The 72,089-nt window shown below is 40.6% G+C and overlaps 1 protein-coding gene across 1 annotated transcript; it reads right to left on the bottom strand.

The window, feature by feature from the left end:
- Positions 1-22,083: 22,083 nt before the first annotated feature.
- Positions 22,084-69,920, bottom strand: kita (KIT proto-oncogene, receptor tyrosine kinase a). The gene is made up of 21 exons (XM_007892846.2): positions 69,737-69,920; positions 62,791-63,030; positions 61,032-61,322; positions 51,712-51,848; positions 48,060-48,222; positions 46,571-46,754; positions 44,865-44,980; positions 43,528-43,642; positions 43,008-43,186; positions 40,596-40,702; positions 40,369-40,495; positions 38,691-38,795; positions 38,271-38,381; positions 31,552-31,705; positions 28,894-28,976; positions 27,435-27,562; positions 26,012-26,134; positions 25,373-25,484; positions 25,094-25,193; positions 24,008-24,113; positions 22,084-22,283 (listed from the first exon to the last, which is right to left on the bottom strand). The coding sequence occupies exons 1-21, from the start codon at positions 69,783-69,785 to the stop codon at positions 22,125-22,127; spliced, it is 2,889 nt and encodes a 962-aa protein (XP_007891037.2). The 5' UTR covers positions 69,786-69,920; the 3' UTR covers positions 22,084-22,124.
- Between the last annotated feature and the right edge of the window lie 2,169 nt (positions 69,921-72,089).

Genomic DNA, 72,089 nt, shown 5'->3' with positions numbered 1-72,089 from the left:
TGAATATTAGATTTTAGACCCAATTTTTTTAAATTAGTTAACAAAATGATTTTGAACATCAACTCTGCAACAGCATGATACCCTATCTTTCTTATTGCGTAAAATGTGACCTAGAACCTGAATCAATAAGAAGAATGAAAATATCTTTTCATTATGAAAGTGCATTTTCATGTATCACTTTGTTTTACATTATTGTGGGAAAATGACAGAAGTTTAATACAAGCATTTTGAAGAATTATTTTAAGACAAGAACAGTAGTTATTTTGGAGCTAATTATTTGAATTTATTACTGAATTGTGCAAGAGACTATTGTGCAAACACAAGCTGGATTACAGCGCAAGATGAAAGGAAGCCATGTAAACCCTCAGATAAGATAATAGTTATTCTTAACTAACTGTGGTCTTCATGTTCAGGCAGATTGCAGATGGTTGATCTGAGTGTAAGCATTGCAAAGTGTGCACTGGTGCACTTCCCCAAAACAAAGAACAAAAAACCACAAAAGGGTTGCCCATTTCCGAGCAGCTGTGGTTCATGGAAGTTTGGATGCATGTATCTGCTAAGCTTCTTGCTTCCTCTTTGCAACTGCTGAATTACTGTTAACCAGGCATTCAAGCGCTACCTTCAGACCCCATTCACTTTTGATTATTTGTTCCCTATATTTATGTGAAGAACTATTTGATATGTAGCGTTTTGGATTTTAGGAATGATATTCAGTACAGTAGCGAGTTTAATACACTTTGAGTAAGTATGTGGATAATGGAAAAAAATTCCTTTTGCCACCCGCATTGTCAAAGTGGACAAAATATACCCACACCAGCAGCAACAATCCCATATATGGGATTGCTACAATAACATAAAATCCAATCGAAAGTTTCATAAGGCTAAAATAAAAAAAGTACCAAGCGAAGAAAGGGAAAATACGGAATCTTTAACCCCTTTACATTTTAATCTGATTGCATCCATATAGTAGATGCATTCCAGGTGGTGTTACTGTTAACTTAATACATTAACATGAACCCTTACTACTAGTAGCAAGAATAATAAGAATATAATAATAATACTAATCCTTGCATTTGATATAGTGCCTTATCACGTCTTCGCGATGTCTCAAAGCATTTCACAGAATATATTGTAAAGTGAATTGAGTGTATGTTTTGTGGGCGAAACGAATAGTAAAAGAGAGGAAGAAGCACATTTTTATAGTGCTTTATCACATTAATAAAAAATCTCAAAGCACTTCATGAGTCATTGCTGTTAAGTGAAGTATTTCTGAGATAAATGGGGTTGCCATCGAGGTCCCACAGTTTTGAAAAATTCAGAGCTTCCTTGTGCTGCAAAAGAATTTAACATTGCATTTGATAGATGCTTCAGTGGAGCTTGTTTACTTCATACAGAGATTCTTTTAAACAGCCTTGGTTGATACCTGAACAGAATAAATATGATAGTTCAATATTACGTTGGCCTGTAATTGGGCCAAAAGGGAAGAAATGAATGATATAAACCTAATGTAAGAGATAATGAAATTCTGAACACTTTAACCCTTACTGTTTATTCTGAGCAGCCTCAGTGGTTTGGGCAGAGAAGAGAGGTGAATTCTTGACATTTTGTGGCACAGCCATCTAGAAAATTAAAGTACTCATAAAATGCTGCCAATCTTATATTAAATAGTCTTCCTCCAAACCAATCATATCCATAACTTCTATCTTGAAAAAATATGTAAATATACAAAGTAAAGCAATGCAATGATTTACATTTCATAATTACAATGGATTGTGTACAACACAATGTGAAGCAAAACATATAAGTTTGGAAATGTTACCCCAAAATTTCATACCTTATTATAATTATAATGCTAATATGTTGAACATGGAGTTGATTTATCAACTGGGTTTATTGATTTATTAACTGAGATACTTATAATAAAATACATAATCCTTCCATTTGATACAGTGGTTTATTACGCATTTGAGACGTCTCAAAGTGCTTCACAGAATATACTGCAAAGTGTATCGACTGTGTATTTTGTTGGGAAAAAATTAATGGTTGACACAGTTTGCTCCAGTAATACCTGCCTTGAGGTGATTGCTCTACAGAATAAAATGAATGGTAGCTACAACTATCACTGTTGGATGTAATTCCAACTTTAACATCAAACATTTAGAGGTTACTGTTCAGCTTCAACACTCATCAGGTGTTGATGTTCACATCATACAGCGATAATATTAAACTGTGTAGTTTGACGCCTGAACTGAATAAATATGACAGTTCAGTGTTACTTAGGCTGGAACACCCAGAAGAGGTGAATATGAAAAAACAAAATCTACCCAACTCAGTGTAAAAACAGTGAAAACCATGAACAATTCATTCATCAGAACTTTAGTATCTGAGTGACCTGAGAAAATGGTGTGAAACACTACGATTGTCACCTTGTTTTATGGAGTCCTGTAGCTCAGTGGTGAGAGCGCTCAACTCGCAAGCGAAAGACCTGGGTTCAATTCCCAAGAAAATGAAATGTTGAGCAAATTTCCTTACTCCACACGCCTCTGTTTACTTAGCAATAAGTAGGAACCTGGTTGTTAGTCAATTGGTGGATCGCTTTTCCAGGGGTAATAATTCCTTAAAAAATTTTTTTTTAAATTTGATCTCTTCAACCCATGACTGTTTGCGGGACACTTCTGTGCGCAATTGGCTGCTACATTACACCCACAAAATATACAATCAATTCACTTTACGGTATATTTTGTGAAGCACTTTAAGACATCTCAAAGACATAATAAAGTGCTATGTCAAATGCAAAGATTATTATTAGTTTGATGAAAAGGTCCCTGTGAAATGGCGATGATTACACTGTTTATGTAATGCACGTCATGGTCTGAGGAAATACTGGGAAACAGGCATACAACAACAACAAAATTACATTTATAGAGCGCCTTTCACGTCAAGAGGACGTCCCAAAGCGCTGAACAGTCAGAAGTCGGGGCCTGAGTATGGGGGAGGGGTGGTGTAGGAGTGAAGGAAGGCAGAGAGGTGGGAGGGCGACCAAAGGCACTGTCGAAGAGAAGGGCCTTGAGACCGGTCTTGAAGGAGGCAAGGGAGGAAGCGAGGCAAAGGGACCGTGGGATGGAGTTCCAGAGTGTGGGGGCAGAGAGGCTGAAACCCCTGGCACCGATGGTAGGGCGGGTTGGGTGGGAGACATGGAGCAGGCCGGAGCCCGCTGAATGGAGGGAGTGGGCAGGTTGGTAGGGAGTCAGCAGGTCAGAGAGGTAGGAGGGGGCAAGGCCATGGATGGCCTTAAAGGTGAGGACGAGGATTTTGAACTCAATCCTCTGGGAGATGCGGAGCCAGTGGAATCGGGCGAGGGTGGAATTGATAGGGTCACGGAGCCTGGTGCGTGAGAGTACACGAGCTGCAGAGTTTTGGGTGATCTGCAGCTTGTACACACAATTATGTTGCAACATCTGTTTTTAAAAATTCCTTTACAGAAACAGCAACGGCTATTAAAGTTCTGATAAATGTTTGTTGAAACAACATTCCAATCCATTTTGCTATGCTAAATTATTTAATAAACCTAACATTTGATTCAATGCCTTTCACATTGGTAGGATGTCTCAAAACTCCTCACAGGAATAATGAGCAGTCATTGTTGCCTTGTAGGTTGTGATACTAAAGATACTAGTATTTATATGTGATCTGAGAAAACACTCAGCTAATGTTTGTCCCCAAAGTTTTCTCAACACTACAAGAATCTGTTAGAAACTCCAGAGTTATTTTAATTAAAAAATGTTTCGCTAAACATCAATGATATTCTTGGAATGGAAGCTGTTGGTGTTAAATGAGTTTTAATGAAATGAAACGTAAAATCTTGATGTATTAGAGATTTTTAGATAGAGTACTCTTGTTGCACATTCGTATTTCTGTGTTTCTTTTATATACACTTTGGAGAAATGTTGCCACTCACTTGGTGCACAGGAATGTGAATTTAACAGGTTAATAATAATAATAATAATCCTTGCATTTGATATAGCGCTTTTCATGTCGGGAGGACGTCCCAAAGCGCTTCACAGAACACACTGTAAAGTGAATTGACTGTATATTTGTGGGCGAACGCGGCAGCCAATTGCGCACAGCAATGTCCCAAAAACATTCGTAGATTGAAAATGACCAATTTATTATTGTTTTTTGGGGGTTTTGGAGGGATTATTATTAGGCGTGTGGAGTAAGGAAACTTGCCCAAGGTTTCGCCCTGACCTGCCTGGAATTGAACTCAGGTCTCTCGCTTGCAAAGTGAGTGCTCTAACCACTGAGCTACAGGACTCCAGGTTCGAACATAATGGGAGACAGGTTATTCATTCCTGACTTGTTATTTCATGTGTATTGATACCTAAGTGGAAATTGATAATAGAATAGAGCACAATAGGCATTTTTTTCACAGAATAAGAATAAGTTGTGCTTCTCTGAGGAAACACTGGAAACAGGCATACAACAACAACAACAACAACAACAACAAGATTCCATTTATAGAGCGCCTTTCACGTCAGGAGGACGTCCCAAGGCGCTGCACAGTTGGGTCATGACCGAGCAGGGGGGAAATGGTCAGGGTGAGGGGAGGGGAGGGAGCGAGGAGGGGGGAGATGGTCAGGGTGAGGGGAGGGGAGGGGAGGGAGCGAGGAGGGGGGAGATGGTCAGGGTGAGGGGAGGGAAGGGAGCGAGCAGGGGGGAAATGGTCAGGGTGAGGGGAGGGAAGGGAGGGAGAGAGGAGGGGGGAAATGGTCAGGGTGAGGGGAGGGAAGGGAGGGAGCGAGGAGGAGGAAGAGAGTCGAGAGGGGAGCTGAAGGCACGGTCAAAGAGAAAGGTTTTGAGACCGGCCTTGAAGGAGGAAAGGGAGGAAGCAAGGCGAAGGCACTGGGGGATGGAGTTCCAGAGCCTCGGGGCTGAGAGGCTGAAGGCCCGACCACCGATAGTAGGGACTACACAAAAGTTACATTTATAGAGGCGCCTTTTCACGTCCAGGAGGGACGTTCCCCCAAAAGCACCAAGATACCTTGTCTTCCAGATGTATTTTTTTTCATTGTGTTTCATTGTGTTTTGAAAATTTGACATTTATGGTTAGGTCATTGATTGAACAGTAGTCAGTAAAATTACAGGATCATTAAGCTTCAGTGTATAATTTAAAAGTCATGGAATGTGTCGTTCTTTCAGCCTCTCCAGTTTCAACCCAACCCACAGTACCAAGACAGCATCAAAGTCACAAAGTCACCTCCTCATTCTTCTCGACCTCTCTGTTGTCTTTGACACTGTCGACCTCTCGATCCTGCTTGATCGATCCTGCCTCATCCACACTTTTCTGCTTTCACTCTTACTTGATCCATCATTTCCACTTTGTTTCTTTGAAGTGCTTCTCTTCTTTCCCAAGCATGATCACCATCAGAGCACCTAAATAACAGCAAAAGCAACTTGCAGTTATGTAGTACCCTTCATTCAGGATAGCATTGAGGATTGCTGGACTTCAGGGTTCTAAGCGCTCTGGAATGCCGCCCAGGTGGAGGGCACTATATAAATGCAAGCTGTTGTTGTTCTGTCCTCAGTCCTTTCCTTTTCATCTTCTAAATGTTTCCCTTTGGTGACATTATTCACAAATGGGGTTAGTTTGAATCCAAAAATGGTACCCAAATCTATTTCTACCATTGATTCCAGATCATGTTCTGACTGCATGACTATCATCCTTGGGAGTTGGTAATCAGGGGGTTGGTATTCACGGAGGTGGGAATCAGGGTCTCCCTGGAGCTGAACTGCAATCTGAACAGAACAAAAAAATCAAAATCGAGTCAACCCTCTGTGGCAGTCTCAGTAGACTGGTTTCTGTGCCAGGTTGGTTCACAGTACTTCATGATTACAAACCAGCCAGCCTTGCTCATCGATGTCTTCAAAAGCTGCCTAAAAAACAGAAGATGCCTTCACCCATGTCTACACTCACCTCCCTCTTCCCCTCCTTTCATAATAGCTTAACAGTGTGTATGTTTTGTTCATTTTACTGTTCCAAATATAAATTATGATGAGAAATTCAACAACAACTTGCATTCATAGAGCACCCTTCATGTGGATGGCATCTCGGAGCACTTATTCATCTGCATAATAATTGAATGTCACAACAAAATAAGGATCTATTTTCTTGTACTGACTTGCATGAGAGAATTCCTTGGCTACAGCTTGACAAGTCTATTCATACACCAATACAAGCTTTTGTTGAGAAATGTTGCTATAGTTTCCATTTTTAAATTGCAAAACTAAGTAAATAATGAGAAACAGGTCTGGAAGCAATTCTTGTAAATGTGTGTCTTTTTTTTCAGTTACTGGCATTCTCCCCTCTGGATCAGAATACTGGGGGTTTGAGCATCATTCAAGAACTTGAGCTCCTAATTCATGCTGTCCCTGCTGCCTTAATGGTATGCTCTCACCAGTGGGCTAACCATGCCTTGCTGAACCCCCCCACCCCCGCCGCTTGCTTTTAATCTCGGCGTGCGCGTTATGGCTGCCGCCACCGACCCGAGCTGCTTCCCCACAATGCCCCAACCCCTGTCCTCTACCCTCCATTACTCCCACTCGTTCCTCCTCTCCCACCGCCCTCCCCACTCCTATTCCTGCTCGACCGTCCCACAGCTTCCCTCTGCTCCAGCCTGCAAATCCTCCGTCAGGCCCACCATGGGAGTCGCCGCTAGCTGTCCAACAGCAGCCACTCTGACTGCTCTATCCCCTATTCTCGCCACAAGGCTCACCGGTCCCCGACCATAGGGGCCAACCTCTCCTCCCTGATCCACATCCCTACCATCCCTCCCCTCCCCCGCCTCGCCCCCCATCTTCCACCACCAACTGTCCCCTCCGCATCAGTCTACAAAACGTCCGTTCCCTCTCCAACAAAACACACACCAGCCAAGACCTCATCGTCGATGAACATATCGACATTCTCGCCCTCAATGAAACCTGGATCACTCCAGGTGACACCTTCCCCCTGACTGAGGCCACACCACCCAGCTACACCTTCCATCACACCCCTCGACCTAACCGTCATGGTGGAGGTGTGGCTGTCATCTCGGTCCCCTGCTCGGCCTATGCACTTACTCCTCTGGAACATTCCCCTCGTTTGAGGACCTTACCCTTTATCAACCCTCCAACCTTTCCCTCAAAATTCTCCTTATCTACTGCCTCCCCACCTTCATCCCTGACATCTCCACTCTCCTATCTTCCCTCTCCCTTTGCTCTGATTGCCTCCTCATCCTTGGCGATTTTAACCTTCACTTCACCCCCTCCTGCTCTACCTCTGCTGACTTTTCCTCCCTTATCTCCTCCCTCAATCTCTCCCTCCACATCCACTCCACCACCCACATCCACAGTCTGGTGATCACTCGGGACCTCTCCGTCTCGGACCTCACCATCATCAAAAAAGCGATCTCGGACCATCACTTCAACTCCTTTAACTACTCAATCCCTCTCCCCAATGCCACCCAACCCACCTCCATCTTCTACCGCCGCTGGAAAAAAATCTGCCCCCCTCACTCTCAGCTGCCTTAGAGTCATCTGCGCATCCTCCCGCACAGACCTACCTTCCTCAGTCACCCTTCTCCACAGCTCCCTCTCCTCCACTCTCGATTCCCTTGCTCCCCTCTCTTCCTGAACCAACTCCTACTCACGCAAATCACCTTGGTACGCCAGCCACCTCCACTCCCTTAAAGCCCAGGAGCATTCTGCTGAGCGCACTTGGCTTAAATCAAACCTAACTGTCCACCGAATAGATTAGTCTGGACCATGTGAAATCCTACCGCTCTGCCCTCACCTCCGCTAAATTGTCGTTCTACTCCAAGACAATCTTGGAGACCAAGGACAACCACAGACTCCTCTTCTCCATCACGAACCGACTCCTCCACCCACCCTCTCACGCCTCACCCATCCTCACCTCAAATGCCAACTGGGACGTCCTCCTGACGTGAAAGGCGCTTTATAAAAGGAATCTTGTTGTTGTTGTTGTTGTTGACGCTGGATTTCCTCGAATCCAGGGAGTAGGGAAGGGTCCAGGGAAGGCAGAGGCAGCTGAGCCGATTCCCTAGGAATTTGATTCATTTTGAGGTTCATCTCATTATTATTTGTGGGACATATCTGGCACAGATGAGCTACTATGTTTGGCTAACATAATATACAGATAAATGCAAGGTACCTCATATAGGAAGTAAAAATAAGAGGCACATGTATTCCATAGATGAGACAGAGCTTGGCTAGAATCTCATTAAAATATTTTCTGAATTTGATGACTCTGATCATAGAAAAAAACTACAAATCCTTGGAGGCCAATGTATTTAATGGACTAGTTTTATCAACTTCCAAAATATCCATCGTATACTTCTGTTAGCAAACTATTTATATGATAAACAAAACACAAAATACTGCAGATGCTGGAAATCTGAAAACTGACGAAGGGTCGTGGACCCGAAACATTGACTCACTTTCTTTTCTTTATAGATGCTGCCTGACCTGCTGAGTGTTCCCAGCGACTTCTTTTTTTTATTTATATGATAATATCACCAACTCTAGTTCTAGGTTTAGTCAGATAAGCCATCAGATACTGATAGTAGATCAAGCGCTCTGAGATGCTGTCCGGCATGGAGGGCGCTTTCAATCCAAGTTGTTGTTGTAGATATTGGCTCCATAACACTCATTGCACTTCCTGCCTCAATCCTTCCACCTCACCCCCTCTTTATTTATTTTTAAGTCCTTCCTTAAGACTTACCTCTTTAACAGTAGCATGGTCACTATCCTACTTAAAGGGCACTACGAAAGTATAAATTGTTGTTGTTGTAGATTATACAGCATTATTCGCTGATTGTTGGCAAATTTACCAACCTTTGCCATTGGGTCTTGAAAAGGGAATTCCAATTATTGGCGTATAGCACTAAAAAGTGATAAAACAACAACAACAAACTTGCACTTATATAGCACCCTCCAAGCAGGGTAGCATCTCAGAGCGCTTAACAGTGGTGGAGCCTGACCCCGAGCCGGATTTAAGTGGCCGTAAGCACTGTTGAACAGGAAAGTTTTCAGGCGGGACTTCAAAGAGGGGAGAGAGGGGACAAGGCAGTGGGATTGAGGGAGAGTGTTCCAGAGTTTTGGGGTGTAGTGGCTGCAAGCACTACCTCTGATGGTGGGGCAGAGGGTGCGAGGGACGAGTAGGATCTCGGTGCCAGTCAAGCAGAGGCACCGGATGGTAAATTGGGGAGTGAGGAGGTCGGAGAGGTAGGGAGGTGCCAGGGAGTGAATGGATTTGAACACATTGATAATTTACCTGCAGGCTTGATACATGATTACTTCAAAGTTCTATGGCTATACCAATTCGACTAGAATAACCTGGAATGTATACAAATTTTGCAAGAGATGCATAGTTATATGTTCACTGGTTTCCTGTGATTCAGCAAATTAATCATGCTTGCCAAGGCAGCAACCTCAAATAGACAGCTGCCTGCCAAAGTCAACTCTCAATACAGCCACATCAGGGCAACCACATCTGCAACTGAGAAACCTATTGGTGTCCCAAAAGCAGTGATATTGTTTACATATTTGGCAGGTGATGATTTTCCAATGTGTTGGATTTTTCACTACTTTCCCACAGGGCTTAGTGGGAATTTTAATTTGCTAATTCATTAGAATCATAGAATCATAGAATCGTACAGCACAAAAAGTGGCCATTTGGCCCATCAAGTCTGTGCCAGCTCTTTGAAAAGAGCAATGTAACGTCAATCCCATTCCCCAGCCCCTTCCCCATAACCCTGCAAACCCGTCCTCCTCAAATACCCATCCACCGCGTTTTTAAAAGTTGTTATCGAATCAGCCTCCACCACCCTTTCAGGCAATGCATTCGCTGTTTGAAAAAATTTCTTCTCACCTCCCCTCTGCTTCTTTTAGAAGCTATTTTAAATCTGTGACCTCAAGTCACCGACACACCCACCAGTGGAAACAGTTTTTCCCTTTCTAACCTATCAAATCCCCTCATGATTTTGAAGACCTCTATTAGGTCTCCTCATAACCTTCTCTGCTCCATTGAGAATAATCCTACTCTCTCTAGCCTTTCCTCATAATCAAGGTCCCTCATTCCTCATACCTTCCTCGTAAATCTCCTCTGCACCTTTTCCAATGCCTTAACATCCTTCCATAGTGTGGTGCCCAGAACTGGGCGCAGTATTCTAACCGAGGCCTAACCAGTATTTTATATAGGTTAACCATAACCTCCTGACTTTTGTACTCTATGCCCCTATTAATAAAGCCTAGTATCCCATATGGCCTTTTTACAGCTTTATCTACCTGTCCTGCCACCTTCAAAGATTCATTTACCTGAATTCCCAGGTCTCTCTGTTCCTTCACCCTCCTTAAGATTGTATTACCAGCCTATATTGCCTCTCCTCATTCTTTCTTCCAAAGTGCATTACCTCACATTTCTCCACAATGAAATTCATCTGCCATGTGTCTGCCCATTTTATCATTCTGTCTATGTCTTCCTGCAGTTGGCTACTATCTTTCTCACTGTTTACTGTCCTACCTAACTTTGTGTCATCCGCAAACTTGGAAATGGTACTTGCTATACCCAAGTCCAGATCATTTATGAATATTAAGAAGAGCAGTGGTCCTAATACCGATCCCTGGGGGACGTCACTGTACACTTCCCTTCAGTCAGAAAAGCAGCGGCTCACCACAACTCTCTGCTTTCTGTCTCCCAGCCAGTTCTGGATCCATGCTGCCACTGTCCCTTTTATACCATGGGCTTCTATCTTTCTTACAAGTCTTTTATGTGGCACTTTGTCAAATGCCTTTTGAAAGGCCATATAAACTACATCAACTTCACTACCTTCATCCACCCTCTCCGTGACTCATCGAAAAATTCTATTAGATTTGTTAGGCAGGATTTGCCTTTAACAAATCTGTGCTGGCTGTCCCTAATTAACTCATATTCTTCTAAGTGAAGATTTATTCTGTCCCGGATTATAACAATGTTCACATTGTTATTTGATTATTAATATATAGAAAATCTTTCACTGTTAATATAGTATTGGTGTGGAAAATACTTGAAAATCACACTTAAAATCTCACTGAGGGTATCAGTCTGGCTCAATTGGTAGCATTCTCACCTCTGAATCAGAAGTTTGCAGGTTCAAACCCCATAATCAGGACTTTGAGCTAATAGTCTAGACTGCTGGGGAGTACTGCATTATTAATCTCCAGGAGTTTCCCCAGTACTGATGTTAGGCTGACTGGCCTGTAGTTCCCAGGTTTGTCCTTCTGCCCCTTTTTGTACATGAATGTATTTCAGTACATAAATAAGTAATCAGGCCATTTGTGATAAAACATGGGCAGACTCTTCAGCTGTTGGCTGTGAATGCAAAAAACCCACAGCGATTGACTTACAGCCAACAGTAATAGCTGATGCTCTTTAATAATAATAATCCTTGCATTTGTTATAATGCCTTAACACAATGTGAAGCTATCTTAAAGAGCTTCACAACATTTATCACAACGTGTAGTAATTGTGTATTTGCAGTCAAACAAAGCAGCCAAATTGCACACAACAATGTCCCATAGACGGCCATGAAGTGACTTATCAGTGTTATGTAGGGACTACTGGCCACAACACTGGAAGAAATTCTCTTCTCGAAAAGTGCCATGGGATCTTTAACTTGCAGCTGAACAAGCAGCCAGAATGTTAGATTGCCATCTCATCTGAAGGACGGCACCTCCAATAATGCAGTGGGGTTTGAACCTGCAAACTTCTGACTCAGAGGTGAGAATGCTACCAACTTAGCCAGACTGACACGCTCAGTGAGATTTTAAGTGTGATTTTCAAGTATTTTCCACATCAATACTATATTAACAATGAAAGATTTTCTATATATTAATAATCAAATAACAATGTGAACATTGTGCAATTACTTTGCAAGTAAATCGATGTTAAGCACAAGTCCCTAATAGGATCATTGAGGTTAAGAGATGATCTAATAGACGAAAACATAAATGTGAAAGTGGTGGAAAGAATAAATAATGAAAAACTACTTTAACCAGTGAGTGAATTGGCAACAGAGGGAGAGGAGGAGAAACTCAAGATTAATATTAGAATCATAGGTTTGAGATTTACTTTTACACAAAATGTTATTAGGATCTGGAATATGTTACCACGAGTGGTCACTGAAGCCAAGTCAATTCTATAATTTCGAAAAGGAATTAAATACACATTTGAAGAATTGAAAACATAATGGGGTGAAGTGCAGGGAAATAGGATTTGTGGCTACTCCATGCTAGCTTCCAATTGAAGCAATTAATTTCAGTGGGGAGCTAGCATGGAGTAAAGCCAAATGGTGCGCCAAATGGTCTCATTCTGTGTCAAAATATCTGATGCTGGTTGCAGCACTCTAAGAATACAATCAAACCACAACTTGCATTTATACTGCACCTTTCCCATGGTTAAACACAGGATAGTGTCTCAGAGCACAGATGCAAAGTAGGAGGAAGGAATCAAATGATATCAGAGAACGATGTTTGAAGCTGATAATAATACCGAGGTGCTCAATTTGCTCATATTACACAGCAGTCTTCAACATCTTCAATGCTGGAATGAGGGGATCCAAGCAAACTAAAGTACTGTGACTACTATGACTGATCAACCATTCTATTTATTTTCCCACTTTCCACACCTATTCTTCTGAAGGAGTTTATAGTTTTATATATACTCTCCAATGTATCGCACTATATAAGTGTAATCTTTCATATGTAACCACTGTGAGTATTTCAACTAATCAACTGAGAGGGGAAAAATACAGGGATATCTTTCCCACAGGACTTTTAATTTGCACTGCTAAAAAAACAAATTGTTTTATGCATCTTGATATGTTGTGACCCATTTCTGTCCCATCAACTTTCAGTGATCTCTGTTTTCTTGTTTGTTTTACTTTTTGATGTCAGGGTGCCTCCAACATTTGTACAGTAATTAAAATGATTCTACCCAAATAGGGTTTTGCTTCTAAACTTAACAAGCCAGGTCAATTTGGGTTCCTTCTTTCCCACAACTCTAAACCATATTGGCTGCAGTAAACAATCTCTGTTCCATGTTTGGTCCAAATTTCTTATTCTTTTTCTTGACCAGAAGAGAGAGTTTAATTTTTACAAAACCGCAAACCAGAAACCAGCACAGTGAAAGGTGGCAGGCTAATAAATCTTAGCAGGAAACCCAGTTCACTCGGTTATGAAAGACCCAGTTGATAATCAGAATGCAGTGGATGAATTTGCATTCTCTTTTGCTGTACCAACTATTTTACAAAATTACCCTGCAATCTGAACAGATTTCAACTACAATTAATTTTCCATGAAGTGAACATCCAGTAGAGCATTGTGATTCTTTGTTTTTATAAATGTATATTAAAAAGCTATTTCTAATATCCACAGAGCTGCTTTATGAGATGAAGTAGAGGGGAGCTAGAGGGGGAAGGAGAGAGAGCACGGCTGGTGGATTTCTTAGAAAGGAATCTGAGTCCCGTACATGGGGACTTCTAATCACCGGGTGTACAGGGTGACCAAAAAGTTGTGATACCAAAATGCAAGCATTATACCATAACAATGTCTAGTAAGCCTTAAAGAAATTAGGACTTTTTTAGATAATAGGGCAGCTGAAAAATAAGACATTTTGGTCACCTGTAAGTCTAGAGAGCAGTTCCTACAGGTTTGAAGGGAATTAAATCCCATTATGAAATACCACTAGTTAGAGCTCAGACGTTTGCAAGTAGCAGATGTAATTAAAATAATAAAATAATTTTGAATGATAATTTGGCCACTCAATCCATGACAGTTTGTGGGACATTGTTGTGAGTAATTGACTGCCGCGTTTCGTCCACAAAATACAATGTCAATTCACTTTACAGTGTATTCTGTGAAGCGCTTTGAGACATCTCAATGACTTAATTTGGTGCTATATTAAATGCAATTTTTTTTATTATTGCAGTCTTTATCTGTTGATCAGCAAAATAGTGACTTTTGAGGTTTTGGTCTACAAAGGAAAGTTCCTGGAAACCTTTACAAATCTTAAAAAACAAGACTTCTTCCAACATTTTTCCTCAATTAAGATAAAAATGTTAACATTATTCCTCTTACAAGAATGATCAAAAAATTTTCACTTAACATTGTTATTGTATTCCAATGCCCTTCTCTCCAGTCTCCCCATCACCACTATCCATAAACCACAACTGATTCAGAACACTGCTGCCTGTATTCTCATCCACACTAAACTCCTTGCCAGGCTCCACTGGCTCCCTAACACAAAATGGATTGATTTCAAGATCTCCTCACTCATCTACAAGCCTCTTCATGCCCTCACACCTCCCTACATTTCTGACCTGCTTTTTTTCCCACTCCACCACTCTGGCCTCCTGCTTGTCCCTCATCCGTTCTGCTCCACCAGCTGTGGTCGTGCTTTCAGCACTACGACTCAAAACTCTCTCCCCCAGTCCCTCCGCCTTTCTCCCTCTTTCCCCTCTTTTACATCACAACTGCAGACCTTCTTCTTCAATCGTGCTTACACTCACCTCCTCCCTTCCTCCAGCTCAGCATCAAGCTCTGTTAAGAGCTCTGAGATGCTGCTCATGTTAATGGTGCTATATAAATACAAATTGTTTTTATTATTCAATGTAGTCAATAGAAGACAAAATGACTTTTCCCTATTTCTTAATATCAAAAGCTGTAGAATATGTGTGCGACATCCTATGTAAGATGATACAAGATTGCATTGCATTGTCGAAGATGACATTCATTGAATGAAATGTTCAATAAAGATCCCTTCTGCCTGTTCAGGTGGACGTTAACGTTCCTATGGCACTATCTAACAACAACAACTTACATTTATATAGCGCCCTTCATGTGATAGCATATTAGAGTGTTTAATGATGGAGAAGCATGACACTGAGCTGGGGAGAGAGGGGAAGTGACCATAAACACAGTCAAAAAGAGAAGGGAGTTTCTCTCGGTGTTTTGACCGACACTCCCTCAGATAAAATTGGTCATTCACGGTTATTTGTGGAACATATCTGTGTACAAATTAGCTCGCACATTCACCCACAAAATGTAGTCACAGCACTTTACATTAAATCCTGTGAAACACTGTAAACATCCTCCCGACGTAAAAGGCACTATATCAAATGTAAGGATTATTACTATTCAGGATTTATAAAGTGCAAGTGATTGTGCACGTGAACATGGTAATCAATTTGCAAACTATCCCACAAACAGTCATGAAGTGAACATTTGTTTAAATCTGGGAATTTCTTGTTCTGGACACCCGGAGAAACTTATTCTTGAGTTGTGCATAGAATTTTTAATGTCCATCCTAACTGATAGCTGGTACATTGGTTTAACATCTCATCCAAAGGCCAATACCTATGACACACACCCATCAAGGGGTTGGAATGTCAGCCTAAAATATAAGCTCAAAGTCCTGATGTGGGGCTCGAACCCAAGAACCAAAAAGCTTTTGACTTAGAGGCACAAGTGCTACCAACTGAGGCACCTTGGGTTGGAAGATGCAGTATACAATGTGATCACATCATCAAAAAAGTGTAATTCTTTAATTATTGATTGGTTTTGGAATGAACAGCCCCAACCGTCAAATAATAATAGTGAGCAAGTAAGTATAATGCATTTAGTATAATGCTTCCCACAAATAGGTACACAAGAAAACCTGAAGGGAGAAACAGCCTTTCAGCCCATCAAGTGTTCTCCAAACTCAGACCACAGAAAGCTTTCCTTATCCTGAACTCCAGCCCCACCTCATCTTCTGGAGAAAACATATATGCTCAAATTCCCAAAGACAGCCAAAGGAAAATTCAACACCTATCTCCACCATTTAACCTGCTTTCCTTCAGACAACATTCCATTATCCAAGGCACAGATGTCAGTGTCATCTGTGAATATTTGTTCATCTCATTCTCCAACCATTCCTACAACCTCGAAATGAACCCTACATGTTCTGTAAGAACTCTGTAGATCAAGCATCAAATCCTTCAGGCACAATCCCCAAACTTTCGTCTCTGTTTCATCACATATGGTTTTGTACAGATAAGCTGTTTTTTTTCACTGCAAATCTGAAGTGAGTCAACATTTGTTGAACTTTCTACTGAAACAGCTTGACCTGGATAAATGGACATTTGTGGGCAATATCACATTCACCCACAGTTACAGCTATTTTTACAGTGGCATGAGTACACTGTGACGTTAAATACTGTTTTACTAAACATAGCAGCAGTTCTCTGTAACAGCTAACAAGGTGATGGCGAAATACTTTCCTTCCTCCTCATGAATCATCAGCTGTGCAGGTTATAACTGTGGTCCACTAACTGCAAAACGAGGGTTAACGCATTTCAACACAAAAAAAACAAATCCAACCATCAGACCACTTAACCACTTAACATTACTTTGTTAAGGAAAGAAAAAGGAAAGAAACTGAATTTTAGCAAATGTAGGCCAGGCTTGTGGTGATCTCATCGTGAGAAATGAACTTTGCAACTAAAATCTCTCAGTGGAGAACTAAGAGTTTCTATGGGGAGAAAAAAATGAGACATTTGATGTGCGAAAACAATACAAATTAACATTTATACACCTTTCATACCAGGAGGATACTTCAAAGTGCTAATTACCATATCACCAAAAATTGTGGTCCAAACCACTCTAGTTTCAAGTAAATACCCACAACACCACCAACACACACCCAAACAAGTTAGGCCAGTAGTCATGATGACATGATGGTAGGTAGGGAAATTCAATAATCCTTACATTTGACATGACGCCTTTCCCATCAGGAGGATGGTTCAAAACATTTCATAGAGTACATGATAAAGCAGTCAACCTTTTTGGTCTGCCAACCAAATGCATTTTCTTGATTGAATATTTTTGATTTATGGCCACATTGTAAAGATCGTCTTTCAGTAGCTATTGGAAAAAAAACATTGATTTAAAATAGACTCATTAGGACTAAATGGTCAGTTTTTTATGGTCCTGTGAGCCACTTCTGGCCCATGAGCAATAGGTTAGCCGTCACTGCTATAAAAGTTAGTGCCTCTGTACATACAACAAAACAACAAAATTACATTTGTAAAGGGCCTTTTACATCAGGTGCTGGACAGACAGAGATTTAGACCTGAGCTGGGGGTTGGGGTTGGGAAGGGTGGAGGGCAGGGGAGGAAGCAGGGAGGAAGAGAAGGGTTTTGAGATGAGTCTTGAAGGTGACAAGGGAAGGGGCGAGGCAGAGGGACTGCGGCATGGAGTTCCAAAGGGTAGGGGCAGAGTGGCAGAAGGCCTGCCCCTCAATAGTGGGGCGACCGAGGCTGGGAACGTGAAGCAGCCTGGAGTCCGCTAAGAGGAGGGAGCGAGTAGGATTTTAGGGGGTAAGGAGGTCGCAGATGTAGGGGGGAGCAAGGCCATGGAGGACTTTGAAGGTGAGAACCAAGATCTTGAACTGTATCCGCCGTGTGATGGGAAGCCAGTGGAGTCGGGCCACGGAGCCTAGTGCAGGAGAGGACATGGGGTGCAGAATTCTGGATGATCTGCAGCCTATGGAGGGAGGAGTTGGGGAGGTCGACAAGCAATGAGTTTGCATAGTCAAGCCTCGATGTAATGAACGCGTGTATGAGGGTTTCGGTGGCCTGAGGTGTGAGACAGTGACGGAGCTGGGCAATGTTGCGGACGTGGGGTAAGGCAGAGCAGGTCATGAGTTAGAAAGGATAGTTGAGGGTCAAACAAGATGCCAAGATTCTGGACTGGCTTAGCAAGGTAGTAGGTAAACCCAGCATCAAATGTTTACACAGAAGTGTCCCACAAACAGCCATGAAGCAAATGATCAGTTTTATTTGGAAGACTGTTTGTCAGACCATTGAGATTAAAAAAAATGGGGTGTGGTCGCCAGTGCTGTGGCATCGTGATTTTGCATGGGCTCAGAAAGCTGTTCAGCTCCACTGATATTCATTACACGTCAAACTGCATTGTTATTCTTTTACACGTGTCAAACATGTCAAAAGTTAGTATATATTTAGAATATCCTGGTTGGTATCCCTAGTTTCACCATCCATAAACACCAGCTAATCCCAAACTCCAACACCCACATCCTGGTCATCTCTAAACTCACAGGCGTATCATCCCAGTCCTTGCCAGGCTCCACTAGCTCCCTGGCTCCCAACAGATCAATTTCAAGGTCCTCATCCTCATCTACAAATTCCTTGCATTTGCCTATTTCTGTGAATTTCTCCTATCCCATTTCTCTGCTCAGCCCCCCACTCAGCTAATAAGCACTGTGAAGATATTATGCTATGTGAAGGGCCTTATATAAATGCATGTTGCTGTTGTTGAAGACCTGAAAGTTCAATTCAGGAAGCCTTTCCTCACAAATGAAGGTTCCCAAGTTCTTCAATCATCTTTGCAATATCAATAAACCCTCCCCAATACATCAGGGGGCATTAATAGTAATAATCCTTGCATTTGATATAGCGCCTTATTATGTCTTTGAGATGTCTCAAATTGCTTCACAGAATATACAATAAAGTGAATTGATTATTTTTGTGTGTGAAACATAGCAGCCAGTTAAATTATGGGGTGCGTTAACCATGAGTAAACACATGGAATGTCCTTTGATGGTAATAATATTGTCTGCTTATTGAATAAAACATATTCACTTCACAGTAACACACTGCTTTAATCAAATCTTTCTACAAAAAATGTTTGCATATTAAACAGTGTATTGCTATACAGTAGATGTGCACATTTAGAAAATGCAAAATACAATTTATACACAAAGAACTTAGAAACTGTTCATCAAAAGCAAATATAATAATCTTTGTATTTGCATTCAAATATTTATGTTATTCTTACAGGTCATATATGTATTCATGCAGACAGTGACCAGCTATTTGTAGTCACTTTATCTAGGTCTCTCATTGGCAGTTATGAGGAGCAGTCTTTCTCCTGAATATATTGGATATTCCTTATTTATTGCAAGTATAAAAACATCAGCATAAATCACCAGGTTGCAGTACACCTCTGCAGGTAAGTATTTTCTTCATTTCCAGGTCCCAACATCCACTTGGTTTTAATCTGAGCCAGGCAATGTTTCTTGGTAAAATCTAAGCCTGTATCAGTTTCTTGTTATTGTTGGCTATTTCTTTCCCAGTGGCAATCTATCGAGGAGAGCCAAAATCCACTATCTCCTTGCCCAAAAAATATTTTATATGATCGGCCTGGAAGCCATGGGCTCAATCTATTTCAATCTATCAAGTCCAGCCCAGAAATAAAAGTAAGTGATCTTCAGACCATTTTAGGGAATACTTTAGAGGTTATTTCTGGATGAGCGAGAGCATGGATCTCTTCACTTTATAGCTGATCAAACCCAGAAAGCCTTGTCTGCCACTGTGTGATTTGTATCATATTGTCTGATGCAGAAGTATAGGAATAATCTAGACAAGAACAATCTCAGGTTACTGAAACATATCTTAATATAAAAATGGATTTCCAAGCCTCCTTTATGCTATCATGTATTTTCCAGTGAATTGCAAAAATAACCAAACAATACAATTAACAAACAGCACAATTTTTCAAAAACAGGCAGATTTGGGATAATTCCTCAAATAAAGTAACAGAAGAAGGAATACAACAGCTGTTCAAAACAGTTTTTTTTAAAAAAACACACACGCAAATCAGAAAACAAGTTAACCTGCTCTGCTCAGTTAATTTAAACTATTGTATAAGCTTACAGAACATTTTCATTGAGTTGCAAACTTAAAAACAAAAATCTACTGCATTTCTTAACTAACACCAGCATAAAATTGTCACCCACCAGGTAACACTTCTCCAGTAAACATTTGCTTCCTTTTCATAACCAACTATCCACCATCATTTTTTAAATTTGATAGTGATTTCTTTTGTAAATTTACACCCTAGAGATAACTTATCTTTATTTAATATTTATTCCCTACTAAAGTCTTCTAAGGAGAGGTCAAATTCAACAATCGCTAAACATAGGAATTGCTAGAGGAAAAAAGCCTAAGATCCATCTAGTCCTCCTTCTACCATCTTGGTAGTCGCTACAATAATGGAGATGTTGATAGCAATTAATTTTATATGGATTAGTTTACCATCACATTGGAAAGCTTTTGAAACCTTAGATCCAAAGTTGCTTAGTTCTTCCAAGCATGCTACACTTGTCATGTCTCAAATTCCTCATATACTGTATCCCAAAATATTATTATTATAATATTACAGATTAAACCTGGAAAATAAATTTTAAACAAATAAAAACCTTAGAGACCACTTTAAGATCTATAATTCACAGCAACATTTACCATTGTAACAATAACTTATTTTAAATGGTGAGTGTTAGGTTCTGAAAATTTAAGATCATGCATTATGGTACAGTGATAAATTTAAGCTTAATTTGGAAGCCAATTTTCTGCCTTTTTGAAGATTGAATTTTGAAGAATTATTGACAATTCTGCATCACTTTAACATTTTGAGAGTGGGTGGTCTCAGCGAGAAAGACCTGGTGGAATTTTGGCTGCTTTGTTAGTTTATGAGATAGCAGGTATATCAGTGCAATGATCTGTACAATGCAATCACTGTACCCCTAAGGTAACTTATCTCAATCAGCAAACAAAACACACTGTATTGTTCACAATTCAATGCCAAGCAAAACAAACAAAACAATTAATATTCAGCATCATTTTTTACTATTAATTACTGTAGCTTTAAACAGTTTATTTAGCTTATTGCAATTCAGTTATAGCTTCTTTTTACAGTAAATAAGATTAGTAGTTCCGTAATAAGGTAACTAAAATGAGGATGTGTAACTGTTCCCAAACAGAAGTTGAGCTGGCCATACTTCAATCTTAACTTCCTCTAAATTAATCCTTTATTAAAGGCACTCAATACGCTCACAGTAGCTACAGAAAGACAATGTAGAAGTTGCTTAAAAGTGTAATTCCCCCAGTGTGTGTCCAAAGAGGTCCATCACTAGACTAGTTTACAAATTTTAACGGTTTGTAAAAAGCCTTGAGAACAGTCCAATTGCCTGGTTAACAATTTTCCTTGATGGACTCAACGGCCATTGACAGCAATTGTCATTGCTCTGATGTCTGATATTCTATGATTAAAACTGAGCGGTAAAAAGGGGAATGGTTTCAAATGAGACTATGTTCTTTGAGCTGCCTTTGAAGAAAAAAAGCTATTACAATTCTGATTGTTCTCTGCCTTTGGCTCATAACATATCTGGACAATCATCCATTCATTGAGTACAGCACCATTTGCTTCCTTTACAGCAAATCTAACACTGACTTCAGCACAGTGTTTGTGAAGCATTATATATCCTCCAATCAAAAAAAATTATTAAAAGTTTCTACATAATCCTTTGAATAATCATGTACTTCTACTAACCTATTATGGTAGAAGACAGTTCGACAACATGGAGGGATTAATATAATCAAGGCGCTTAAGACAAAAAATAAAGTGATCTTTCAAGAGGCAAAAAAGAATTGATTATAAACTCCATAAAAGAACTTAGGTTATGCATGTAACTGTTCAAAAATGTCATGTTAACAGTAAGGCAACATACAACCATATCAAAGGAAGTGGTTTTACAATGTGGTCAGTGCAGCATCAAATACAAGTGGATGCACAGTATTGGCATCTGCTACCATTGCACAGACACAGTGTGGACAACACAGATCAACAGTAAATTACTCCTTGTATAACAAAGTGTGGACAAGGTTTAGATGGCTTTAACGATCCACTTCAACAAAGCCTTAATTTCTGTGATATATAAAAAATCCATCCTTTTGTGTAATTGATTTGTGACACATCTTCCAAACAGCCTTGTAATATTGACAAACAACTACCTTTGTGTACATTATCCCAAAAGATGTGAAAAACAATACTTGGTTACACAGAGCCACAAAACAGTAGTTTCACAATTCCAACATTATTTCTATGTACATAAAATGTTATTAAAATATACATTCAGTCTTTTTATGGTTTCAGCAGGGCACAGGGGTGTGTGCTACTTTGCTTTACTCAATGTCTTAAATTCGTACATGTTTATTTCCATTTTCAAAGAACACATCATCGTTCATGAGCAAGGGCTGGGTGGAAGCATTGCTGCTTCCAGCTGAGTTAAGGCGGGAAGAACGGCTGGAAAACTCGAGCTTGCTGGTGAAAGTCAACTCCAAGTTGGAATAGATCTATAAAAGCAAGGTGAGACATTAATTATTAGAGTAGGGTTATTCATTTAAGAGCTTGATCTGATCATTATTAAACTTTAGAACTAGAGGGTCAGTAGAAGTTTTAATGGGTAAAGTGAAAGGGCAGGGCATTGGGATTAAACAATCCACCAAGATCTAATAATCTGGTGGAACAGGCTCAGTGATCTGAATAATAATAATCCTCGCATTTGATGTACATCTTATCACGTCTTCGAGAATTCTCAAAGCACTTCACAGAATATACTTTAAAGTGAATTGACACTTTACTTTGTGAGCAAAACGCAGCAGCCAATTGCACACAACAGTATCCCACAAGCAGTCACGGATTGAGTGACCAAATTATTATTTTTTTTTAAAAAATGATTATTACCCCTGGAAAAGCGATCTGTCAATTGACTAACAATCGGGTTCCTACTCACTGCTAGGTAAAAGAAGGCGTGTGTATACAAAAACTTGCCCAACATTTCATCCTGCCGAAAATCAAACCCAGATCCTGTCGCTTGCGAGGCGAGTCCTCTGACCACTAAGTTATTTTCTCCGATCTAGCTGCAGTTTATACTTTTAATTTTGAATAGTTATAGAGACATAGCTACATTTTATTTTTTATCTAATAAAAGTTCTGCTTGTGCTTTCTAAATGGGCTAGCAATCCTCCAAATAAATTGATCCATCCCTAGTGTGTGAGAGGAGCTAAATGAACACAGAACAGGGATTGGATCTGTGAGCTTCTCGGTCTGTATGGTTCTGCTACTCACTGGAGAAGCTCACTGTACCAGGAGAAATTCTACCACTAAGCTAGGGAAACTATCTTTCCTTCCCCTCCAACAAAGGAATTTCAGCCACTAGGTCCCGAAACTCTGGAGCACTCTTCCTTTATCTCTCCTCTGCCCCTTCCTTCCGCAACTTCAGGTCACACCTGAAGACCTTCCTCTTCGACCATGCCTACAGCCACCTACCCCCTCCCCCTGGTTTGGAGTCATGCTCCGCCACTGTCAAGCGCTCTGGGATACTACCCTGCGTGAGGGGCGCTATATCAATACAGGTTGTTGTTGTTGTTCCTCTCACACAATGGTAGAGTCCAAAGGAATCCCAATTTAAAAAGTCTATTTTTGAACTTAAAATCGGGCACTGCAACGCCCTACTTCAGGAAACTGACAGTACAAAGCTGGTTTCCTGCAGGATTTTGTTTAACTGGGATGGTGGTGGATTGGAGGAAGAAGTGGCCTGCAGGAGAGCAGAGGGGTTGGGATCAACTCTCTGATTACAGAGAGTGAGTTAACATCAGCTAAGTAACCAAACAGCTTAGTAGTGTTCATTTAACATATATTCCTCGTGCTATTTAACAGAAAGAATATCGTAAATTTTACCCCTTAGTTCATACAGTTTTCTGTAGATGGCATAGTGCTATGAAAATGTTGTTGGCAGTTATCACAAGCCTAGCAGCTACCACACTTAGGAAATATTCAACCACTCTGGATTATGTCTAGCCTTCGGCTCCCCTCTCGACTCTCTACCTCCTCCTCGCTCCCTCCCTTCCCTCCCCTCACCCTGACCATTTCCCCCTGCTCGGGTCCTGACCCAACTGTACAGCGCCTTGGGACGTCCTCCTGACATGAAAGGCACTCAATAAATGGAATCTTGTTATTGTTGTTGTTGTCTGCCCACACATATTGCACTCAGCACAGTGCTGTGTCTGCTATTTACATGTTTTGAATTGTACGACAGCTGTTCTTCAATCATCTTCACCACTTGCTCAAATGTAGGTCTTCTTAAAGGGGTAGCATCCCAGCAAGCTTTCATGACTTCATACCTGTCCAAATAAAGCAATTGCATATGCATAAAAACCCTTTTAATGGAAGAGGCAAATTAGTTTTGTTCACAGAGGGAAAATAACTCAATGTTTGAAATTCTATCATTTTATATTTGAAACGTATCATTTATCAAACATTTTCATGGAACCTTTTCTCAGTGATGAAAGTATCTTGGTGTTAAGAGTACCTTTAAGTAAATTACAGGGGTATGGAGAAAGGGCAGGTGAATGGGACTGAAAGGATTACTCTTTAAAAGAGCCAGCACAGACACAATGGGCCAAATGAACTTCAAAGTTTTCTGTTTGTAACTAAGTGCAAACCATTTATTGGTGAGAAAAATCACATGCTTAAGTCTTAAGCAAGATTTATTTTTGTTATAACGGACAGCGGTGACCAAGTAAGCTGCAATAACATGACTTCCTTATCCCTGAAATAAAAATCTAAACCATGAAAAAATTAATTATTTAACACAGATGCTTACTACAGCATGCTGACACACTGATTGCAAAGTAGAATAATGTTTACCATTGTAACAATCCTTCTGTTTGGTACAGCACATTCAAGTCAGGAAGACGTCTCAAAGCAATTCACAGGATTGTACTGTAAAGTTTAGTAACTGTATTTTGTAGGTGAATGCGGCAGCTAATTTGTACACCTCAGTAATCCACAGACAGCCATGAAGTGATGGCAACTTTTATCAGGGTGATTATTGGTCAGATTATCATGAGAAATTTGCTTCTCTTTTCAAAAAGTACATCTTTAATTTACACCTGAACAGGTAAACAGGACCTCGGTTTAACATCTCATTCAAGGGCTGACACTCGCCCAACACCGTATTGGAGTCGCCCCCTAGACTGTGAGTTAAAATATAATAATTGACTGAATTTGTTGTGATAAAATAAACCCTACAAAATGGAAACCTCACAAAAGACAATTTACAGTATTGTCAACACTAAAGAGAAGCGGTCACATTACTTACAATTCCTCAGAGGCAAACTCAGGGTTCAGCATCCTGTAGCCTTCTTTGATCATCTTATAGAAATTGTTATCCACAGGTATGCCAGGGTAAGGGCTGCTCCCTATAATGAAATGACCAAAAAAAAACATTTGAAAAGGTACCAGAGACTTCTGTACACTTAAAATTGACCAGAAATGACTCAAGTAACAAATATTGTTTCTTTTTGGATTGCTGGGTTTATCTGACATAATTGTCTGGGTATGGGAGATTAGTACAATGTTAGAAAAAGCACAAGCTTACCTAATGAGAAAATTTCCCACAGTAAAATGCCATATGACCAGACGTCACTTTCAAAGGTGTACACGCAGTCAAAAATACTTTCCGGTGCCATCCATTTCACAGGGAGACGAGCCTTGGTTCAAGAAATGATAGTTAAGGTAATAGAAACAATGTTTCTGAACGTGTTAGTGTTTTAAAAATATAAACATTCAATAAATGTAAAAATAAATGTAAAATGGTACAGCTCCTATATTTTCCAATGCATTGTGCCAGAGTGTATAAGAGTCATTTAACATAATTGCTGGTGAGTTACTGGTTCTAGGTCAGTGATGGGGGTATCGGGATGTTTGGAATGTATACCACAGGGGAGAAAAGGCAGCTTTTATTCTAGTGCAACTCCCAACTGAGAGCCCAGGTAGAGGCCTGGAAACCTGTTGGAAAAAGGAATAACACCATATTGGTATTCTATCATCCCAAGCAAGCCAATTGTAGGTGAGTCAGAACTCCCTAGACATTAAATAATGTTGAAGGGATCACTGTCAATCCAGGGACGGGTTAGAAGAGAGTGTCTACTGGTCCAATGATGCCATGCTGCTATGGCACAGTCCATTGAAGCTATGGACTAACTTTTCTGATGGTTTACTCTCCATGCTTACTTACATTTCCTTTTACCACATAGTTGCTATCATTCCGGATATCCCTGGCCAATCCAAAATCGCATATTTTTGCAACCCGTCCATGAGTTAAGAGGATATTCCTTGCTGCTAGATCTCTGTGAATACACTGTAATGACATTTTAAAAAGTTTTACAATTTTGAGCAATAGACACAATCTACGGGCAAGGCTGGCGGTACTTTTGAGACCCTTTCCTTGCATTAAGATGAGAAATGTGTTACGGAATACGCACAAGTGTGTTACTAATTCCTCAATTAACATTACTCTTGAGCTTTTCTCTTTACTCATTACGCTGCTTCAAGTCTCCAATTCCAAGTAAAATAAACCCAAGTGCAGGTCCGCTCATAAAACGCAGACCCTGCACTTTACAGTATATCCGGGGCTTCTGATTTTCAGTTTCAACCGAAAAACACTGATCAAGACAGCCCCAATACAAAAAAAAATAGAAATTGGTGATCATCTAACAAACACTGCAAACTCTGTAAATTGTTTCCTGTCCTGACGCACTGACATGAGTGAAGGTGCCTCTCTCTCCTCCATGTGCACAGGTGCATCTGGGTGCCAGACACGCCTGCAAACACAGAGGGGAGAGGGTGCCCTCACGAAACACAGTGCCTTTCTCCTCTCACAAACACTTCACCAGGCACAGCTGCGCACATCGAGAGGAGAGAAGCACATCTGAATCTTCCATTAAAAGTAAGTGAAAATTTTTTTAGAACTCAAAAAATTATACAAATAAACTAAAATTAAATCCTGAACAATGAACTTTTTTAAAACCCGAAAATCAAAAGCTCCAAGGTTATCCTGTGAAGCTCTTTGAGATGTCCTCCTGATGTGAAAGGCACTATTCTAAATCTCAGGATTATTATTTTTTATTATTATTATTAAAATAATTAAATAGCCTTATATGATCAAATTCCAGGATTGTGGTTTGTGAGTTCAAATATGGAGTTTTTAAACTCAGGTATTTCTCCAAATTAAAACTCCGTGTTTGGATTTCTGGTTGGTCAGCCGGGTGTCTGACACATGCAGAAACTCATCAATACTCTTAAGAGTATCCAAACCAAACTCCAAATTCAACACATCCCACCTAGCCATGATCCTGGCCTATACCAGAAAACTGACCAAGTGAATTTTCCTGGGTGTTCTCTACTGGAGACCAACTGATTGGGAAAAGCCAGCTGTGGGATATAAAAGGCCGAGAGAAGAGTGGAGAGTAATGGAAAATGCTTAAGAGTGACATTAAGAGACTAGTAACAAATTTCGATTTCTTATGGTATTCCTCATCTCATAATTTGCACAAGGAAGAACACTGTAAGGAATCCTGTGTATGTTATCCATTTGATTTTATCACTGAAAGGGAACCATCATATTTACATTTGAGTAAATGTTTACAATATCAACTTACGTTCTTAGAGGAAAGGAAGTTCATTCCCTTTGCAACTTGATATGAAAAACTCAGAAGATCTTCAATGTCCAGAGCCAGAGTGTAGTCTTCAACTACTTCATTGTTGTTTTCTTTATCGCTGTATGATCCTAGACAACCAAAGCATTACATCAGTTAGTGATAAACATGCAGAAATAATCAAAAGCTCACAACGGAGGTCCACATGAAGAAAGCCCTTCAGTCCATTTTATTTCAACATGTCATGCTCACATCCTTGCAAATAAAGAAGCTGAAATAAAGCCTAATAGAACTTAAGGTTTTGTTAAGATCGTCAATAAGAAACTGTTGCAACATTCTATAGGTTTGAATGAACATTGAAAGATGGATATAGAAAGAATCTTTAGAGAGCTTGTCATGTTGAAATGTCTTAAAGCGCATCACAGGTAATCACTGTCAGTATAGCTTTTGTATTTATAGGCAAACATGACAGTCATATAATAATAATAATAATCCTTGCATTTGGTATAGCGCTTTTCACGTCTTCTAGACATCTCAAAGCGCTTTACAAAATGTACTGTAAAGTGAATTGATTGTGGGCAAAACGCAGGAGCCAACTGAGCACAGCAGTGTCCCACAGTCGTGGATTGAGTGACCAAATTATTATTGGTTTTTTTCGAGGGATTATTATCCCCGGAAAAGCGATCCGCCAATCAACCAACAACCAGGTTCCTACTTACTGCTAGTTAAGCAGATGCATGTGGAGTAAGAAAACTTGCCCAACATTTCACCCTACCGGGAATCAAACCCAGGTCTCTCACTTGCAAGGCAAGTACTCTTAACCACTGAGCTACAAGACTCCATGAATAAATCTGATTTGACCATTAAATAATACTACAGTCTCCTCCACTTCTTGTCAATGATTTCACAGGGTGCAGAGAAGGGCATGGAGTGGAGCCAACCGAGTTAACATGGTTCAGACATGGGATAAGTGAGCATTGTGTGAGGTCTGCAATTTGAACTTGTACATACATATTTATAATTATGGAATTGCAGTTTAGACTGCCTGCATAATGCAAATCTTTCATTTACTTGTTTTTGTACAAATCACCAAAACCTCAAGCAAAGGAGAATGGGGGAAGGGAAAATGTGACATGTGATGTGATGATTACCATGAGTGAGTATTAATTATCACATTGCTGAAAATTAATCAAGCCAGTTGATAATTAAATACTGTCCGCAGTATAAACCCCCCACGCCCCCATCCCCCCCATCCTAAAGTATTGATCTAGGTTTAAGTTTTCAATCCCACTTAAAATTTTGTGTAAGTCTATGTGGTCCCCTCTAAGTCATCTTCTCCCTAGACTGAAGAGCTCTAACTTGTCTAATCATTGCTCATAGCTCAATGTTTTCTTTTGTTTTGTTCTATGATCTAATTTGCACGTACTGACTAACAATCCATCCATACACTGACATAACTTACCCTTGCTCATGGATCTTCTTTTGTCTGAGTTCATTTGAGGGAAAGCTCCAGGGCTGGGCTTCATTTCCATGTATGATCCACAACTGTTATTGCAATAAGAAAGAAATAACTGAAATAAAATACTGTTGCAAATTTCAAATAATGAATTCAATCAATCAATGTTATCCAATGGCCATTGTATTTGTTTCTGTGGTGCAATGGGACCTCTTAGGTTTTTGCATCTCGCATACTATTTGCATTGATGCTAAATGCACCTGTTGGGTTTAAGAACTAGGAAGTGATATGCAGTGAACTTTTAAATAAGATGGAGTGAGTTATTTGGCACAGGACGTATTTATGAGGCTGTTGATTTTAATGTACAGACCAAGGATGTCTTAGACTGGATAACTAAAATAAAAGCAGGTTTCAAATACCTCCTTACATATTTGGATCCTAAATGAAAGTCATATGGCCCAGAAATCAACAAAATGTTAAGTTTTTGGAAATAGACTTTTTTAATAATTGACTTTAGTTTGCACATTTGTGCTGGGAAAGTAATCATAAGTCTTGTTTTACTGTGTCTCAATACCCTGGACTGTATTTTCATACTCACTAAGATAATGCCCTGTGGCAGAATTCATATTAACTTTCAAAAGGGAACTAGGTAAATATCTGAAAAAGGAATAAACTACAAGGGCATGGGGAAAGGGCATGTAAATGGAACCAAAAGAGCCTCTTTAAAAGAGCCAATGGTCTGAATGGCCTTCTTATATGCTGTAAATTTCTATGATTACATTACATCATGACTTGAGCCCCAAGGAAATCACGTTCACTTCCTTCCCTATCTCCCAATGTAAATAAGAACAAAGATAATGCAGTATTTTCTTTAGTATTATTTTTTCTCTCGGTTTCCCCAATTAAACCAGTACTGCACTAAACCCCGTTTGTTTATTCAGTGTCCTGTGCAAACAGTCTATTCCCAGTAGAAATAGCTTCACTGACCTGCTGCTGTTAAGCTGCTATTCGACCCCAGGATGTCATTAAAATTAAATATCATGTTAACAGAGTCTGAGTGTGATTTTAAGAAACAACTGAACAAACGCAGACTGACGTTTCTATTCATCTATCTGTAGAGAGCATCTGTATTCAGCATTAGAAAGATAGCACTTTGCTTGAGTGGTTTGTCAATTAATCGTGCCAACTATATTACAGTTGAAACATTTTTATCAATCATAATTTGTTGACAAATGAAAACTGTTAAATGTTGGAATTTTATTCCATAAATCAAGAAATATTCAATCAAAGAATATCAATCAAGGAAACACACTATTTATTGAAAACAAATTTACCTAGACTAGTGCTCTTAAACATTATGATCGGTTTCCACATCTGACAAGTGCAAATGTTCAGCAGGCTACATCTCGATGGCCCCTTGGACCACTTCCTGCCCATAGACCATGGGTTAGCTACCACTGACCAACATAATTCAGTCACTCCACTTTATGTAAATTCTGTGAAGCGCTTTGAGAATTCCTTCTGAAGTAAAAGGCGCCATATCAAATGCAAGATTTATTATTAATAATGGCAACTTTGACAACTTTGAAACCATCACAACTTGAAGCCTCTATAATATCAGCTGTCACTTCCATGAATACCAGCTACATATATAATAGAGAGGTAAATTGTGACTGATCCTGTCATTCAGTGTTGCTACTTTTGCATATCTGGAGGAGCAAGTGAATGCAGTATATATTACTATTAATAGCAATAACAATAATAAACCTTTCATTTGATATAGTGCCTTTCATGTTATAATAATAATAATAATCCTTGCATTTGATATAGCGCTTTGGGACGTCCTCCCGACGTGAACACACTCTAAAGTGAATTGACTGTATATTTGTGGGCGAACGCGGCAGCTAATTGCGCACAGCAATGTCCCACAAACAGTCGTGGATTGAAAATGACCAATTTATTATTGTTTTGTTTTTTGGAGGGATTATTATTAGGTGTGTGGAGTAAGGAAACTTGCCCAAGGTTTCGCCCTGCCTGGAATTGAACTTAGGTCTCTCGCTTGCAAAGCGAGTGCTCTAACTACTGAGCTACAGGACTCGAGTACTGCACATCCATTACTGTTACTTTCATAGTAGAAAATGTATATTTTTATACATGTGATAATGACTAGTTAGCTATACAATATACTCATTAAACAATGATATCCCAAAGTGATTCACAGGGTATACTGTAAAGTGCAGTGACTGTTTTGTGGACGAACACAGCAGCCAATTTGCACACAACAATGTCCCACAAACAGCCGTGAAATGAATAACCAATTATATCTGGTGGATTGTTGGCCAGGATAATGGGAGAAATTCTCTTCTCATTTCAAATAGTGCCACAGGATTTTTAACGTCCACCTGAACAAGCAGACGGGATCTCATCTGAAGGATGAGTCTACTATTACAATAATTTGTGTGTCATTTATTTGGCATAAGCATGAAAGTAGTAATCGCATTCAAAACAAGTGTGATACATATGGGATCACAAATGCTTATATCATAGGAATCTTTCAAACATTAGTTCCTATCAATAAAATTGTTTGACAAAACAAAAAGATGTTTTATATGTCACTCATCTACATAACAACAGTTATTTGTGCTTTGGGGTTCTAGACGTTACCTCTCTGGGTCCTTCGGATCTGGAATATTCTTGTACTGCATCTTTCCTGAATCCTGTTCACCATTTTCTGGCCAAATAAATGAATCTCTTTTCCGTCTCATAAAGTTCAGAAGGTCACCAAAACAGCAGTATTCAGTGATTACCAGAACCGGACCTGGAAGACAACAGTAAATCTATTTAAAATCAATGGAAATATACAAACAGCTAAGGCCTCGGAATTTGAGGAAATCCTGCTTACAATCCAGTTGCTGAGAATCATGGGGGGAAGACAAGAGGTAAACAGATTTCCTCTAACTCCAAGATGACATGCTTGGCAACGGAATGAAGGATTTGAGTCAACCCGATGTGGCAGTCATGATAGACCAGTTCCTGAGCCGCTAGGACCTGCAGTTCTTCAGTGCACTACGAAACAGCAGACCAGCCAGCCTGGCTCATCAACAGGACCTGGAGAGCAGAACAACCACTGGGGGAGTGGAGAGATTCTTCCAACTTGGCTCCTATAACCCTGCAAACCAAAGCTCTAACACATAGGGTGATCCTACCTGTACCCCAAACAAACATTCACCTAATACTCTCCAGAATTAAGTAAGCAGGGTGCCCTCCAGCGAGACAGTGTTCATTTCCAGATACAGGGAAGTTTCCAAGTGTAGATGGCATACACACACACACACACACACACACACATCCATACATACACACACACATCCATACACACACACACATCCATACACACACACTCACATACCCTCAATCAGGTATGAATACTCTTAAACATGGCTATTTTGTTTTGCAACTGTCAGAAATCCCAAATGATTACTTGATTCACAAAAATATGCTGCTACTATCCAGGCCAGGTGGGAGAAAAGAGAGAGAAATTGCTGCTTTCTCCTTTAGAAAGTAGAGCTGAACAAGCTGAACGCTCTTTAGGAGGCAGGTCAATGTAATTTCTAAAATCTCCCAAATCTCCACAAATAAAAGTCCCATGTTTCCTGGATCATAGACAAGTGACACGGCACAAGTCAAAACGAATTTTAGCTGTGCTGACAAGTAATCCAAACAAAGCCATCAGAACGCTGTAGATCTCTCTCACAATTTCTTTTAAAAGCTACTCCTTTTATAACATTGATATTTCTTGGTTTATTGGAGCAAGACAATAATCAAAGTGCACATCATTTATTCGTTCTAATTTCTTTGTTCTTAACAACCTCTCCAGGTAACTACCAAAGGCATCCGCCTCTTTATTCATTCATTACGTATGTTAATGATTTACTGCAGCCCACATCTTCTCTGTACAGCAATCTGCAAATACTGCAGAGTAGATGCCTTTCTGAGGTTGAGACAAAAGCATGGTTATTGCATTGTCAAGCACTTTGGGATGTGAAGGCAATATTTACTATACATTTTATTGTATAGAGAGTTGAATATGATTTATTCTGCATTTAACCTGCACCTGAACTAAATGTGTTTGATACCAAAACTAAGAGCTAATAGTACATAAGTGTTCTATTCCAAGTATTTGAAACCTGCATTGATGTGCCCAAATATTGGTCTAAAAAATAGAAAACTGACCAGTTGATTCTTGGAACAATTTACAAACTGTAGTTTGTATTCCAGACTGTAAGACCACCTACTGCGAAGCTTCCCAGCTGGGATCCCTTCTCATTAGGAATTCATTGCATTCCTCATCCTCATTGACTTTCAAGCAGGTAAGCTTAGTTTTCTTATTGTGCTAACTACTATTTGTGTGTGTATATTTGTTGTTTTATTATTACTATACGGTACAGTCAGTTTTCAGCTGGACGAGCACATTCAATCGACGACTGTTTGTGAGACACTGCTGTATGCAATTGGCTGCCTCGTTTTGACCCATAAAATATAGTCAATTCATTTCAAAGTATATCCTGTTAAGTGCTTTAGACATCTCAACAACATGATAAGGCGCTATATCAAATGTAAGATTATCATTGGCTTAGGTGCTTGTCCAGCTGCAGACTGACTGTAGTGTACAGTAGTAATAAAACAACAAATGTACACACACACAAATAGAAGTTAGCACATACGTGAAGAAGTTCCATTTAAGATTTGTTTCTGCTAGGGATCTGCATTGCTTGAATTTGACGGCAAGCATACCACCACCAGTTAACCATATAAACTAGGATTCCAGCCAAACCACCTTTTGGTAGCTCAATAGGTTTTGCTGGTGAGGAAAAGGAGAAGCAGAGGCTATTGTGGTATTCACTTTGGGTATTTATCTATTGTTATCTGAGTAAAACAAAACATTTTCACATGCATCACTGCTACTTTACAACAACAACAACAACATTTCATTTAGAGAGCGCCTTTCACGTCGGAGGACGTCCCAAGGCGCTGGACAGTTGGGTTGGGACCCGAGCAGGGAGGAAATGGTCAGGGTGAGGGAGGGAAGGGAGGGAGCGAGGAGGGGGTAGAGAGTCGAGAGGGGAGCTGAAGGCACGGTTGAAGAGAAAGGTCTTGAGACCGGCCTTGAAGGAGGAAAGGGAGGAAGAAAGGCGGAAAGGGAGGAAGAAAGGCGTGGACCAGAGTTTCAGCAGCGTGAGGGGTGAGGTAGTGCCATAGTCTGGCGATGTTCCGGAGGTGATGGAAGGCGGTGCCAGTTGTGGTGCGGATGTGAGGGAGAAAGGACAGCTCAGGGTCAAACAGAACACCGAGGTTCCTGACTGGCTTTGAGAGGTGGAGAGTGCAGCCTTGGATGCTGATGCTGTCAGCGCCTGAGGTGCGGAGGCGCTGACGTGAGCCAATCAGGAGGGCCTCAGTTTTGCGCATGTTGAGCTGAAGGAAGTTGTCTCTCGTCCGGACTCGATGTCGGACAGGCAGCTGTCAGGACATCGGTGGTCGTGGAGTTGAGGGTAGAGGAGGAAAGGTAGAATTGGGTGTCATCCGCATACATGTGGAAGTTACCCCATGTCTGTGGATGATGTCACCGAGGGGGAGCATATAGAGGGTGAAGAAGAGGGGACCGAGGACAGAGCCCTGAGGGACGCTGCACGAGACAGTGCGGGGGCCGGAGGAAAACCCGTTAGTGGAAACAAAATGAAGACGGTGGGAGAGGTACGACCTAAACCACTTAAGGACAGGGCCTTGAAGGTTGAGGTGGGAGGACAAGCGGTGGAGGAGGATAGAGTGGTTGACCGTATCGAATGCGGCCGATAGGTCGAGGAGGACGAGGAGGCAGAGGGAGCCCTGTTCGCAGATGGTCAGGATGTCATTAGTGACCTTGACCAGGGCAGTTTCTGTGCTATGGGCAGCATGGAAACCTGACTGAAGGGGTTCAAATAATGAATGGGTGGAGAGGAAAGAGCGCAGCTGGGAGGAGACAACTCTTTCAAGGACCTTGGACAGGAAAGGGAGGTTGGAGATGGGCCGGTAGCTTGATAGCTGCGATGCATCAAGGGAGGGTTTTTTCAATGTGGGAGTGATGGTGGCAGTTTTTAGGGGAATGGGAACAGAGAGGGACAGGTTGATGATGTCTGTGAGAAGTGGGGCAAGGAGGTGGAGCTGGGAGATAAGGAGTGGAGTGGGGATGGGGTCAAGGGAGCAGGTGGTGGGTTTCAGGGACAGGATGAGGCTGGTGACAGAGGGTGGGGAAACGGGTTCGAAGGTGTGTAGGGGAGGATGGGGAGGGGTGGGAGTGTGGGAGGGAAGGGGTGGGGGGTGGGTGGAAGTTGGATGGGCAGTGACCGCGGAGCAGATTCCCTTGATTTTGGATTCAAGGAAATCCAGTATCTCCTCGCAGTGAAGGTTGGAGGAGATGACCTGCGTGGTGTGGTGGGGAGTACGGAGGAGTCGGGATGTGGTAGAAAACAGAAGCCTGGGGTTGTTCTTCGCCTCCAGGATTATCCTGGAGTAGAAGGACGACTTGGCCGAGGCTAAAGTGGAGCGGTAGATTTTGAGGAGGTCCAGCCAGATTTGCCGGTGGATCGATAGGCCAGATTTGAGGGAGGTGCGTTCAACGGCCCGCACCTGGCTCTTCAGTGAGCAGAGGTGGGTGGTGAACCAGGGGGAGAAGCGAGAGTAAGAAACAGTATGGGAAGTGATGGGGGCAAGAGTGTCGAGTGTGGAGGAGAGGGTGTTGTGGAGGAAGGTGAGAGCAGAAGAGGGGTCAGTGAGGGATGAATGCCAGAGGGAGAGGAGTTCAGAGGACTCCAAGGCAGCGGTTAGGTATTGTGGGGTTAACTTCTTCCAGGGGCGGTAGAAGATGGTGGTGGTTCTGGCGGAGGTAGGGAGTGGAGGTGGTGAAGGAGATGAAGTGGTGATCGGAGACGGCCTTGTCGGTAATGGTGACATCCGAGACACTGAGGCCCCGGGTGATCACCAAATCGAGTGGGTGGCCGTGAATGTGAGTGGCGGAGTTGATGTGGAGGGAGAGGTTGAGCAAGGAGAGGAGGGAGGAGAAGTCCAAGGAGATGGAGCCGGAGGGGGAGAAGTGCAGGTTGAAGTCGCCCAGGATGATGAGGCGATCAGAGCAGAGGCAGAGAGATGTTAGGAGGGTAGAAATATCGGAGATGAAGGTGGGAGAGGTTTTAGGGGGCTGGTAGAGGAGGAGGATTTTGAGTGAGACAGAAATGGTCTTTATTCAGGAATAGTTAGTTCTGAATGTTGTATTAGTTAGTTAGTTTGGAATATGTATATATTGTATTTGTGAAACAAAACAATGTGCTTTCTTATTTTAGAAATTCAATAATTACACATGTATTTAAAATAATTTCAGAAATATCACAAATTATTAGAAATTCAATAATTTTGTTTTTTTTAATAAATACATCTGCTATCAAATAGCAGCAAATTAGATACCTTAGGGGTGAAAGGAGACCATTTGGCCATTGAGCCTATTCTACTACTTTTTGTCAGTCAGGTGTCAAACACATGCAGAAACCCATCACCATGCTTTAGAGTATCCGAACTGAGAATTCCATGCATTCCAGCTATATATTTTTTATCCTACTTACACATGGAAATTCCAGAGATAAATTATTGGAATGGAATGTGAATACTCTCCCTGGAGGGAAACATCCTGCTTGTCTAATTCCAGAAAATATTCATCTTGCAGGATTAACAAGAACTGAGTGGGAGGATTCCCTGCTCTTAGTGACTGGTCTGCCCTTACAAATCTAGAGGGCTGACTCGATTCCAACATTCTGTTGCCAAGCACATCACCTTGGAGCCAGTTCAGCATCAAGGAGACCACGCTTATCTCTTTTCCCCCCAGGAGGATAGTTTTGGTCATGTTAATTAACATATGCTTGTGTTAACATCAACATGGAAATGCATTAAGAAATGCTCTAGCAGTGAGAAGATTCAGTCTATTTCAAGTTTGTCAATTATCGGTATTGTACAAACCCCAATCAAATTAGCCCTAATCCTCCTCAGCTCTAGCCCATGTTCACCAAGCCTGTCATTGGTTTATTGAAATGTAGTTGGAGGCAATCCAAAGAAGATCTTTTCTCCTGGTGTCCTGATCAACAAACTCTGAGATAAAATTGTTTTTTCACTTCATGGCTATTTATTGGACATTGCTGTGTGCAAATTAGCTATTGTGTTTGGCTGCAAAATATACAGTCACTACACATTATAGTAATAAATTCTATAAAGGGCTATCCTATGAGACATTCTCCCAATATGAAAGAACTATACCAAATGTAAGGTTTATTATTAGTGGTTAAATTGGGATCCCGTCTTCCTGTTCCTGTGACACTATTCAAAAAGAGGAAAGTTTCTCCTGATGTCCGAGCGAACAATTCCTAAAAATAAAACTGGTCATTTATGTCATGGCTATTTGTGGGGCACTGCTATGAATAAATTGGCTGCCATGATCGCCCACAAATACAGCACGACATTTTGCGATAAATCCCATGAAGCACTTTGAGACCTCCCCCTGACATGATAGGTGCTACATCAAATACAAGTATTATTATTTAATTATTCCTGCTAACAAATCAAAAGTAGGATTCAATTCACTTGTGTCATGTTCCAAAACATTAGAAATACCTTGTTTGAGCTTTAACATTCTTTATAGATACCTCAGGTCTACCATGAAATGCACCATGAACTGATGTTACCTCGCTTCAGAATTCTGTCCTTATTCACATATATCAGTATTGAAACAGCTTAGTCACAATCTCCATTGAGAGACTGAGGGAATGCCAATAGCTCATTCCCCTTTACTCCACATCCTAGAAATGTAATGTCTAAAGTAGGAGTTGCGGTCTCTTACTATCATAGGTGGAGTCCTGTAGCTCAGTGGTTAGAGCACTCGCTTTGCAAGTGAGAGACCTGAGTTCAATTCCAGGCAGGGCGAAACCTTGGGCAAGTTTCCTTACTCCACACGCCTAATAATAATCCCTCCAAAAAAACAAAACAATAATAAATTGGTCATTTTCAATCTACGACTGTTTGTGGGACATTGCTGTGCGCAATTGGCTGCCGCATTCGCCCACAAATATACAGTCAAATCACTTTACAGTGTGTTCTGTGAAGCGCTTTGGGACGTCCTCCTGACGTGAAAAGCGCTATATCAAATGCAAGGATTATTATTATTATTATAGATCTGCCTTTAGATTCATTCTAAAGACAAAAAAAATTGCACCCTTGTTTGAGTTACATTTCCTGCAATTTTCCTTTGCAGTTCACTTCAAATTGGATTCAAATGACCTTGATTTGTAATCCCAGCAGAACGAACCTACCTCCAACAGTGCAGGCGCCCATCAGATTCACAATGTTAATGTGCTGGCCTAGGTGACTCAAGACTTTCAACTCCGACATCAGGGCTTCCTTCTCAGTAGAGTGAGCACTTGCTGCAAAGACACATATACAGTTGTAATAGATCACCTCAAGTCAGGTTTTACACTTCAGAGGCCCCAAAATCCCCAGCCTAAGACAATTGTCTTAAAATTTAAGATCATGCAGAATTTAGAAAAATTCTCAAATTTAGTTTTAACTTGAAAGCTGTTTTTCCACAGGTCATCCCATCTTCCAAATGAAGACTGGATTTACAATTTTTCCAAAATTCGGCACCACATCATCTTAAAGTTTTAGACGTAGCCTTTAGGCTAAAATCATGAGAATTTGGAGCCTTAGAGCTCCAGTATTAATTGCACACCTACGTTTAAGCATCTTTACTGCCACAGTCATGACAGAGTCGGCTTTCGTTAACCCATAAGCAGCAGCCTCAACCACCTTTCCAAAGGCTCCAGCTCCGAGGGTCTTACCTACAAAACCAAAGAGTGTTTATCTTCGTTAAGATAAATGAATGATCTGTTATCATCAACTTCAACAAAGTTATAACACTGAAGGGAGCGTATATAGAGAATAGATTTGTTTATAGTGCTGATGCCCTGTAGGCTTATGGCTACCAAAGTATTGTGCATTTGCTTGCTTCATGCACAGGCACACAGCTTGCAGGAAGCCACAAGTATTCATGCAGCTATTTTTAGTACTAGCAGATTATATTTGCAAAGGAATAAACTAAGTTTTCAGGCATCAGAATATATGGGTAGTTACATGCTGGCTCTCTGAATATCATAATAGACCATCAGTTTGTGGATAGGTTAATAATGTTGCAATGTTCCGTCCCTCTACACACTCTCCCCAGATAGCCATCTCTGCATGCTCAACCTCAAAATTTACCAATGCATATATTCTGCACCAATAGCCTCCTTTAAATAACAACAGGGTCTTGCATCTATATATCATTCTTCACGTAGAGTAACATCTTAGAACGCTTTACAGAGATGATGCCAAACACTGAGCAGGGCTGGGAGCTAGAGCAGAGAGATGACTATAGCCAATGTTTAAATGTTTTTTGAAGATACATAGAAAGGTTTGAGACTGAGTAGTTGAAGAAGGGAATCCAAAGGATTGGAGGCAAAGTGGCCAAAGGTTCAGCCACTGAGAGTGGGATGGAGGGGCAGGCAATGTGCAGCAGCATCGAGTTTGCTGAGCAGATGGGGTGAGCAAAAACATGAGACTGGAAAAGATCAGAGAGGTAAGGAAGTGCAAGGGCATGAAGAGATTTGTAGTTAAGGGTAAGGATCTTGAAGTCCATCTGCTGAGACTGTTGAAGACAGGGGTAATGGGCGTGGAAGGCCTCATGTGAGTAAGGATGTGTCCTACAGAAGGCTGCCAATAAATGCAATTGACAAGTCAAAGGCATAAATGACTGTTTCTGCATCATGGGCGTGATATGGAGATAGACCTAGGCAATGTGGGAAAATACAGAAATGGACACTGACTATCCAAGCCTATTATAATCACTCAGCAATACATCATAATTTCTTTGCAACCACTGGAAAATTTCACTGGCGTAGATAATAATCGTATTTTGAGAGTTAGTTACAATACTTCTATTCATTATTCCACTGGCGATATCTCTCATCATGCAGTGAAAGATGGTATCAGTGTTGATCTGGCAACAATATTTATAATATCTTCACGACTTTCAGCTGTTTAAGAGTTTTTGGTAACAAGGAATGAAACAGAATTTAAAAATATATGATTCCCTTTTCCAATATCTTAAAACTTTAAGCGAAACAGGACTATCATATCCTTGGGACCTTCAAAGTATATTGTTTGAATATTTAAAAATATTTAAAGTAACATTAAGAACACTTATTTCTTGTCACAAGCTAAGGGTTCAGACAGAATAGTGAAGCATCAGTTTAATTGAATTTGGGACTTTACTCTATTTACAAATGAATTATTAACCAACTCTAGGTTGGCTGAATTCATAGTGAATGTGTGAACCTTCAGTCTAGAACAATAACAAATAAAATATCAACCCACCAAAGCGCAGTTTATCCCTGGGGAATTCCCATTTGTCATCATATGGTAACTGTGTTGGATCAATGTACGTGTAGTTATTCTCATGTATCCCCTCAACTACTTTCCACTGAATTTGATACCTGGGTTTCTGAAGATAAACACAATAACATCAATGCTCACAATCACAATGCATCACACTCAATCAAGAGTAAAAAAAATCCACAGAAATGCACCTCGCTGCACTTTACCTGCTGGTATTTGTAAACCAGTATTGCTAAAATAAAACACAAGAAGCCTGCCGTTGCAGCAAACAGTATCAGCAGTGGAGTAAAGAGCTGATGCGACTCTGTTTTTTCTGAAAGAACAAAGAACAAGATTAAAGGTTACTTCAGTGCTTTACAAACATATGATTCAAGAAGCTTCAGATTAAATTACACTTTAGCTCCAGGCACAATGGTCTATTCATTACCGAAACCTATTCAGCATGGGTGAGCAAGTTGTTAGTAATGCTGGCAACTTCAAAAAGAGAAGTGTTATTTTCAAAAGCATAGGCGGTCGCTACTTTCGACTGCCAGCAGAATAAAACCACCGCAAGAAAGTCACAAATAATTATTTCACAAAAAGCAACTGCAGGTGTGAAGTTAATGTTTGCAGAGGTATTTTTTATTGTTATAGGATTCATAAAGATGGAGCTCTGCAATAAAAAATACTGTATCATCAGGCTACAAGCAGGCCTATAATCCTGGTGCAGTAATAATATCATGCGCTTTATTCATTGTTATTATTAATAATAATATTCCATCCAGACAAGATTCTCTGCAGACTGTTCACAACACCTCCTCTGGCCAATATACGAACTTCAGGCATAGCAAATATGTCAATTTATGTTTTCAGTCAGCCAGGCGTCTGACATATGTAGAAAGCCAGCACCATGCTTAAAAGTCTCTAAATCAAATTAATATTTAGCAGTGTTAATCTTTACTAAAATGTAACACTTTAAATTGTTTAATTTTTATACGAAAATGAAGCTGTTATTAAAGCTCAGTGTATAATCTACGGTGTTGCAATTTCTCACACCCCATCTAGAGGCTAGCAAATGTGCCCATCAACTGAAACAGATTGACTGCACTTTAGTATATTAGATAGTATCTTTGTGATGAATTAAGTGAAGACTCAGAAAGCAGGTCAGCGCATACTCATATCCTTCCACACTATGTTGAAGTAACCTCAAAACTAAGCATTAATGCAAGTGCTGCAGGCAGCACTCAATAAGTGACACAGCATCAATCTGTCTCTTCAAAAGAACATTGCACACTTGAGGAAACAAGACAGAAAAATCAGACGTGGAAAATTAGAAAACAGAACTCCATTTCACTTCCCATTAAGGGTCAATAACTTCATTTCCTGATGGGTTTGGTACTGTGGGCTCCACACATGGGGGATTAAAGGCTTTAAACACAGCAACTATTCAGGTGGCAACAGTAAATAGTTTCACTAGGTAAATAAGTCAATTGTTCTGATGCCTGATACAAAACAGATGTAATTACCAAATGGTCTGTGACAGCCACATCTTGGTAACTACAGATAATCGAAATTTGAGAAGGAATCTATCTCCCTTGGTTGCTTTCTGGCGAAGGAGAAACAGTAAAGAAAGCATTCATTTTTACTCCAAATGGGGGTGACACTGACAATTTACCAGGATTCATAGCACATCTCTGGTTGTCATGTGAAGGTGCTGGTAGGACCTTTCTTTAAATCATTACAGCCCTTATGGTGAAGCTGCTTCACTGATGCAATACAGATAAACAACAAGATACAAATTTGACTGAAACAAACATGAAGAGACTTTGTTGCAAATTTTCTGGATTAGAATCTATCCTTTTATTGAAAATGATTGTGCTTGTTTTAGAATCAATCGCTTGTTTTTGAATCAAGCTTCCCAGACAGTGCTTTCAATGGCAAGCTATTCAGTTTTAGCTGCTTAAACTCCAGCAGTACCCCAAAGCACACTCTGGGATCCACCAAGCCTTGGATCTTGTCAACCTGCACCTAATACTCTCCAAATTTAGATAAGAAGGATGCATCCCTCCAGGGAGAGAGTGCATATTCCATTCCAAACAAGGGAGTTACCATGTGAAGATGCATGCATGGAACTCTCAGCTTAGTTTGGATACTCATGAATATGATCAATAAAGTTGTTTGATATCTTGCCCAAATTAACCACTTGAATTTGTACAGCTTGAATTGAGCTGCTCAAAGTCACTGAATGGGAAAGTCAGCAAATTCACTTTATATAATAATGCTTGCATTTGATAAAGTATCCTTTCACATCTTTGAGACACCTCAAAGCGTTGTTGTATATTTTGTGGGCGAAACATGGAAGCCAATTGGACACAGCAGTGTCCCAAAAACAGTAGTGGATTGAGTGACCGCATTTTTGTTTAAGGAATTATTACTCCCAGAAAGCAATCCGCCAATCGACTAACAACTGGGTTCCTATTTACTGCTAGGTAAACAGAGGCATGTGGGGTAAGGAAACTGTTTAGCCCTGCCCAGGAATTGAACCCAGATGCTCTCGCTTGCGAGGCGAGTGCTCCAAGCACTATGCTACACTTTACTTCAACATGTCAGATATACATTTTCCAACAAAATATTATCACCTTTTAGATAATGGATCACATCATAATGCTCGCCAAATTTATTGTAAGAAAAGCATTCCACAGTAACGTTGTTCTTCAGTACAGTGGTGTTTATAATGCTTTCCACTACGACTGGACCAAATCTGGTTTGATCTTTTATCTTGGTGCTGCTCGGTATCTTGATTCCTTTTTCTGAGCACCTGCAATTGAACAGCCAAAAGAGATCTGTAAAATAAAGGTTAATCTTTTTCTCAAAGCCTCTTTAACAAACCAACACTGAAATCTCTATTGAAAGAAAGAGTTGAGCATATTTTCCCTCTAGTGATCTGTTTAATCTGTTTAATAACTATTCCTGTGTCAAAGACTAATATTGATTGACATATTGATCACTTGAAAGGGACAGTGCAATTTTGGATTAGATTGAGCACAACACATGTTAATCTTTGAAACAAGCATCCAGGGCAAACGGCACTCACCCTCACAGACACAAAGGGAAATTTCCCCCTTCTCTATAATAGCAATGATGCCACCAATGACTTACCGTCGCTGCACTCCAGGACAGTAATACCACTCTATTTTGGGGATTGGAAACCCTGCTATTCCACAGCGAATTGTGCTTTCGTTGGTTTTCTGAAGAATATTTTTTTCTGGCTTGCCTAAAATGCAATATGAGGATCAGGTTATTGGAGAGTGCTTTGAACCCAAAATAATAATTTTGTTTTGAGATTGTTAACATCCACCTGAACAAGCAGACACGACTTCACTTTAAAGTCTCATCCAAAGGACAGCAGTTCCAACACTGTGGTTTCAAGGCCATATCAGGGACACTCTAATAGTGCAGGAAGAATGAGGCATTAATGGAAGTGCTGTCCTTTGGCTGAGACATTAAAGTTAGCTGTGTCTCATAGCACTATTTGGAAAGAAAAAGCAGTTTCTGGCCAACAATTCTCCTGATAAAATTAGTAATCTACTTTGTGGATATTGTGGGACATTGTTATGCACAAATTAGCTGCTCCATTCGATTACACAGTTGTTACAATTTTTAGTAAAATTGTTTCAGATGTTTCAATGATGTGATAAGGCACTATATTAAATGATTATTTTTTATATACTTACAGTTCATACTTTTATTGTGCTATAACTCTGATAATATGAGTTTAATATTGCATGAGAAACAATTATTCACATTAGTGTCTGTTTGACCCAGTTCATAACACATTTACCTCTAAGAACAAAGGATGTGGATTTGATCCCCATGTTGAAATTCAGGTACATTGCCGAGGCTGACACTCCAGTACAATACTGGAGGCATGCTACATATCAGAGGTGTCATCCTTCATACAGACATTATCATAATGAAATAATCTTTGCATTTGATATAGCAACTTTTCAAATTGTTCAAGCATCTCAAAGTGATTCATAGGATTTTGCTATAAAGTGTAGTGACTGTGGATTTGTATGTAAATGCAGCAACCAATTTGCCTACAGCAATGTCTCACAAATAGCCATAAAGTCAAACTTAAGTTAGACAGTACCTCACTTTAAAATGTCATATAAAGGATAAGATATTAAACCCACAATCACACTCATTCAGAAAGAGAATGGAGTTTTTCCCAGTACTCTGTACAACAATTCTCCGGAATAATCGATCATTCACCATGTGAAGCCTTGCTCGTACAAATAGCTGTTGCTTTTGTCCACAAAACCAGTCACTACACTTGATATGTGTTATATGTGAAAGCTTTCAATGTGATATAAACAGGCATATTTTTTCTGAAATAATCCTTAGTGTCTTGTTTATTGCTTTATGATTCCAATCTGATTTGCATTCGGAATACACTACTCTTGTGTATTTTAGTGTTACATTTCTTTACTTACTGTTGATCCGTACATCAAATGAAACTGTTGAGCTAGCATCAGAATTAGAAGCAGAAAAGTTGTAGGTTCCTCCTTCTAATTCCTTCACCCGAACAAGGTAAAGTTCATTCACATACCTAAGAATAAAACATGACAGCAAAAAGAACAATATTTAATCAATTCTATCACAACAACAACAACTTGTATCGACATAGCACCCTTCACGAGGGGGTAGCATCTTAGAGCGCTTTAATGAATTAATTGAATTATTTCTAAGCATAGAAACAGAGTGGTGGAAAATCTCATGTTTTACAATGGATTCAATAAAATTGAATATATTAAGAAATAGGGAGATGAAATTATAGTGTCCCTTAAAAATTCTTTAACTTATTTTAAGAAGCCTTTAAGAAACACCAGAAGGTGACACTCTTCTTCAGGCAAGCGTTTTGTTTCTCTCAAGGGTCTCAGCATTGACAATTTGTTTGCCAATCAGGTGAGTGATTTTATTTTATAAATTTTCGATCATACATCAAGCTCTGAAATGTATTTCTTTTGTATGCATGTTCTCACAGGGCTGATCTACCTAGAAGGGTCAAAATCCAAATCCTAAGCATTAATATTTAGTTATCAGCCAGAAGCTTCATGCATATTGATCCTATCCCTGCTCAATAAAACTTGATAATTAAGTTTGTATGTCTTGATAACTACATCCTGTATCTAACCCTGAAGCCAGTGCTTCACAGGATATCATTTTAAACTCAATAAACAAAACAAACAGGATGCTGGCTATATTGTCAAGTCAGTTAAGTTGGGATCCCCAGAAGTCAATCTCAAGCTGGACAGTGCTTTGGCCAAGCTGTACCTACAGCACTGCATATACTTCTTGTTGCCAAGACATAAGTGTATGTTTAAGACCTGGCCAGCTGGCCAGACCTTAGATGGAGGACAGAGGACAGCCACAAGGATGATCCCTGGTATTAGAGGAATGAGCAATGATTAAACCAGGATACGTCTCTTGAAGCTTCATAGAAGATATTTCTGAGGGGAACTTATAAAGGAGTGTTACATTTTAAATGGGATAGAAAAAGTAAACCTAGAACAATACTTTAGGAAGCGCAAAGACAATAGAACAAGAGGACGTACGTTTAGAGTTGCAAAGAGCAATTTCAGGTGAGATATCATAAATAATTAGAACAGGTTGCCAGAAAGACTGTTTGAGGCCCATACTGATTTAAAAACAGTTTCATGCTGTCATCAGAAAACGATAGGATGGGATGAAAGGATGAGATCAAGTGAGCAGAAGATTTTTTCATCCAAACCAATCTTGGCAGAAGTGGTGATCTTACGATCTGGAAGTTGGCCCTTTTTTTAATCTGGGGAGCTAAAAAGGTAAACTTCCAAATCATCAGATACCCATTGACATTGCATCCTCCTGCTGTGCTGTTGCTGCACATAAGAAGTGACCACGTTGGCAACGTTATGATCAGCCATTTTCAAGTAAAGGCATGGGAAGAGAGTAGGCAGCTGTGCGCAGCCAATGGGGTTCACACTGCAATTGTGTTATAACCGAATTGGTACTATAAGGGTATAAGGAAGCGGATGATAACAGAGTTGCACTGTAACAATTATCACTGATGTTAACTAACCCATCTTATATTGCAATTCTCCTGACCCCTTAGAGTGCTCTACTCTATGTACACACACACACACATTTTGATGACCGGTACCTGTGTCTGTGTTTTGTAGATTTAACGTAATGGTCTGATGTGCTGAATAACATTCCATCCATACGTCTCCAGGTCTGTTCTGGAGTGGGATAAGCATCAAACTCCACTTTCAACACAAGGTTTCCACCAAGGATTACATCTAAGGGCTTACTATCTAGCTTTGGCAATTTTACAAATCCTTCAGCTAGTCGGAGAGAATTAGACAAGATGAACATTATGTCAGAAATAATTTTCATGAATAAGCAAATCTAAGCATAAATCCAGATTACTCAATGCTTTGGTAATCTTATTATGTGGTTCACATTAATTCACTTACACTTTGTTCTTAAAATGACTTTTTACTAATAGTCACATAAAATCAAATACATTTTATTCTGAAAGTATTACATAGATTTAAGAAATAAACATGAAAAAACGATACCTTCGCATTATATCTGTGATAGCATTGTTATATATCCTAATTTTGAGCTCTACTTAATTATTAAAATTTCAAATACTAAAATCGAAACTGATGATGATTTATTTTCATCAATCATCATCATATCACAAGGAAGAAATCAAAATCTAGAAATATTATTCTGGGTAATTTTTATGAGAAGATGCTAAATTTCTTATTCAATAAGATTACCAATTTCCTCTATTTCAAACATTTTGCTTATTTTGTTGATCTGCATGCCGCTCTCTGTAGAGCAATAGTATCTTTCCAATTGAACGATACTAATATTGGACCAATCATTCTAGATGAGGTATAATTACTACCAATTATATTATATTGCCTAATTTGATATGTATTCCATCCTCCTAGCTCAAGCCAATACTCGTTTGTTTTAGTCAATGTAGCCATATTTTCATCTTCAATCATCTTTCCATAACAACATCCAAATTCATTTTCAATCAATGTGCTGCAGTTCCATTTCACATATATATCCTTGTTAGGTTCCTTGTTTCCATATCAGTTATTTTACATTTGTCCAAATTAAATTGCATTTGTCCCTGTCTGTTTCCTAAAAGATCCTAATTTTCTGAATCTGGTAACATGTTCCCCATTATTTACTTTGCTTCAAGCTTTAGAATTGTTCACAAATGTGGACCTGCTCGAATGTAGGATTCTATGAATCTAAGCAACTGCTATGTTGATGGCAAAGAAGAAATATTTGTAATATTTCAAACCTATCTGTACATGCATTTAAAATATTTGTATAATGCAATACAAATATACTTGGCTGAAAAACCAAACATGCATTAACATGTTTTGGGGCATTGAACACTTAATTTAGTTCAAAATCTGAGATAACAGGAACTCAACACAGTAAGCCAATCCAATTGTTTTGAGAGGCAATTTTAATATTAAATTGAACACGATTTGCTGCTAATGGAAAAGTGGCTAACTGTTTTATCTTGCATGTGTGTGACGAACGTTGAATTCTAAAACCAAAACATGCCTAGCATTTTCTTGGACTTTTACTAAAATTGTAAGAAAATACTTTACCTACGACCTTCAGAAATACAACAGCATTTGAAGTATTAAAGTCATTTTCAGCCACACAGGTAAAGTTTCCGGTGTCATTGACTTTCACTGAATTGATACTCAAAGTTTGAACTTGACGATAGTAATCCTGAATATGATGGGAAGACTTATTCACCTTAGGGACCTGGAAACAATGTTTGAGAAAAATATATCTGTCAGGTGTTCACAGCAAATAAAGCACTTTTAGGTATATTGTCACCCAGAGGATACATCTGTGCTGAGTGTCCAACCTATAATTTCTCCTTTGAATTCTTAAATAGTTATATTTTTACATTTAAAATAAAGCCTAATGGTGAATAGCCTTCCTCTGCAAGTTGTGAATTTCTCTTTTCTCAGGAGAGCTTCAGTGCAGATTTTGAATGATTTCCAAAGCATTTTTGCCTAAAGGCAGTCATTATTTGCATAATAAACACATGATTTTGCATTAAAGCGATCTCTGGAACTGTTAACACACTGATGGTAATAATTAGTCAGACTTAGTTCACCACCATTATTTTCTATCAATCAGTATGAACTGTCCAAATTAATTTTGCTTGGCATCTGTGATAATCCCTTCTCACCAGTTATTGTTGTCTTACATTTAGATGCACTTTACAATTTTTTTTAATAGTTCTTCACACCCATGCCTTACAACCCGAAAGAAAGACAATGAAATGCAACAGAAATGCAAGGTGCTGCAGGTGAGTAATTAATTCAGATTTGAATCTGGGCCTCATCCCAAATTTAGCAATGCAGTTGGAAATAACACATCTCACTCAAAGCTTTGGTACTGTTTACGTTCAATCACTTTCCTTAGCCTTACTTCAGAGGTATCATAATCTCTTAATTGGTTTGTTATTCTTTACTTAAACTGAAGTTAGTGTTTGACATTAATGAGATGAATTTGGCTCAAGTCCCAAGCACTCAATGTACACACTACCCAGGCCAGGGTAACCCTTTGACATCTAATAACAATGAATCTGTCCCCTCTCATGATGAAGGAGAGGTTTTCACATGTTCTAATAGCTGACAAAGAACTGCATGTTTGCTAGCAACACTTGTAAGTTTAAAAAAAATGCAACAATGGTATTTCTCTTGCATATGAATGGGATAAGAATCTATTCATCCATAGTGTCATGCAAGGATATCTCATGTGCACTCTGTCTATGGCAATTGATATTCTTTCTAAAATGTGGTGACCAAACCTAGAAACAGTACTCTAACTGCTGCCCAACTCATAATTTATACAAATTAAGCATTACTTCTTTGGTTTTATATTCTAGGCCTCTATTTATAAAACATATAACCCTCTCATATAACATAAAGCTTTCTTCACAGCTGAAACCCTTCCTGCTTTGGGTCAGCTGAGTGCTTAACACCAGCGAAAACTTATCACCGTGCTTAAAAGCATTCAAACCAAACTGAGACTTTCTTGCATTCCACCTATACATGGAAATTCCCAAGATATTTATTAGAACAGTATGTGTACTCTCTCTCTCTGAAGGGATGCATACTTCTTACCAAATTCTGGAAAGTATTAGAGAGAAGTTGGCAAGAGCCAAAGTTTCGGGACCCCATAATATGCATTTGGGTACTGCTGGAGTCTAACCAGCAATGTCTGACAACCTTTCCCACTGCTTGTACAGCTAGGACCACCCTACCTGTTAGGGCTTCCCTTACAGGGTTAACAGGAGCTGGGTGGGAAGAATCTCTTCCTCCAGTGACTGGTCTGTTATTTCAAGTCCTGCCGATGAGCCAGGCTGGCTGTACAGTCATCAACAATGCCCTGGAATACTGTTGGCCCACATGTCTCAGGAACCAGACTACCAAGACCACCACCGAAGATTGGCTCAATTCTGACATTCCATTACCAAACATATCACCTTGGAGCCAGTATAGCTCCAAGGAGGACCCGCTCACCTCCCCCTAGTAAGATAGTCACTTGTTAGTCATCTGACATCCAACAAGCACGAGTTTGAGTTCACACTAGGTGGTTGGCAAGTACCAGGAACTCCCTGCAAGCTTCCTGGTGGGCAACGCAGCTCAGCATAAAATGTGTGAGAGCATTAGCACCATCTACCTACTTATTGAACTCAAGTCTTAACACTAAAGCCATTTTTCTGCAGTTCTTAAAAAAGCTAGGTGGGACCATAATACTCCAGGGCACTGCTGATGATAGTCCAGCTTACCTGACTTCTCAGTAGGACTTGAAAAGGGAGAGCAGTCACTGTGAGCAGGGATTCTTCCCACTCAGCTCTTACCAAATTCGGCTTTCAAATTAAGGCTTTCAAATTAAGGCTGAATTTAAGAATTTGCCAAAATCTGGACCCTCTGAAATGCTATATAAAGAGAGTAAGTCTCGACCCAGAAGGAAATTTATTCTTTGTGTTCTAGTTGAAACAAGTAAATGCAGTCACATTGCTCTCATAAAATACTAAAGCCATCAAATGGGTTTTACCCTTTTCCATACATAACAATTTCACTGGTAGTGAAACTAATTTGATTATAAAAAGCTGTCTGTACTAATAAAACAACAATGTCTGTCTGTGCTTCAAGAAATGTCGGCTCTTTGAAAAGAGCTAGTGGGTTAATCGGAAAACAAAATTTTTCTGCTTCAAAAGGTTTCTGGGAAGTGCTCAATTTATCATTTGTGAAGCAACCTTGATCACACCAGCACATCAGTTTGGTTTGATCAGTATCAGTGAAAGGACTTCCTTTTCAAGTTGAAATGGTTACATGAGAATACTAAATATAACAAAAAGAAAGAGAACTGCAAGCAAAATTTGCTCTCAGTTATGGAACACGAACTGCTTAAAATGAGAGAATTAAGAGCCAAGATCCATTTGTTATTTTTTTGGATCCACAAGATCATATTTTCTTGTGCAGTGTTTATATTCTGGGCAGTACTGTAGTTTTCTCCCTAGCTTTTTTCACCTTTTCTAAATAAAAACAATTGTTAACCTTAGCTTGATAATCTGTGAGAGTCTGGTGTGATCTGCACCTGTTTAAAAGACCTAGGGAGCTTTAAATAACTGAGGTGTTTTCTCCTGGTAAAATTATATTTATGGGTTGCAGAAAACAGATGTTAAATAAACCTTGCATTTTTATCACATTAAAGTATCTTAAAAGCCTTCAGACAATTACTATTAAGTTAATAACTTATTTTGTAGGCAAACACAGGAGCTATTTGCACCAGCAATGTCCCACAAACAACCATGAGATAAATAATTAATTGATCCAGAAGATCATTGGCCCAGGACATAGGAGAAACTTCTCTTTTGATATGGTGTCATGGGATCTTTAACATTCACCTGAACAGTATAAATTCTCATCCAAAGACACCAGCTGTACCGCAACACTCCCCAAATGCTCCATTGCAGCACATAGGGCAGCATGGAGCTTGAATATGGGGCTTGAACATGGGGCTTGAACCTGGTGACCTTTTTGACAAGTGAGGCAATCTGTTTGTCTAACCAAGATATCTTGGATTAATCGGATCAGCTCCTTCACTGATCTCACAATGCTCGCTGAGAGATTTAAGTGAGGTAATGCCACTAGCTTGAATCTGTAACTTTTTGATCCAAAAGTGAGAATGCTGCGCATTGAACCACACTAATACAAAAAGGGTACTTACTGCACTTGGTGGGTATGTCCAGTAGACTTTAACCATATGGTTTACATTTTTTACTTCACAATTCGTCTCAAACTTCTCGCCTTTCTTGAGCAGCACCAAGTCTTTATCCACAGTGATCTCTGGCGGTCTCGTGGGGACTGAAAGATTGAATGAGCAGTTTATTATGACTCACTGCTGCTGATGAGGATTGCAGGTCTAACAACCGGCTCATTCAGCTTCGAAGCACGGAGAATTCATCCCATTGAGAACAAGCAGACAGCACTTTGTACCCGAATTTGTAAAGCGACACGAGGGCCTCAGTCTTTAGCTCAGTCAAGTAAAATGAATGCAATTAAATATTTATTTACAAAAATAGAACACTGATATCTGATGAAAAACATAATTCTCATCTCGAATGTAGAAATAAAAGATTAATGCTCAAAAATCTTAAGTCGGCATATTCAGCTATACGCTTTGCTGAGTCCCGTGAAATTTTCTGAAGCAAGCAAACACTAACTCAGTTTTGTGCTGCATGCACAATAAAATGGTGTTTCCTTCTGATAATCATTTCAGTGGAATTCAATGTACAAATTCTTAGCAAATATAATCAAATAGTCTATGTAAAAAGATCTCCCACATATTGTTTTGTTTGTAAATCTAAATATGGTGATAGCTTTTTCCACACAGAGTGCAGTGTCGCATTCAGCAAGAAACGTACATAATACGTTAAACCTGCATTTTCCCACAATTGTTTCTCTTGAAATCGATATCACTGCTTTCATCAAACAAAATGTGCTCCAGCAAAAGTCACAAATTAAATCGTAAGCCCCTTGGGACATCCTCCTCCCATAAAAGGCACTTTATAAAGGTAAATTTATAATGTAATTCTTATTGTAAATCCCTTTGGTGCTTAAGGCTTTAAAAATGAATTGATTTTGTTGGTCATTGGAAGCTTTGTTCAGTGATTCAGAAATAAACTAGACAATCATGATTACTGAAATTTAGCTTAGATGGTTTTATTTTCTAATAAGAACATAAACAATTCTAGACGAAAAAAGATCAAGGTCCATCGAGTTCGCTTTCCACCTTCCTGGCAGTCACATGCACGTATGTCCCAAACTACCTATGTACTATATCCCATAATGTTATTTCCTAAAAGAAAATAATCTAATCTGTGTTTTGAAAGAATCAACACTTCCTGCTTCAACCAATCTATATCAATGATTTAGATGAGGAAATAGAGCTTAATGTATCTAAATTCGCAGACAATACAAAGCTAAGTGGGAAAGTAAGCTGTGAGGAGGACACAGGAGAATGCAAAGGGATATAGAGTCCTGTAGCTCAGTGGTTAGAGCACTCGCTTTGCGAGTGAGAGACCTGAGTTCAATTCCCGGCAGGGCGAAACCTTGGGCAAGTTTCCTTACTCCACACGCCTAATAATAATCCCTCCAAAACAAAACAATAATAAATTGGTCATTTTCAATCTACGACAGTTTGTGGGACATTGCTGTGCGCAATTAGCTGCCGTGTTCGCCCACAAATATACAGTCAATTCATTTTCCAGTGTGTTCTGTGAAGCGCTTTGGGACGTCCTCCTGACGTGAAAAGCGCTATACCAAATACAAGGATTATTATTATTACATAGACAGGTTAAGTGAATGGGCAAGAAGGTGGCAGATGTAATACAACCCGGGGAAGTGTAAAGTTATTCACTTAGGTAGAAAAAATAGAGAAGCAGATTATTTTTTAGAGGGGGAGAGACCAGATAGTGTTAACGTTCAGAAGGATTTGAGTGTCCTTGTATGCCAGTCACAGAAAGTTAGTATCCAGGTACAACAAGCAATTAGGAAGGCTAATAGCATGTTAGCGTTTATTGCAAAGGGGTTAGAGTAGAGTACTCCCTACTCCCTAAGAGTAGGGAAGTCTTGCTGCAATTGTATAGGACTTTGGTGAGACCGCATCTGGAATATTGTGTGCAGTTTTGGTCTCCTTATCTAAGAAAGGATATACTCGCCTTAGAGGGCAACGTAGGTTCACTAGCTTGTTTCCTGGGATAAGGGGGTTGACCTCCGAGGAGAGGTTGAGTAAACTAGGCCTATATTCTCTAGAATATAGAAGAATTAGAGGTGATCTTACAGAAACCTATAAGAATCTTAAGGATCTTGATAGGCAATATGCTGTGAGACTGTTGGAGAATGTTGGAGAATCTAAAACTAGGGGTCATAGTCTCAGGATTAAAGATCAGCCTTCTAGACCTGAGTTGAGAAAACATTCCTTCACTCAGAGGGTAGTGAATTTATGGAAGGCTGTGGATGCTCAGCCATCGAACATATTCAAGACTGAGATTGATAGATTTTTAAAAACTAAAGGGGTTAAGGGATATGGGGATAGGGCAGGTAAATGGAATTAGGTTAGCAGATAGGCCATGATCTTATTAAATGGCGGGGCAGGCTAGAGGGGTTGAATGGCCTACTCCTGCTCCTATTTGTTATGTCCCATAAATGGAATCTTGTTGTTGTTGTTGTTGTTCTTATGTTCTTAACCATCTCCCTAGGGAGCCTGTTACACAGGTTCACTATTCGCTCACTGAAATAGTGTTTGCATTAATTTGTTCTGAATTTACCCCCTTCAATTGCAGGCCGTTTCCTCTGGTTTTACTAATCTGGACAACCACAAGACAACAACAACAAGATTCCATTTATAGAGCGCCTTTCACGTCGGGAGGATGTCCCAAGGCGCTGGATAGTTGGGTCGGAACCCGAGCAGGGGGGAAATGGTCAGGGTGAGGGGAGGGAAGGGAGGGAGGGAGTGAGGAGGGGGGAAATGGTCAGGGTGAGGGGAGGGAAGGGAGGGAGCGAGGAGGGGGTAGAGAGTCGAGAGGGGAGCTGAAGGCACGGTCAAAGAGAAAGGTCTTGAGACCGGCCTTGAAGGAGGAAAGGGAGGAGGCAAGGCGAAGGCACTGGGGGATAGAGTTCCAGAGCCTAGGGGCTGAGAGGCTGAAGGCCCGGCCACTGATGGTAGGGCGGTTGGAGCGGGGGATGTGGAGCAGACCGGAGCCAGAGGAATGGAGGGTACAGGCAGGTAGGTAGGGGGATAGTAGGTCGGAGAGGTAGGAGGGAGGCCGTGAATGGCCTTGTAGGTGAGGATGAGGATCTTGAATTCGATCCTCTGGGGGATGGGGAGCCAGTGGAGGCGAGCGAGCGTGGGAGTGATGTGGTCGCGAAGCCTGGTGCGGGACAGTACATGAGCTGCAGAGTTCTGAATGACCTGCAGCTTGTGGAGGGAGGTGCCGGGAAGGCCGGCGAGGAGAGAGTTCCCATAGTCTAGACAAGTTGACACAGCCTGTCATGATCTATGTTGTCTAGCTCCTTTAGTATCTTAAAGACAGCAATCATATTGCCTCTCAATCTTCTCTTTTCCAGCGTGAACATGCCCAATTTACTTAGTCACTCCTCATCATCCAGTCGTTCCATTCCCTCAATCATTTTGGTTGCCCTCCTCTGTATCTTCTCGATTTCTACAATATCCTTTTTGTACTGTTGCGACCAGAACTGTACACTGTCTCACTAATGATTTATACAGTGGTAGGATTACCCCACTATTTTGGTTTTCTATTGCTCTTTTGATACATACCAGCATCTGCTTTACTCACTACCATGGAGCATTGTTGGGAGAGCTTCAATTTATTGTCAATCAGGACCCCCGGTTCCTTTTTATTTTCGATACATATTATTTCCCTTCCGTTCAAATAATAATCCTTTCCAGGATTTGTTGTCCCCATGTGAAGTACTTTACATTTCTCCACATTGAATTTCATCTGCCACCGATCTGCAATTCCCAATATGTTCAACTCCTCCTAACCTATCTTGTTCAGCTTCACAATCTACCACATTCATTAGCTTGGTGTCATCTGCAAACTTAGCCATTGTGCTTGCGACTCCTAGTTCCAGATTATTTATTAAAAAATTTTAAAAAAGAGGTCCCAAAACAGACCCGTGTAGAACTCCACTAGTAACATTTTCCCACTCTGATAATATTCCCTATACCCGGGTTCTTCTAGTCAACCAATTGCGTATCCATTGTAATATTTTCTTTTCCTAATTTGCTTTCAAGTATATCACAAACCATGCTAAACTCTTACCTTTAACTCAAGGAAACAGAATATCCTTTTGATTTAGTTCAATGTCGTTCACATGTTAGAGCTATATATGTGTTTCCGAGGCACAACATGTCACATGATCTTAAGACCACTGTCTTACGTTTTAAGATCATGCAGAACTTTGAAAAACTCCTAAATTCAGTCTCAATTTGGAAGCTTGTTTTCTACAGTTCTTAAAAAGTCCTGCGGAAAATAGGTCTCCAAATGATGACTTTTCCAAAATTCTGCACATTCTTAAATTTGAACACAATGATTTTAAGCCTAAGAAACTTCCAAGGCATTAAATTACAGAAAGGTCATCAGATCCATGGATAGAGTATGGAGTAGGTTCACATAAGTAAAACCAGGGATTCAGAGTAGTAGTTTGTAAGGTTAGCCTGAAGCAGTGAGGCCACTCCCACTGGAATTTGGAAAGTTGAGAGTGATCGGATACAGTAAAAAATCATCTAAATTCTGAAATATTTTGAAAGGTTAAATAGCAGATTATTCCCACTGATAATTAGGGGTCATAAGGTCGGAATCACCACTTGAAGAATCAACTTTATAAAAAGCTTTTCAGCGCAAACGGCTGTTTAAACACAGAATGCTCCCTATAATTGGCTACTGAAGCCGATACTGAAACAACTATGAAATTACATTTGTATGGCTCCTTTCACATTGGGAGGACATCCCAAGGCACTGGACAGTCAGGGATTTGGACCCAAGCAGAAGGATTAGGATCAGGAGGAGGTTTAGACGTGTCCTGAAGGGGGGCAAGGGAGTAAGCGAGGCGAAGGGACTGTGGGATGGAGTTCCAAAGGATGGGAGCAGAGAGGCTGAAGGCCCGATTGCCGATAATGGAGCGGGCAGGCCAGGGGATGTGGAGCAGGTCGAAGCCATTCTGTCAGGGCAGTAGTGGTCCTGGAGTTGAGGGTGGAGGAGAGGGAGTGGAGTTGGGTGTCATCCGCATACATGTGAACAGAAACAATGTATACAGGTTATGGGGAAAGAGAAGAGAATTTGAAGCACCTAGCTTCAGTGGAAAAATCACTCCAAGATAGGTTTCAGAGCACCTTGAGACATCCGACCTGTATGAAAGCAGCTACGTAAATATAATTCTACATTGTATTGTATTATGGCTTCCTGTAATTTCTATCATTCGTGTTGTGAATATATGTATCTGAGATAATAATCCTTGTATTCGGTATAGTGCCTTATCACATTGGAAGGATGTATCAAACGCCCACCGGTATTACCGTGAAATGGAGTGACTGTATTTGGCAGCCAATTTTGCGCACAGCAGTGTCCCACAAACAACCGTGAAGTGAATTATTTGGGGGATTGTTGGCCAGGACACCGTGAGAAATTCCCTTCTCTTTTCAAATAGTGCCATGAGATGTGCTCTGGGATGCTACCCTGCTTGAATGGCAGTGTATAAATGCAAAATATATACAATCAATTCACTTTACCGTATATTCTGTGAAGCACTTTGAAACTTCTTGAAGACATGATAAGGCACTATATCAAATGCAAGGACTTGGGACTTGAACCCACCCTTGAACTGACTCAGAGGTGAAAGTGCTATCAACTAAGCCAAGCTGACACACAGGTGACAACTGAAAGCAGGATAAAGCGAAGGGCAGGTCTAAAACATGGTAATTTCAGATTCCTTATAGTGACTCTGAATCACAAATAGGGATTCCTTCCAGTAACCAAAATACATCACCAACCAATGGAAATTCTATCCCAGCATGATCTACTCCCAAAATATGATCTACTCCTTTGGGTCAGTTACTAAAAAGAGTCTCCATTTGTAACCCGCGTCCTTTGTTTTAGACAGCTAAGCTGCTCTTTCAAGAATTTTTCTTTGGAAAAAAATACAACTGGTGCATAAGCTTATATGTAAAGAGTGAATGAATTTAAAAGTCTTAAATCATTAAGAAATTATTTTGCAAAAGGGGAAAACATGAGTATGATACCACAGTGGTGAGCATTCAAGGCTAGGCTGAGGGAATGTGAAGATTTATTGTCAGGGCAGTGTGGCAATGAGGCAAGAGGTATTCATTCTTCCAGCTACCCTTGTGGGTCTGTGTTTCATGGGTTGGCCGCCTTCTAATTTCAGGTCTCTGTGTACCAATTTCAAATTCACATGCTAATACAGGCATTGTGAAGACGTATTCTTAGTGCCAACAGCAGAGCCACAAGTAGGAAGAACAAATACAAAATACGGTGATATGTGAAATTATGATGAAACAGGGATAATAACTATTATTATGCTTGTGTTTGGTACAGCTGCTTTCACATTAGGAGGACATCCCAAAGTGCTTCACAGGGTATACTGTAAACTGGAGTGACTGTGTGTTTTGTGGGTAAATGCCCACAACTATCAGGAAACTGAGGACAGGCAGCCTGAATGAAAGATTCAACCTGTGCTCTCACCTTACAATTGGCTTGGCCATCCAAACAAGTACAACATAGGCATCCATTATTGCCTGACTACATTACTATGATGGTAAGAAATTCAAAGCTAATCCATACATTTTCAAAGGCTAAGTGACGACCTTTTGAATACACACTTGTCAATTATACAACACGTCTAAACACAAGGATAAAACAAGGAAGTTACTGGGATTTGCATACCTCAAGAGGCAAAGTAAAAGTCAGTTATGATGCTCAATGCAAATGAATATTCCACATGCAAACTGAAAGCAAACTCTAGATACTCTCATTGGCACAGCCAATGATAGCCTTGACCAACTAACGACTATCCTCCTTGGTGGGAAGGTAAGCGGAAGTTGGGAGCAGGGATTCTTCCACTCAGTTCCTGTTAACCCTGCAAGCATCCCTCCAGACAAAGAGTGAGCATTCCATTAAAATAAATCTCTGTGTAGGCGGGATGTATGGAAATCTCAATTTTGTTTAGATACTTTTAAACATAGCGATGGGTTTCTGGATGTGTCAGTTACTGAGTTGACCAAAAAAAATTCTGTTTTTATTAAAGTAGAGTTGTAAAATTTATTTTAATTACAACACATGGACTGGACTGACTGTGACTTTATTCTGCAATCCTATTCAATGAAATATTAAAACCTAAGAATTAGAGTCATAAATAGTTGTATGGTTTTGATTGGAATCTTCAAAGCCACAATGATGTAATATCCCAATAAGACTCAGTTCTGGAATCCAGTTCACTGTCATTTATGACTTCCTGTGTTGAATTCGGTTCAAACATCTTTCCTCTCTTTCAAAAAGATTGCAGCAGAGTTATACAATTACAAGGTAATGCACTCAAAAGTAAAGAGATCTGTCCACCTTTCTTAATAATGACTTCAGCCTGTGGTCTTACAATCTATCCGGTATAGCCAGCTTTTGCTAATATTATGATATAGTATATTCTGTGTGTCTTAATGTTTGATGAGGGTTGTTAGTGTCGAACAACTTTATGCATTAGATATCAAAAAATATTGGAACATTAGATGAGTAAAGTTATAGTATTTTATTGTATTTTAGTCTAAAACTCAGAGGACCACATTTGTACCAATTTGTGTTAGATCTCAAACCAAACATGACCTACTCTCAGAGTTCAATCTGACAGGTTTGCAAAAGGTGCAGTTTGGTATAACATATGATGTCCACAAAATATAAAATTAGTATTCATCAAGATAGCATCCAATGAAGCATCTGTAACTACATTCACTGTGTAAAACTCCTCCTTTAAAAATGTAGTTAGGATAAACCATTTCACAAGAGAGAGATTGGACTAGAGAGGTGGGAGAGGCTCAAGAGTGTGATTAGTTAGGTTGGGTGGATGCTCAGGTGCAGTATAATCACCAGGATGGACTAGTGGGACCAAATGCCTGTTTTGCTTCTACAGATTCTATGTAATTATTGGCCACAATGTTGACTACTCCACCTTCCTCAATCATCTCTCCTCCCTCATCTACCTCCATAGGATCGCACTCTCCTGATTCCATTCCTACTTGACCCACCTCTTCCACTTAATCTTCTTTATGGTTTTTTTCTTCCCAACTCGTATGGTCACTTGTGATTGTGAATCTCAAGGTTCTATTCTTGGCCCCTTCCTTTTCCTCATCTACATACTCTTTCTTGGCAACATCATCCACAGACCTCTTGCTTAGACATTTCAAAAGCACTCCTCACTGGTCTCCCTATCTCCACCATCCATAAACTCTACATAATCCAAACTCCACCACCACATCATCCTCACGCACAGCAAGCTCCGCATACCTATTATCTCAGTCCTCTCCAAGCTTCCATTGCTCCTGTATCTCCAGCAGTTCTATTTACAATGCCCTCACCCTCACCTCCCTTTGTCTCCCCATCTATCTGATCTTCTCCTAAGCACTTCTATGCTTACCCTCCTTGCTTGGCTAACTCGAGCTTTTGCGCGTCTCCCACCAACCGGTGCCATCATAAGTGAACAAACCTTCAGATGCTATGCCCTTAACCTCTAGAATTCCCTTCCTCTATCCTTTGATCTCACCTCCTTTCTATCTGTCTTTGAGTCCCACCTTAAAACCTATTTCTGCAGCCATCCCAATATTCACCTCTCACTTTGCCTTTCCATTCTCTCTTGCTCAGCATTCAACCCTGTCGTTGTAAAGAACTCTAAGATATTATTCTACGTGAAGGATGTTATCCAAATACTAGTTGGCTTATAATTCTATGTAACTAGAAATGTATTTGCCAGACTGCAAGATTAACAGTTTAAAGCTAATAATCATATATTTGATCTATGACAGCAAAATACAAACCCATTGACCACAGGCATTGTGGATATTCTCAGCATAGTGGTTAATTATATACTTGTTTGTAAAGCAAAAAGAGCTTAGTGATGTCACCCCACTGAAATGGAGTCCCGGAGCATAGTGGTTACTGTGCTTGCTTGCAAGGCGAGCAAACTAACCAATCTAAGAAAAATCTACAAACAGACATCCTGGTAAAACATTAGGCACATCATGCAGACAAATACACGCGCAAGTACCATTCAAGTGAAGGATACTTTGTACATAAGTAACTACTGAAATAATTCTGATCAGAAATTCAATTCTTTGTAGAAATTCAATGTAGCACACTAATTTGATAAGTTCTGTTATGAGTCAACAGATATCCATATCAATTAAGACATTTTGATTCTAATATTGCATTAATGCTTGTTCCATGAATGTAAACAAGTTATTACCTGGTATTACATTCAGTTTAAATTTTTCCGATCTTTTCTGTTCACCGTCTTTTGTTGCAGTGCACGCATAATATCCTTCATAATACCTCTTCAAATTAATGATTTGTATGCCTGTGTAGATATCAGTCTTATAGGACAGGTTTTTGTGCATTGCTTCGCCGTCCATCCACTGCAGTTTGAGGTTCGTAATGTTGGGGGTTGTGACACGACACGGTATGACAGCGTTGTCCCCTTCTTTTCCATCAATTATCTTCTGTGTACCTTTCGGAACTACGAACAAACTACTTGAGTCTAGAAAAGAGTTACATAGACGTTATCACAATTGTAGCAAAAAACAGTTCACACTGACCATTTGATCTTAAGAGTGCTTGAGGTGAAGAAGGGTACTTTGCCCATTTGATCTCATCCTACACTCATTATAACATTCAGCATTTTCTTAAATTAATCTATATATTTGACTGTCCTTTCAGCCACATCCCTCGTCTTACTCAGTATCCATCATTTCCATTGGTGAGCATTTGCAATGGAAATGGTATGATATAAAACATTTGTTGTACATAGTACAATAATTCTGTAGTACTGAGGAATCACAACTCTCCTTCATTCAAATCTACAAATGACAATCTATAAGAATAGTAGTTCCTTCGACCCACTGAACCTGCTCCACTGTTTTATCACTTCATGCCACCTCCTACCTTTCTATTACCATCTGACCACCGAGAGCAGTAGTGGCCAACTCATAGCCTGTGGCCTGTCAAGAAGTGGCCATTGAACATTCGCACTAGTCTTGGTGAGTCTGTTTTAAATCAATATTTAGTTTCCAGTAATTACTAAGTGGTAATGTTTATGGTCTGGCCATGAATCAAGAAATATTTTATCAAGAAAATTAGTTGGTTGACATTGGCCACTGCTGACTTACAGTATTTTCCATATCCCTTACTTGTCTGTACAGTAAGGAGTAAGGACTGGAATAGATCATTCAATAAATGCCTATCATCTCAGGTGCACCAAATGCATTGTTGAATAAAAGGGAAGCAAGCGGCAGCTTAAAGAATTGCATAGTCCTGAAGTCTAGGTTAAAGTAGCTGCCTGTTGTGATTAGTTTATTTTCAATGCATGGAAGAGAATGTAGGACAATATATTGCTTGGGAGCTAAAAGCAGAAAGTTCAGAAAACCAACGACCATAGCAGTGCAAGACAATGATAATAAGGAAACAGCATTATCTTAATTTGCTAACATGTGTTCATATGGATATTATAAGTTTGAATTGAGAGGGTCTAATGTAAACATACTAAACCTCATATAAGTCATATCAGTTGGGATCATATATTTTATATGACTTATGCAAAGAATGTCAAACTTTCATTGAATATAAACTCTTGAATCAATAGAATACTAAAACCAAAGGACAAGAATTAGTAAAACCAACATGGCCTGTGATTGAAGGCAGGTAAATTCAGAACGAATCTATGCAAACACAATTTCAGTGAGCGAATAGTGAACCTGTGGAACAGGCTCCCTAGGGAGACGGTTGATTCTTTCAAACACAGATTAGATGGTTTTCTTTTAAGAAACAATATTATGGGATATAGTACAAAGGTAGTTTATTGTTCACACAATAAAACCAGAGGACACGGCCTGCGATTGAAGGGGGGTAAATTCAGCACTTAGCAAATTGCTGCAACTTAACATATGAATTGGTTGTCTTATAGCAAACATTTGACAACAGACTTTACTGGAATCATAAAATCTACTTACCTTCCACAAAAACATAAATAGAAGTGGTCTCAAAAGTGTTGCGATTCTGACATGTGTATTTGCCAGTTTGTTTTGGCTGTGCTGAATTGATTCTGACTTTATGACTATAAATGGCTTTCTTTGCACTTGTTGGAGTTTGCCATCGCACTTCAGACTTGTCTGTACAATTCAGATAGATGTTATCACCCATCTTCTTGATCAACATGTCACCGGGTGGAAAGATCAAAGGTATAGAAAAACCTGCAAAATAAAAGGTACGAAATTCCACCATTGTTTTGTAAATGTTGATTTCTGATTGGTAAACCTGTTTTAAATCAGACATAAATCAGTTAAATACATTATTAGAACTGACATTTGGAGATGATCAATGGATGGATATAATCTCATTCTAAAGTCTACTTTTAAGGAACCTTTCCCACTTACATTTTGTTACGGGCTTTCTAACACCAGTGTTTTCTTTCTAAAATGTATAGGTTGCTTAGAGTTGATGGTACCTGCCTAATCAATCACAAATGTCTTGCACTCAGCAATGCTTGAACCTAATGTACCTACTCACAATGGTACAAACCCCTTATTTTGGCATGTTGAAGCTTGCAAGTGGCAATGGCACAGTAGGGTCAAACAATTTACTGCTAAGCAACCATTCCACTCTAATCACGGTTATAATCTATGTACAAAAGACATCTAAATAAAGAATGAGCTGCACTTTATTTTAAAATAAGGATCAATGAATGGCATGAGTAAATTTTATGTGGATTTGATTTGTGTTAAGTTCCAAGAAAATTGAATAGATACTGAGTGAGTTACCTCAAGGTTTTATTTCTATTAAAAATGTACATGATCTGGACTTGTAGCTTTAGTGGCATCAAGCTAGGGTAACTATGGAATCAGAAGAGGCAGCCATATTCTTAGAAAGAGAACCAAACAGGGCATGTGCGCATTAACTGATCACTAGAAAATGAAATGCAGTCCAGATAAATGTAAGTTTTACATTTTGGAAGCAAAATAGGTGGCATATGGATGAGACAGAATTTGCTAAGGAACAAATTGGATCATATGTAAGATATTAATAGATTACTCACTCACTGTGTCCAAACAAAATAAAGGCAACAGACTGATATTTCTGAATCAGATAAATTCATAAGACATAATAATTTCATAATTACAGTTCTCTGGCAAAGCCATGGCTGGCCTACTACATAAAAGCTGATCATTGTCACATTAAAGGGCCAACCATACCCACCCATACCCTCAAGAGCAAAGACGTTTCTCTAATAGGCATGAGCTATGTGAAATGATCGGAGAAGTTAGGGCTCTTCAGGAAAACAAAGAAGTTTCCAGAGTGAGGTCCTTATACACTAATGCAAGATGTTTAATGGGATATAGCAAGTAAACATGGAATAAAATCTTTCAGATATGCCAAGGCAACTGGAGAAGAAGTCATGGGCCCAGGGTTATGAAGGGAAAGTTTAGGACGGATACCAGGATGAATTTCTTTGCAGTATGGATAACAAATGGAATGGGTTTACCAGGAAGAGTGGTTGAGGCCAGGACACATTTTCGCTCTGAGTGATTAGTTGCTTTAAGTACTCTGAGATGCTACTCTGCGTGGATAGCACTATATAAGTGCAAGTTGTTGTTGTTGTTAATGCTACAGGAAAGAGTGAATTGGTATTCTGGACAACACATCAAAACTGGGTCAAAGGCCCTCTTTTCCCAAAATTCATCTTGTATTACAAAATGCATTTTTTATGTTATGCATGAAGAAAGAAGATGAAAGTCTGGTACATCTGTTCCCTATTTGGATTCGATTTGAATAGAGGCTTCCCATCCCTATTCCACAAGACTTATTGTGCATCATTCTTACAAGAGAATTATATCAGTTCTTCTTAGTGAAGCACCTTCTTCTATCTTCTTTTATACTAATAAAACAATGTCTGGCTGCGCTTCAAGATGGATCTCAATAACCGATTGACGTAGAGACATGATTTTGTGGGGGGCGAAAGAGGCCGAGACGGTGGGCAGAGGGTGAAAGAGTCCAAGATAGTGGGGGGTAGGGGGCGAAAGAGACCGAGACGGGGTGGGAGAGTGGGGTGGGGGCGAGACCAAGATGAGCGGGTCGAGACCGAGACGGGGGAGGGGGTCGCGACCGAGTCAGGGGAGGGGGTCGAGACCGAGTCAGGTGAGGGGGTCGAGACCGAGACGGGGGAGGGGGTCGAGACCGAGACGGGGGAGGGGGTCGAGACCGAGACGGGGGAGGGGGTCGAGACCGAGACGGGGGAGGGGGTCGAGACCGAGACGGGGGAGGGGGTCGAGACCGAGACGGGGGACAGGGTCGAGACCGAGACGGGGCCGAGACCGAGATGGGGGAGGGGGTCGAGACGGAGACAAGGGAAGGGGAGGGGGGGTTGAGACCAAGACGGGGGGGCGAGACTGAGATGGGGGATAGGTGTTGCCAAATGGGGGGGGAGGCGAGACTGAGTGGGGGTGGGGCGACCGAGTGGGGGGTGTGGGGAGAAACTGAGTTGGGGGAGAGACCAAGTTGGGGGGAAAACCGCGTTGAGGGGGTGGGTGGGGAGAGACCGGGTGGGGGGAGGGGGGCTAGACCAAGTTGGGTGGAGGGAAGGGACGAGACCAAGATGGATGGGGATGGGGGGGGGGCGAGACCGAGACGGGTGCGGGTGGGGGGGGGGCGCGAGACCGAGCCGGCGAGACTGAGACGGCAAGAGAAAATATATTGGAGGAGTCCTCCCAGAAGGAGTCTTCCCAGCTGAATATAATGTCTGAACTAAAATGTTTGTCTGTGTATCTGTCTGCGTATCTATCTACATTCTGTATTAGATCTTTTGGTTGCGAGCAAAGCTACAGCAGGTACAGCTAGTCACGGTATAAAATTTTAAAAAACCTACTCATTTTAAGGTACAGTAGTTAATACCTATTCCAAGATCTTGAGACCTATTCTGGAATGCTACCCTGTGTGAAGGGCACTATATAAATACAAGTTGTTGTTGTGTTTGCCAATGCCACTCACTAGGAGGCACGTAAGCATTCCCTGGAGTGTCTTCCCTAATCTGAATTATGACAGCTTTGTTCCAGATGGAAAACAATATTCTATCATTTTGTGGCACAACACATTGGAGCACCAATTAGACCAGACATTTGGAATTATACAAGAACAAATTATAAAGAAACTGGGCTGAACCAAATTGTGTCTGAAGCTTGGTCTGGACTTTTATCATTGATTTATACTTTAGCATTATGTTAACAACATTACTTGATCACAATCCAGTGACAATGATATTCAACCTGATATTGGTATCTAGTTTTCAACACAAGGTATCCATACTTTAATCAGTACAGGTGGTAAGGTAGTTTGATTGACTACCTTAATAAGCCTAAACCATCAGCAGTCCCCTACTATGAAAGTAGGGAACTGCTGGTGGTTCACACAGACTGATCACTGAAGGCAGGGATTCTTCCTACTCAGCTCCTGTTAACCCAAAAGCCAAAAGCCATAACAGGTAGGTAGTCCTAGCTGGACAAGCAGAGAGAAACTTGTCAGACAATACATTCAGTGGCAACCCATGCTGTTTTAGCTAGTTAACCTCCAGCAATACCCCAACACACACTTTGGAATTTCCATGCCTCAACTCTTGCCAATTTTCACCTAATACTCTTCAGAATTAGGTAAAGATGCTGCATCCCTCTGAGGAGAGAGTGCATATTCCATTCCAGACACAGTAGTTTCCGTGTGTATTTGGATGGAACTTGGTTTGGTTTGGATGCTCTTAAACATGGGTTTCTGCATGTGTCAGACCTGGATGGCTGCAACAACAAAATGGTTCAGATGTTTATGACTAGAAAAGCAAAGCTAATGAGACTGTAGTCAAATGTAGTAAGCCTGGCCAGTGAAATTATTTAGATTTTATTTAAATATGTAGCACTGGTAGTGCTATGCTAATGAAAAAATCTTAACTTCACTCTTAATTTGTGCCTCAATCTATCTCCTAATTTCCGGATCTCTCTCTGAAACGTATTCTTTGCTATAGCATTTGTTCTTAAATGAACCACAACTGCTGGCTGTTCTCTCTGTCTCTAATACCTTCTGTATCCACTTTATTAAGTATCTTACCTGAGAGGTAAGTGACTAGTCAGGAGTTATAATCTGAGTTACAGCAGCATTTATTTATTCCCCTCATAATGAAACCTCCCATTCCTAATCTTCACTTTGTATTTCGTCCAAAAAATACAAAGTCAATCCACTTTACAGTATTTCCTGTGAAGCACTTTCAGGTGTCTTGACGATTTGATATGGTGCTATACCAAATGCAAGGATTATTATTGTTCACTTCCCACCCAACCCCCCCGGCAATCCATGGCGTGATGGCATTGCTCCTGATTGCCCATTTCCCATTCCTCGTGTGGTCGAGGAAGCTCTCAGCCTCCCGAAGGTAATTTATTTTGTCAGCCGGGTGTCTCACCATGCTTAAGAGTATCTAAACCAAGCTGAGATTTCAACGCATCCCACCTACGCATGGAAATCTTGGAGGCAGATTGCTGGAATGGAATGGCGCACTCTCTCCCTGGTTGCCTAATTCTGAGAGTATGAGGTACAGGTTGACAAGAGCCAAGGCTTGGGGACACCAGAGTGTGAACTGGGGGTAATGCTGGAACCTGACCAGCTGGAATCTTGCTATTGATATTGGAGTCCTGTAGCTCAATGGTTAGAGCACTCACTTTGCAAGTGAGAGACCTGGGTTCAATTCCAGGCAGAGGGCGAAACCTTGGGCAAGTTTCCTTACTCCACACAGAGCCTAATAATAATCCCTCCAAAAACCCAAAACAATAATAAATTGGTCATTTTCAATCTACAACTGTTTGTGGGACATTGCTGTGCGCATTTGGCTGCCGCGTTCGCCCACAAATATACAGTCAATCCACTTTACAGTGTGTTCTGTGAAGCGCTTTGGGACGTCCTCCCGACGTGAAAAGCGCTATATCAAATGCAAAGATTATTATTATTATTACTATTATTGACTCCCGCGGGTGACAGTCTCCTCGGGGGCTCCTCCAGCTCAGGCACTGTGAGCTGCAGCGCCCTGTTGAGCACACACACTCCATACTAATTTCCAGCAGATCAACAAACTCAACTCACTCGCGGCATTTGCCGGCACCAAATGATTGATTTGCAAACAGACAGACAGACAGACAGACAGACAGACAGACAGACAGACAGACAGACAGACAGACAGACAGACAGACAGACAGACAGACAGACAGACAGACAGACAGACAGACAGACAGACAGACAGACAGACAGACAGACAGACAGACAGACAGACAGACAGACAGACAGACAGACAGACAGACAGACAGACAGACAGACAGACAGACAGACAGACAGACAGACAGACAGACAGACAGACAGACAGACAGACAGACAGACAGACAGACAGACAGACAGACAGACAGACAGACAGACAGACAGACAGACAGACAGACAGACAGACAGACAGACAGACAGACAGACAGACAGACAGACAGACAGACAGACAGACAGACAGACAGACAGACAGACAGACAGACAGACAGACAGACAGACAGACAGACAGACAGACAGACAGACAGACAGACAGACAGACAGACAGACAGACAGACATACAGACAGACAGACAGACAGACAGACAGACAGACAGACAGACAGACAGACAGACAGACAGACAGACAGACAGACAGACAGACAGACAGACAGACAGACAGACAGACAGACAGACAGACAGACAGACAGACAGGACAGGACAGGACAGACAGACAGACAGACAGACAGACAGACAGACAGACAGACAGACAGAAGACAGACAGACAGACAGACAGACAGACAGACAGACAGACAGACAGACAGACAGACAGACAGACAGACAGACAGACAGACAGACAGACAGACAGACAGACAGACAGACAGACAGACAGACAGACAGACAGACAGACAGACAGACAGACAGACAGACAGACAGACAGACAGACAGACAGACAGACAGACAGACAGACTTCAGATCCAGTTTGCCTGCACATCGGGAACTCAAGTGGTTCATTGCCAAAGAGTGCGGACGGTTCAACCAACGGTGGAGGGGACCAAAGCTATAACCTGGTGCACAAACCAACCTTTCACTGCCTGTGTGTGTGTGTGATGGTGAGAGAGGGAGAGGGGGACAGAGGAGACCGGGGAGTCCTCTCACCGCTAACCAGTCAGCAATGTCTCGTGTGGGGGAGACAGGTATTTGACAAAAGTTCCCACTGAGGAAACAAGTGATCCGCCAAAAGTTAATAACCAAGTGAAACTGGTGTGTCTGTGGGACTCGCTGCCCAGAGCTGAGCAATGTCAGGACCAGTCCTGTCCCACCCTCTGGTCTGGGACACGGCGCACATCACTGTTCCCTCCCAACTCACACAGACACAGACACAGACACAGACAGCCCAGTGTGGTCAGACCGGTCAGCGGCAACACACACGTCTAATTACTGTCATTTGCACTGTTATTAAAATACCCGCACACACGACATAACCCCCAACCCCCCACCCCCACCCCACCCCCCACCCCACCCCGTGCGCTAACCCTAACCCCACAGCAATCGGCACTGCCGTCTCTCTCCTTAAAGCTCAGGACCTCAAAACCCGGGCTCTTCGCATCGCACAGTTCAGTTCAGTGGATCAGTCGGGGACGCGGCTCCTTCGGCAGTAAGTTTCCAAACCGTTTGCAAAACATGTTCAGCGGGTCATCCATCCCCACGTCCAGCGAGTTCCCATAACAGCCGGATTCAAAGCGCTCTTTGCATTGCAAACGTGACTTTTTTTTTCCCCCTCTGGGGTGGGTGGGGATGGGGGGGGGGGGGGGGGTTTAACATTAGCAGTCGAGTGTAGGAAAAGTAAGAAGACGGTGGTGGCTCACCTTGGTGAATGATCAGAAGAATTACTACGGGATTGCAACCAGGAGCCATTGGGGATGTATTGCATTGATTCACCTGCAGCAGTTAAAACTCCTGACAAGCTTTGCTAAGTCCCAGCTCAGCTCAGCTCAGATCTGCTCTGCTCTGCTCTGGGCTGCTGCTCCCATTCAGTTTTCACAGCCTTCACCCTGTGACGCGTTTCCCCTTTTTTTTGGACTGAGTTATGAGATGCCCTATTGTTGAACTTAACACTGTTGCTTTTGTTTAATGTGCAAAAAGAGTTATATTTCAATAACCGCCAGCCAGCCAACCACCACCACCACCACCAACAATCTCCCTGGGATTGAATTTAAAGTCATTTTAATGAAATTATACTCGCAGTCACTGAAACTGCAGCTGCTGTCGGCCACATGCAAAAGGTAAACAGATGGATATTCCAGCTGCACAGTGTAGAGTGCAGATGTGGGCTATAGTCCAGTCGCTTTGGGTTGAAACAGTGGTGGTTTATAAACGCGCACAATCGCTCCTACACATGTTAGTGAAGGCAGGAAATGCATATTTTATCCTGTTTCTCAAAGGCAGTGTGTGTGTGTGTGTGTGATCTATGGGCTTATCAAACCGACTATTAGTCTGGTTGATAGTGTCTGCACTGAAAAAAAATTCTGATGCTTTATAATAATAATAATAATAATAATAATCCTTGTATTTTGATATAGCGCTTTTCACGTCGGGAGGATGTCCTAAAGCGCTTCACAGAACATACTGTAAAGTGAATTGACTGTATATTTGTGGGCGAATGCGGCAGCCAATTGCGCACAGCAATGTCCCACAAACAGTCGTAGATTGAAAATGACCAATTTATTATTGCTTTGTTTTTTTTGGAGGGATTATTATTAGGCTCTGTGTGGAATAAGGAAACTTGCCTAAGGTTTCGCCCTGACCTGCCTGGAATTGAACTCAGGTCTCTCACTTGCAAAGCGAGTGCTCTAACCACTGAGCTACAGGACTCCACAGAGTTCCAAAGGGATCGCATTTAGTCCAGGTCAACCTGACCTGCATCAACTGCACATTTCCCTACCCCACTCCCCCCATTGTTACCACAATGCACATTCATTTTCATTCCTGATGTCCAATTTGATGGTATCCAGTTCCTCTCCTCCAAATTTTTTTTTTGTCCATGATGATGATTAATTAAGGACATATGTCAACTTAATAACCAAGGTAAAGCAAGTCCCTAGGGCACATGTCCGTGAAACAAATGTAAAAAGTAAACTGAGCTCTGGGCCCACGCTCATTTCCCACAAATACTAACCTAAAAATAGAGGATACAAAGGACCACATTCCCACCCCTACCTTAAGCTGCTATCTGGAATACTTTTGTTTGAAACAGCATTTGGTCAAGCCAAATTAAGAGCGAATGCTTGGCTAAGACACTTGACCAACATTCTTTCAGATGCTGAAACAAAAGCAGAAGTCGCTGGGAACACTCAGCAGGTCAGGCAGCATCTATGGAGAATGACCATAGATGCTGCTGGGTCCACGACCCGAAACTTTGACTCACTTTCCTTTAGCCATAGATGCTGCCTGACCTGCTGAGCGTTCCTTGCGACTTCTGTTTTTGTTTCAGATTTCCAGAATCTGCAGTATTTTGCGTTTTCTTTCAGATGCTGTTTGACAAGCTGTAGATTTCCGACATGTCTGGAGTTTTTTCATCAGGTTGCCATTTTCTAAAGCGTTTTCCTTGAATAAAATTGACCAACAATTGGACATACAATTTCCTGAAGCTGGCAGGCAGTAGTAGCACATTGGATCAGTGTAAATGCTAAATCAAATTGGATATCAGTGGCGTTAGCCACCATGGAAAAGGGAAGGCAAAATTTGTTTTGGGGAGAGCCAACTGAACTCCACCAAATGTAAAACACAAACCAGTAACATGGGTAAACATATGACAACTTGCATGTGTAGATAAGCGTTTCAGCCTTCTACTGGAAGAACAGATTTTATCATAAAAATGCTATTCTTTTAAAGATTTTTTTAACCAGAATAAACAACTCGAGTAAATAAAAAAAAGTCGTCTTCAGCTCTGATCTAAACTTTCCGCCTTCACCAACATGATCATAACACATCATTAAATTCATGAGAATGGGTTAATTACCTGATCCACATTCATTGAGATTTGAATTTGAATAATAATAATCCTATATTTGCTATGTTGTCCTTATCATATCAAGATGTCTTAAAGCTCTTCTCAGGAATTTCAAAATTGCATTACAGGATTTCAATTTATATATTATTCGATACCTTACCCTGATGTTAAGATAATGTTCTGGCAGTATATGCATTTATGATGTAAAA

Source organism: Callorhinchus milii, unplaced genomic scaffold, assembly GCF_018977255.1.
Source record: "Callorhinchus milii isolate IMCB2004 unplaced genomic scaffold, IMCB_Cmil_1.0 Scaffold1, whole genome shotgun sequence".
NCBI classification, from domain to species: domain Eukaryota; kingdom Metazoa; phylum Chordata; class Chondrichthyes; order Chimaeriformes; family Callorhinchidae; genus Callorhinchus; species Callorhinchus milii.
This window is presented reverse-complemented; position numbering and strand designations above follow the sequence as displayed.

Bases quoted from the DNA above. Each gene is read 5' to 3' on its own strand.
- kita (XM_007892846.2), bottom strand. From the start codon at position 69,785: ATGGCTCCTGGTTGCAATCCCGTAGTAATTCTTCTGATCATTCACCAA. The intron at 46,755-48,059 runs GTAAAGTATTTT...CTCTCCGACTAG, and splicing joins TGTATTTCTGAAGGTCGTAG to CTGAAGGATTTGTAAAATTG. The intron at 24,114-25,093 runs GTAAGTAATGTG...TTATTTGGACAG, and splicing joins GAGTTTGCCTCTGAGGAATT to GTATGAAGTCATGAAAGCTT.